The sequence below is a fragment of the Lathyrus oleraceus genome, chromosome 6 (assembly GCF_024323335.1).
Source record: "Lathyrus oleraceus cultivar Zhongwan6 chromosome 6, CAAS_Psat_ZW6_1.0, whole genome shotgun sequence".
In the NCBI taxonomy this organism is placed as follows: Eukaryota; Viridiplantae; Streptophyta; class Magnoliopsida; order Fabales; family Fabaceae; genus Lathyrus; species Lathyrus oleraceus.
The window spans coordinates 477,918,146-477,990,234 of NC_066584.1; the positions used below are offsets into that span (position 1 = coordinate 477,918,146).

Consider the following 72,089-nt stretch of genomic DNA (forward strand, 5'->3'; position numbering starts at 1 on the left):
AACAAGTATGGGTCATCCCAAACATAATACTTCGCATCCGAAAGGAACTTCCTCTTTTGGTTCGAAGTTAGGTCGGCCGGCACACAACCACTAGCCTTGTGGTTTGCAAAGTCTGCAAACCACGGCCTAACTTGAACCTTAAACAATTTTTCATCAGGAAATTCTTCCCGGATTTCCTTTTCAGATGCGGTAACCTCGACATTCACCAAGCGGGATAAATGATCCGCTACCAAGTTTTCCGACCCCTTCTTGTCTTTAATTTCGACATCGAATTCTTGTAACAAGAGGATCCAACGGATGAGCCTTTGCTTCGAATCCGGCTTGGTCAGCAGATATTTAATCGCCGCGTGGTCGGTGTACACCACGACTTTAGACCCTATAAGATAGGACCTAAACTTTTCTAGCGCATACACTATTGCGAGTAGTTCTTTTTCCGTTGTGGCATAATTTATTTGAGCCTCGTTAAGAACCTTACTCGCATAATGTATAGCATGAAAAGTTTTGTCCTTTCTTTGGCCAAGTACCGCTCCAACGGCATAGTCACTCGCGTCACACATTAGTTCAAAATTTTCATTCCAATCGGGAGCGACTATTATTGGAGCGGTAACCAATTTTTCTTTTAAAACCTCGAAAGCTTGCAAACAATCGTCGGTGAAGAGAAATACCTGATCTTTGGCGAGTAAATTGCTCAAAGGTTTAGCCACCTTTGAGAAGTCCTTGATGAAGCGCCGGTAGAACCCCGCGTGCCCCAAAAAACTACGGATGCCCTTCACATTGACCGGAGGGGGTAATTTTTCAATTACATCAACCTTAGCTCTATCCACTTCAAGCCCCCTTTTAGAGACTTTGTGGCCTAGCACAATCCCCTCGGTCACCATAAAGTGACACTTTTCCCAATTTAGCACCAAATTAGTCTTCACACACCTTTCCAACACCGTCTTCAAATTTGCCAAGCATAGACTAAACGTCCCACCAAACACCGAGAAGTCATCCATGAAGACTTCCATTGTTTTCTCTATTAGATCGGCAAAAATAGCTTGGACACATCGTTGGAATGTCGCCGGCGCATTGCAAAGCCCAAAAGGCATTTTTCTATATGCGAACACTCCAAACGGACACGTGAAAGCCGTCTTTTCATGATCAACCGGGTCAACCGCAATTTGGTTGTACCCGGAGTAGCCGTCTAAAAAACAGTAGTATTGTTGGCCCGATAGTCTTTCAAGCATTTGATCCATAAATGAGAGTGGAAAATGGTCCTTACGAGTCGCGGTATTCAACCGTCTATAATCTATACACATTCTCCACCCCGTTGCTACTTTAGTCGGGATCAATTCGTCTTTGTCATTACGGATTACGGTCATTCCACCCTTCTTCGGAACCACGTGCACGGGACTAACCCACGGACTATCCGAGATCGGGTAAATCATTCCCGCATCCAAAAGCTTCACCACTTCCTTTCTTACAACCTCTTTCATTGTAGGATTTAAGCGGCGTTGTGGTTGAGCCACCGGCTTGAAATCCTCCTCCATCAAAATCTTGTGCATACAATAGGATGGACTAATTCCTTTAAGATCGGAAAGAGTCCAACCCATAGCTTCTTGATTGGTTTTTAGCACAATGATTAGACGGGCTTCTTCTTCTTTTGTCAAAAGGTTGCTTATGATGACCGGCTTTGCCTCGGTCTCATCTAGAAACACATATTTCAAAGTCGAAGGTAACTCTTTTAATTCAATTGGCGCTTTCTCGTCAATTACCTCCTTCTTCAAATTTTCTTCCTCTACTTCCCACGGTTGTAGGTCTTCCAAGCTATCAAGTTCCTTTAAGCATTCCTCAAGAGCTAGCTCCTCCTCAACAGTGAAAACCTCCAATGAGTCGTCGAGAGCTAACTCCATAGGAGATATCTCATGGATATGCTTTGAAACTTCCATAATAGCGTCTTCCATCACATCGATGCGAAAGCTATCATTTCTATCCTTGGAATGCTTCATCGCCTCGAATAGATCAAAGGTGACCTCCTCATTTTGAACACGCACCTTCATTAAACCGTCATCAACATCAATCATCATTCTTGCGGTCTTCATGAATGGTCGGCCCAATATGAGCGGAGCATCATCATCTTCCTCCATATCAATTACAATAAAATCCACCGGGAAAAAGAATTTGTCGACCTTCACCAACACATCTTGGGCTACGCCATGAGGATGGGTCGTCGACTTATCCGCCAATTGTAATGTCATTCGGATGGACTTAATCTCGATGTTGCCAAGCCTCTTGATTATTGACAAAGGTATAAGATTTATGCTCGACCCCAAGTCAATAAGTCCCTTTCCGACATACACATCACCAATTTTAACCGGCAATGTAACTCTTCCCGGATCAACCTCTTTCTTAGGAAGCGTCCTTTGAATGATGGCACTACAGCTCGCATCAAGGACGATGGTCTCCGGTTCCGTATACCTCCGCTTTTTGGTTAGTATGTCCTTCATGAACTTGGCATACTTTGGCATTTGTTCCAAAGCTTCAGCAAACGGAATGTTTATTTGTAATTGCTTAAAAATATCCATGAACCGGGCGTAATGCCGTTCATTTTCCCTTTTGGAAGGGGCATGAGGGTAAGGAAGATTTTGGACCGGAGTAGCGCTCACTACCTCCTTTCCCTTTGCAATTCTAGCACTTTTCCATCTAGGCTTCTTCGCTACCTCCCTTATCACCTCATCATTTTTATTTTCCTCAATCTCCACACCTTTTTCTTGTTCAACTTCACCATTATTTTTATTATTTTCAACTACTTCCTCATCACTCCATACTCCTACTTCACCGTCAACATTTTCTTCCACTATTTCCTCCTCAATCTCCTTCTCTTTCTCTCTTTTTTTACTCTCCACTCTTTTTTCATTTTCACTACCCAACTCCCTTCCACTTCTCGTCATAATCGCCTTACAATGCTCCTTAGGATTTGTTTGCGTATTAGCCGAAAAAGAAGGACCGGTTTGTTGTTCAGCGAGTTGCTTGGCAAGTTGCCCAACTTGAGTTTCAAGATTTTTTATGGCCGCGTCATTACTCTTTTGATTGGCCATTGACATTTGCATGAATTGCGTCAATGTCTCCTCCAATTTAGAATTGACTACCGGCGGTTGTTGAGATTGATACGGATTTTGGGGAGGATTTTGACGGCTAGAAGAACCACCTCCATAACCTTGGTTATGATAATAGTTGCTTCTAGGTTGGAACCCTTGGTTCCCTTGGAATTGTTGTTGTTGTTGTTGTTGAGGGTGCGGTTGATAAGGTTGTTGTTGTCTTGCTTGATAGTCCCGTTGATTGGCCATGTAATTTACTTCGTCAAAACCGGGAGGTGGACAAAATCCAGTGTCATGTTCACCTTTACAAAGTTCATAACAAGCTATTTGTTTAGCTTTTGACGGTTCTCTTAACTCTTTGATTTGTTGCGTTAAAAGTTCCACTTGTTGTGAGATGAGCTTGTTTTGGGCAAGTATGGCATCATTCGTCCCTAACTCAAGCACTCCCGCCTTCTTCAAAGAATTTCCACGACTTTGACTTTGAAGATCATTCAAAGCCATACGGTTGATAATGTTTGTGGCTTCTTCGGCACTCTTTGACATCAACGAGCCACCCGAGGTGGCATCCAACAACGTCTTACAGTTTGGTTGAAGTCCATTTCTGAAGATATGGATTTGAGTTAATTCATCAAATCCATGCCCTTTGCATTTCCTTAGCATGGACTTGAATCTCTCCCACGCTTCATTCAACGATTCACTGGTTCCTTGAGAAAACACCGAGATGGCCGTCTTTGATTCCATGAATCGGTTATGAGAGAAAAATCTTTCAATGAATTTCTCCTCTAACACATTCCAATCTGTCATTACGGCAGGTGTTTGATCGAGATACCAATCCTTTGCTTTACCGAGCAAAGCGTGAGGAAATAAACGTCTGAACAACGGAAGCTCCTGAGCCTGATCCACTCCGGCAGCCAATGCTATCTCATAGAATTTTGTGAGAAAAGCAAATGGGTCTTCATGGTCCATTCCGGTGAATGGACTCCCATACAATAAATTCAGAGTTCCCGTCTTCATCTCAGCTTGCCTTCCAGTTTGGTTGGCAAACTGAGCGGTGTTCCTTGGACTGTTGATACATGGAGTAGAAATCGGTGGTGGTGGTTGTGGCTCCATGTTTGGTACGAATGGGTGTGGATTTGTGGTTGAAGAACTTTCTCCTTGCTCTTGGCGTTGCCTAGCCTGTTGCCTCCTACGTCTTGTTTTTCTATTGAGCCTCCTCGCGGTTCTCTCGATCTCAGGATCAAAAAGAAGTTCGTCCACAGGGATTTTCCCTCGCATAAAACGTAAGCTGCACACTAAACCAAACAAATTACAAGCACAAGTCAAAAATTCACAAGCTAAAACTTAAACAACCAATGCGATGCTCGCAATATCAATTTACAATTTTGTTGGGACAGTTTTTAAGTGTCGGGTTTTTGTTATCGTATCCACAGAGATTGTAAGATATCACTGCCGTTCAATGGTTGAATTAATCTTAACTTAATGTAACACTAGGGTTTTGGTTTTAATCAAGTTATCTTGCATACAAAGTAATTAATTGCGGTAAAAGTTACGTTTTGATTAATATGAGAAATATTGTCAAAGTTAGGTTTCAATGATTACATTTGCTTTGCATGTATTTGCTCGGTCAATCATCTTATAAACTCCTTTAGATGATAAATAATTTCACAAAGTCCTCTCAATGCGTTTCTCTCGAACACCCATTGTGAGTTTTGCCATTTTGATCCATTGTTTCTCTCGAACACAATCTATCAAAAAGACAACGTTTTGGTTCAACCTTATGGTGAACAAAATCATTCGTTACTATCTCTAGCTAACAAACAAGTTTGGATGAAAACCTAGGTCAAGAATCGGTAAACATCTCTCGATCAAATACCAACACAAAGAGTTTTAAATAGAAACAAAGTTTTCATCATATATTTACCGTTAAAGAGTTTACATATGAGGATCCTTACATTTACACACAAAGCTAGCAATCACCTACATCTAACCTTGACAAATGGAAGACTTAGCTACTCATTTTCATGGTAGCTTGGTCGGCAAGTAAGAAAAGAGGGTTGATCAACATCCAAGTCGAATAATCTAAGTTGGATGGGAATCCACCTTCTTTTTGTGGAAGATGGTAGCTAGATGAAGAGAAATGAAATTAGGGCATAAAATCTCCCACCAAGCAATGCTGTAAAATATCTAGGAGAAAGTACAAAAAATGGAAAAGTTGGTAAAAATGAGGTATGGTGCCCAAAAGTGGCACCTGCTACTTATAGACAAGTGCAGAACTGTCATGTTCGCTAGGCGAGCATAATAGCTCGCCTAGCGAGGTCCTAAAATGGGCACAAAAAACCCCTGCGCCCAGAGCAAACAGGGCCTGCTAAACTGTCATGTTCGCCTAGCGAACATACCTTCGCCTAGCGAAGGAAACGCTTCAAGCTCGCCCCCAGCGAGGTTGAGAGGTTTTGCTACTGGAATGCTCGCTGGGGACTCGCTAGAGCCTCGCCTAGCGAGTGAGTGCTGGCTGCACTTTTTCACCAAAACAGAATGAATTCGCTGCAGACTTCGCCATGAGCTCGCCTAGCGAATTAATTTGCTAATTTACTGGAGCTGTTCGCCAGGAGCTCGCCTAGCGAACCCATTCTTCGCCACAGACTCGCCTAGCGAGCAGGCAGATGAAATGCTCCTTTGCTTTGGTTCCTTTGCCAATTCTCTTGTGTCTTTATTATCAATTAATTCATGCCTTTCCTGCACAATAACAAACACATCAAAGGCACCAAGCTTGTTTATCAATGTATGCATTCCATGTAAAATAAATGTGATTTTGACAATTTTAGCAAGGCAAAAGAGTGAAAGATGCCCACATATGATAGCTCAAATAAGCACTTTTGGGCATCTAACATTACCCTAGAACTTTGTTCGGATAATGCGATTTCAAACCGAAATTCTAAACCAAACATGTTGCATCTTGAAGTCTATCTTTGGATTCTAAGATCTGACGATTCTGCATTTTGAGTCATGAGGACTTCGTGCCAAACAGATCCAAGAGTTTACCAAGAATTTCCAGGTGAAATTAAAGCTGGACCTGAATCAATTCTGTCTTCAGAATTCCCAAAATCATCTTCAAGTACATAAAGAAGCTTCCTGTAAGTATGTTCAACTGGTTATGTGAGTGTCATGTTGCAGCTGGTAACATGTTTGTTTTTGGCAGCCTCATTGCTTGGAGATGGTATCACCTGGTAACAGGCGCATTTACAGCATGTCTCTACTGTAGGTCTTGGCTTGGTAATGATGTCCACTACAGGGTCCCCACACAAACTCTTTGTTCAATAGCAACAAGGCAAGGTGATGTACAACAGGGCCAACAAATAATGTGTTTCCATGTATTGTTTTGGTTAGCCAAGAGTGATAAGCAAAGGGCAATGGTTGAGCTGTGTTAGACCTCCTTGGGAATTAATTAGGGAGAAGCCAAAGCCCATGGTTATTAGTTCCAAAATGCCAAATGACGTGGTGTGCACAAACTGAATTGCTCGTAATAGAAGTAAACAAGGAAAAGACATCACCAAGCATGGAAATTGGATGGCTCATCACAGCAAAAGGCTAGACAAAGTTTGGATAGTCAAGAGCAAGTGAGAGTTGACTTTGGTCAAAGTTGTATTTTCTTTGTAAATGGACAATGAATGATTGGTTAGGGTGAAATTTAGGGTTTAATGAATTTGGGTTGACTTTGGTCAAAGTTGACAAAAAAGTCAATTGTTGACCAAAGTCAACAGTTGGTCAAAAATGCCAAATTTTGTATTTTCTTGTATGGAATCACATGTAATGGTTTAAAATGACATGAAATAAATTGAAATGGATTAACAAATGGTTTGAAGTTGGTTTCAAAATTGGTTTAATCATGACTTGAATGTTTGACTTTTTGAAAAGAAAAATAACTTGACTGATAATGTGTATGAACAAAGCCATGAAATGAGACCATAAGGTTAGGGTTTTGGCATAGTATCCATGAACCAATAACATGACTGGCAAGTGGCTAGAAACACAAGAAACTTGGTTGTTCAGATGACCCTGACCATAGATGTATCCACAATCACAACACCATGACTTTGAATCAAAACCAATCCTCATATGAAACCAAAGCAAGGTTAGGCCAAGCATGCCAAACAAACATAAAAAATTCAGGACCAAAATCGGGGTATGACACCATGCTACTGAAGCCGACTGTCTATATCAGGAGATCGCAGAGCTCAGGCAGGAAGTAGCCATGCTCCGTGGATCCACTCAGGAAGACGACATCCATACTATATGATCTCACCATTTCATCTTATTTTATCTCTTTTTTATATTTCTCGTATTTACATAACTCATCTTATATTATCGCATTTGGAATATTATATAAACTACGTCTATACATTGATATTTCTACTTTTATCTATATATGTCTTATATTTGTTTTATTTGCATTTTTTATTTTTCAGTTATTTATTTATTATTAGTCTAATATTTAATTTATGTTTCACTTTTATTTTTATTTTTACCTTTATAAAATTATGCAAGCCAAGGATACTAGGAAAATCACAAGACAAATGCTATTCGGACCCCTCAAAGCCAAAAGACAAGAGAAGCCCAAGCCAAAGGACCAAAATCCGGCCCAGCCAGATTTTGCCTTGTGGCGCCCGCCACAGCGTCTGTAAAAGGTCGGAACAGAACCCCTTTCTTCACCATTTTCACACCTTACAACCTTCCAAACCCATTTTTTCACCTTAGAAAAACATCCTTGAACCCACAAAAAGCTCATACCTTTCTAATCACCACACCGTACAAATCATTTTTCCGATTTCCATTTCCATTTTCATCCGTCGGATTTCGTAAAAATTCAACCTTTTCACATTCCACTTCATCTTCTTCGTCACTTTTCAAGAGCTACACAATGGAGTTTAATAGATTCATTCTTCGAGGAGGGAAACCGGGGGATAGACAAAGAAAAATTATCGAACGATTGCAAAATCGGGAAATCCTCCTGACAAGGTATGTTGACGAAAACTGTCTCTGCACTTTAGGTATCTATCATAGCATATTTCATTTATTAGATAACTTAGGATTGCATAATTTCTTTTCCAACAAAGAACCCACCTATGAACGATTGACAATTGAATTTTTGAGTTCCTTAATCTATATTGTCAACCCTAACACTGTTAGCACAGTTGGTACTGTCAAACTTAGAATGTTTGCTGTTGAATATGAATTCAGTATCGACGAACTAGCTAGCTTGTTAGGAATCCCTCATGGGGACGATGCTATTTGTGAGGCCCCTTTGGATTCAGAGTGGTCAGTTGAGGTATTTTCCTTCTGGGAGCGTTTATCAAACACTTCCATAAACTCTTTTGAAGGAGTTCTTGCCTCAACTATCCACAACCCGACCATCAGAGTTTTTAGATATCTGTTGGCATGCACTATTTTTGGCCGGGAGAATCCAAATAAGGTTAATGCTAGAGAGCTTCTATTTTTACAAGGAAGCCTCACAAATAGACGAATTAATTCGGTCCCGTTCATGCTTGCTCATATGACTTTAACTTTGAATAAAGCGGGACCGATTTCTTTTGGTGGATTAATTACATCTATTGCTCGGGCACTTAACCTGAACAATGAGATGGCTACCCTAGACCCCTTACCTCCTCGCACAATTAACCTAAAATTTCTGAGAGACATGAAATTGTGCCGTTTGAGGAGAGAAGGAGGCTATATGCTTACGGTTCATGGTGTAGCCATCCCATCCGTTGTTTTACCGTGCACTAGACATACAGATGTACGAGATGAAAGGAATTGGACCTACGTTTTAGATGCTCCACCTGTTTTAGGTCCTCTTCCTCCTAACATTCCTGATGAGGCGGGACATGACACTGATGATGAATATGATCGGAGAGAGAGATCTCCCGTACCCCATGTGTCCCCCCATCATCCTTCACCACCACACACCGCACCATCTTCTTCTTCTGCAGGTACCACTCCTGGCTTTTATACTACGGAGGAGATGTGGCGTGACCACATGGCTAGAGAGCAAAGGCGTGACGACCTACTCTCTACCATCCAACAACAGCTGGCGAATAACATGAGCTTCATGCAAGAGTCGCAGCGGAGGACAGACAGGTCCTACGACACTGTTTTACAGTCCCTGCAAACGATCACAGATACACAAGCCCGTCAGCAACACTACCACCAGAGACACATGGCACTCATTGAAGCCACTCAAGGTTCCATTATGGGTAACCTTCGAGAGGTGAGGACCGCTCAGGATGCCCTGCAGGCGAGGATGGATCAGAGAGACCGTCGTCGTACCCGATCCCGTCGTCCACCTCAGGATGGCGAGGGCACTAGTGGTCAGCAATAGGTTGTCAGGTAACTCATCCCTTATCTTATTTCGAAACATTGGGGACAATGTTCGATTTAAGTGTGGGAGGAGACTCTATCGTCTTTTCTTTATTGTTTTTCTCGTTTTTATCCTTTATCGCTTTTTCTTTGTTGTTTTTAGATAGTTTATTTATTGTTATTTCCTTTTAGTTATTTATTTTGCTTTTTAGTATAATGCATGAGTCTGACGAGTCATCAAATATAGTATATCTTTAGTACAATCCTACCTCCCCATACCTTTAGCCCCACCGATTTTTTTTTGCAAAAGAAAATAGTGTTATTCCGAAAGTTTTCAGGTTTTAAAGACATGTTTTGAGTAAGGATGCGGTGACTTGGGAGAACTTTGCGAAATATCAGTATTATTTTAGCACCATAGACTTCGTAAATATAGGAACCACTCCTAAAACCCCATATACCATGGCCTTAATCATCATTTCCGTATAAGTCCTCAGTAGTTTATCTCAACAGTCAGCTCTGGCCTACGCATCCTCTACGTAGGGGACCGATGCAAATAAGTGAATGATCCAGAAAAACAAAAAAATAAAAGAAAGCAAAAAGGCAACTCCGGTATAGGTGACCCTCACAAAGTCATTTAAACCAAAGAATTGTAAAAATTTTCTACAAAAAGAAAAAGAAAAAGAAAAAGAAAAACTTACCCACTGTTAGTTGGTTCAGAGGTATCTGACACTGAACTCGGTAGGGAGGATTACGATCCGATCCCCCACAACTACAGTTGGGTCCAATAAAAGGGTTTACACATATTTATGTTCCAGAAAACCCATGCTCAGATCATAATCACTAACAGGCCACTCTACTATGAAGCATGTACGGATAACGGGCTTAATGTGATTGCGCCTGAATGAAAAAGGACACAAAAAGAGATGACGAGGCAGGCCTAGGTATTGTGGGATAATATGGGTTGGTTAATATAGGAATGAAGTTTATGTCCGTATTTGCGGATTAATGTCATCATGATACCCTTAGTTCACTCAGTTAGTACCTATCACTGCATCCCGACTTGAACTTAGAATTTTTACCTGAAGCACTCATTTACACAAATTTTCTTTTATGAGATTTTTAATGTTTTGCTTGAGGACAAGCAAAGGTTTAAGTGTGGGAGAGTTTGATAACACTGAAATTTACCGTATTTCGACTCCGATTTCACATGCATTCTAGTTGTTTTATTGTTATTTTGTTGTGTTATTGCTATGTTTTCCTTTGTTTTCAGGTTTTTACTTTAATCGGAGCCCCGATCAAGAAAAGGAGTGAGAAAGAGCTAAAAACCCTAAAATTCAGCATTTTGTACTTGTGGCCTACGCCATGGCTGGCGCCATAGACCCTGCCATGACGTGTCTAAGCTCAACTTCCCTCAACTTTCACGTTCCCCACTACTTCCACTAAGGCTCCTCAGATTGGCCTTGTGGCGGGCGCCACAAGAGGAAAACTTTTCCCTCCCATTTTCAAGTTGAAGGGCATCCTTGTCATTTCCATCTTTTTACTTGCTTATAAATAGAAACTCAAAATCACTTTTACAATCATCCAAACTTAGAACAGAGGCAAACTCAGAGCAACTTTGTTTCACTTAGGCATATATTCAGTATTTTAAAGGGGTAATCGCTTCGCATTGGAGTGTTACCACAATTGTGTAATCGAGTCTGTGATAGAGTCTGTAATCGAGTTTGGAGCACTTTGGAAGGAAGTTAATCCTGCCGCCATTTTCATTTCCGCATTGCAATTTATTTAACCCTCCGATTGGAGCAGGTTTTTATTACTTGTCTTTATCTTATTTATTTCCTCGCACTCGCTTTACTTTCATTTATTTTCTCGCACTCGCTTTAAATTATTTATTTCCTCGCACTCGCTTTAAATTATTTATTTTCTCGCACTCGCTTTAAATTTATTTATTTCCTCGCACTCGCACTACTTTTATTTACTTTTCGCACTCGCACTACTTTTATTTAAATTAATGCACTTTTACTTTACCATGTCTAACTAAATTTATAAGGTTAGAATGTAAGGATCACAATTGAACCGATAATCCGTACAATTGTTAGTAGAAACACTTAAGGGCTATTTTAACTTTCAACTTAAGTTTTCCCGCACTTCAATTCCGTTGGGTAAGATCGAAAGCCGTCCAACGTCTATCTAAACTTAATTGTTTTTAACTATTTCAAAAACAGCGAAAGCGCTTTGTTTAGTTCATTAGGAGTTTTTAACTTAAGAAGAAAAGAGATTTTAAAACTATTTTCGGACACGTTTATAAGTTTAGAGTCTGGTTCGTGAGAACCTCTTTTGGTTAAGAAGTCCAGGTTATAATACTTTTCAACTTAGTCAAGATACTATATTTCTTAAAAATAGGTTTACTACTCTAACGCAATGCGCGCCTTTTTATAAGTGACAATAAGAGGGTTTGATTAGGGAGTACAACTCGGTTCTAAATACGCGAAAGCGACAGTTCTTGTTAAATTAGTTCTTTTCAAAGTAGAAAACATTGCCCATAAGTAGCTCTATTAGCAAGTACTTGGATTATTAATTGATTACGTGAATTACATTCGACCCTGTCTTTATTAATTAATCTTTATTCAATACTTTACTTTTCATTGCACACTCAAACAATACTTTACTTTTCATTGCACACTCAAACAATCTCTATTAATCTTTATTCAATACTTTACTTATTCAATACCTTACGAGTAAGAGTCAATTTATGAAGAAACCGGACGAAAACAACAAAAAACGGAGAAAAACTGATGGCCACCGACATGGCGTCCGTCATGACCAGGCAGACGAAGAGCCCACCAGAGAGGAAAAAGGGATGTAGAAAATGCATTCAAAGGCTCGTGGCGACCGCTACAAGCCTCATGGAATTCTCCATGCACATCAAAAAGACCAAAATCATAACTTTGCACTTCTGGCAACCACCACAAGCTTCATGGAGACCGCCACAAGCTTCATGGTGACCACCATGCAGTTCAATCCCTAAAAAAAACTACAACAAAAAGAATCAGTCTTTCCCTATTCCCTTATATTTTTCTCCCACGAAGTTTACACGACCAGGACTCAGTTCAACACCTATTACACTATAACTTGTTAGTTTTTGGAAGTTTTGATATTCAAGTTTGTACGCATAAGTTTTATTTCTTAGTTTTAAGCAGAAAATACATTCGAAAGTGATAAAGCTCTCGCGTTGGGGGACTATCACACCTTAACTTTTAGGATTTTTATTATAAGCTTGAATCAAAGTAATTGTGCCGACATTAGAAGTTATTTTCCGTTATGTTCTGTGTACTCGAAGTTATTTCCTCATTAATTCCATTTCTTCAGGTTCTTTATATAATTGCTTTAATTTAGTTCTATTTGTTTGAAACTTATTTACATGCAACGTTGTTGTTAATTTCCATTACCCTAAATTGCATGTTTATGTTTAATATCATGTCCGACTAAACTGCTTTGAGTCCGGTATGTGAGGACTGTCGTTCTGACGGGACTCGGTAATGAGTTGGCATAAACCTTTTTATAAATTATTTTTCTGGTTTTGATTTCTAATTTTAAGTCTGAAAAGTTTTGCATGAGAGTGAAAGCATTAAGTTTTCGAGTCAATACCACGAGAGTGTGAGGCTTGAATCCAATAGTAAAAATTGGATATTAATCCTAAATACAACGAGAGCGCTTTAGGATTAATTAGAATTTATTGGTTTTCAAAAAGTATTTCCTAATTCAAATGGGTTAGCGAGAGCAAACATATGGTTTAGAAGTATAGCTAGATTCAACAACACGAGAGTGTGAGATAAAGGTTCTTAAATTAATATTTTTCTACTGAAAAGTGAATTAATACATTAACACACGCCAATAAATTAGAGTCCCCGAGGTACACCGGGATCCATATTCCGGTCTCTCCTTTCTGATATATTTTCTAAACTTTATTCTAATTTTAGTTTTAATTTCCCCTAAATCAAATTTTCATAAGCCTTAGATTTGCATAGCACCAATAGATAACGATATTTTTGATTATTGGTCTTTGTGGATTCGATATCTTTTAAAACTACACGATACAACTACACACTTGCAGTTAGATATTTCGATAGACTCACTAAGTCGCGATCAAGTTTTTTGGCGCCGTTGTCGGGGACCAATTTAGTCAATATCGTAACTTTGTTTTTGCGCAGTATAGACTAAGGCACCTATTTTTCCCTTTTATTTGTCGGTTGTATGTTAAACACTCGTTCCTCGGGGGATGAGCTAATACAACCCATAAGCGAAATTGAGCGTTTTATTCTAAGACACCGAGTTAGACAAGTTCGTTTAGAATACAATATCCTAACTCCTGATATGGCCGCAAATCATAACCGTCCTCTCAAGGACTATGCTGCTCCATTTGAAGAAGAGCCACACTCGAACATTGCACCTTCTGCCATCGAGGCAAATAATTTCGAGTTAAAACCTTCATTGTTGCAAGCTGTGCAACAAAACCAGTTCTCTAGTAACCCTACAGAAGACTCGAACCTTCATTTGTCAATGTTTGTACAGTATGCAAACACGTTGAAAGCTAATGGTGTCGATCCCGAAGCCATAAGATTACATCTCTTTGCCTTTTCTTTGAGAGATAGAGCCAGAACTTGGCTTCAATCTCTACCATCTAATTCCATAACTACATGGAACGAATTGAAGAAATTTTTCTTAGAACGATACTTCCCACCTAGCAAAACGATTATGCTAAGAAGCCAGATCAACAGATTTAGGCAAAAAGACAATGAATCTCTTTTTGAATGATGGAAGAGATATAAGGATATGTTAAGGCTCTGCGCACATCATAGACTTGAGCCATGGTTGATTATCAATACTTTCTACAATGGTCTCTTGTACAACACCAAACTAACCTTAGACGTTGCAGCTGATGGCGCTCTAATGGATAAACCATACGAAGACGCCTATCAGCTCATAGAAAATATGGCACAAAACCACTATCAATGGGGAAGTGAGTGGATTTCTGCAGAGAAACCACTGATAAAGTGCGGAATATACAAGGTAAATGGCATAGACCCTATCAATGCTAAAGTGGACGCCCTTACTAAGAAGATCGAGAGTTTGAACGTAACTATAGCAACTACCGTAGATGTTGCAACATCTAATTGTGAGTTATGTGAAACCCCTGGACACAACACTCCCGAATTCCACCTATTGGTTGGAATTCCACCAGACCAAGTAAATAATGTCTAAGGGAACCCATACTCCAATACTTATAACCCTGGATGGAGAAACCATCCAAATTTCTCCTATAAGAACAACAACGCATTGTTTTCTCCAAACCCAACACCTGTTATTCCTTCCGGTTATCAAAAAGGAGCCCTCGCTGCTCCTCAAGCACCTAAAAAGCCAAACCTCGAACTAATGATGGAGAACTTTATTGCAACCCAAAGCCAACAGAACAAAGAGTTTATAAACTAGAACGTTCATACGAATGAGATGATTAAGTAATTGGCAAGTAAGGTTGACTCTATGGCTACTCATAATAATATGCTAGAAACCCAAAACTCTCAAGTAGCCCAACAACAAGCAGCAACAGCAGTCCCAACTAGAATATTTCCTAGCCATCCACAACATAACCCGAAAGGCCATGCTAATGCCATCACACTATGAAGTGGGACAAAATTAGATGGGCTAGTGGATCCAAAAATTCAAAATTTGCCCATGTCTCAACAAAATGAAAAAGAAACCGAAAAGGTAACAAACAATGAACCAAATGACCATGGGCAGGATAATAAAACCAAATAGGCAGCCGTGAAAGAGAAACCGTACGTGCCTCCACCATAATATAATCCACTCATTCCTTATCCTTAAAGACTGGCTAAATCCAAAACCGAAGGTCAGTTTACAAAATTTCTAGAGCTTCTGAAACAACTTAATATTTCGATACCATTTATAGAAGTTATTACACAAATGCCTTCCTATGCCAAATTTATTAAAGAGATCTTATCGAACAAGAAGAAACTTGAGGATAATAAGACAATGACGTTTACTGCAGAGTGCAGTGCCCTCATTCAAAGCAAGATGCCCCCAAGTTAAAATACCCAGGTAGTTTTTCTATACCTTGTGTAATCGGAAAATTTGTCATAGACAAAGCTCTTTGTGACTTAGGAGCTAGTGTCAAATTAATGCCCATTTCGATTTGTGAAAAACTCAAATTAGGCGAACTAAGACCCATGAGAATGTTTGTCCACCTAGCTAGCTGCTCTGCTAAATTTGCCGTGGGTATGATAGAAAACATTCCTATACGAATTGGTCAATTTTACATTCCCACAGACTTTATAATAATAGACATAAAGGAATATTCCAATATTCCAATCATATTAGGAAGACCCTTTTTGGCCACTGCTGGTGCCATTATTGATGTGAAACGAGGAAAACTAACCTTCGAGGTCGGTGAAGAGAAAATCGAATTCATTCTTTCACAATTTCTAAAGGCACCTGCTATAGATGATACTTGTTGTTTCATAGACATCATCGAAGAATGCATAAAGGAAATGGAGATAGAACCGCCTAAGGATACTTTAAGTCCTAAAAATTCCAACACCTCCTATATTAGAAGACGATGAATGGCGTAGGCTATATATGGATGACAACTTGAGAGAATGCCTCACACTGACTCCCAATCCCATGCCTTTCCCAAAGAAAGCTTATGTAGAACTTAAGACGCTTCCCAAAAACTTAAGGTATGAATTCCTAGATAAATAGCTTTGAAATTCTGGTATCAGATATGAGATGTCAAAGGTAATGTCGCAACACTAATATTTGAGTAATGCAAACAGGATAAAGATACAGAATAGTAATGCAATAGACACAAGCGATTGTTAACCCAGTTCGGTCCAACTCACCTACATCTGGGGGCTACTAAGCCAGGAAGGAAATCCACTAAATAGAATCAGTTCAAAGAATCTCCGTACACTTCAACAAGTTACAGTCTTTCTCACCTAATCTCTACCCGTGCAATTTCTACCTAAGCACTCTTAGATATGAGAACCCACTCACTTCCCTTCAATCACACCTGTGATTTTAAACAACAATTCCTTGTGAAAAGAAGACACTTTTCAATAACACACACTTGATTTTGCTTAGCAGCTTTAATCAAGTAGACACACACTTGATCTTGCTTAATAACTTTGATCAATTACACACACACTTGATCTTGCTTAACATATTTGATCAAGTAGACACACACTCTTGCTTAAAAGCTTTAGAGTGACAAATTACAACTCACAAATCAGACCAATTCAATCATCTATGGATGAATTGAATGGCTTACAAGTCTCACGACTAAATAAGACACAAACCCTTATATTCTCTCAATATTTTGATCAGTATTGGTTGTGTATCAAATCAGGTTTTCCATGTCCTATTTATAGAAGCATTCAGCTGGGCTTGGACATCTTGAAAACCCTAAAACTATTTTCCAATTAAATCTTCTCATGACAGCTGGTTAGATCTCCTTGAAAAATAAGTAAATCAGGTTGTAATCAATGATTGAATGCGCCTGCAAATCAGATCTTCAATCATACATAGATTGCCATTGAATGCGCAATCACAAAACACATAACATTCACCCTGAATGTTCTGTGTACAGGATGTCATGACATCGGGTCTGACATCGTGGAACAATCCTGCATTATTGCATAATTCCTCTTATAATTTCCAGCAGGTACATAATATCAGATGCCATGACATTGTGTATGACATCTTGAAACAATCCTGCATAATTATGTTTTCCATTTAAACTCCAGCAGGTACACATATATCTTATGTTAAGACATCACAAACAACATCTTGTGAACACTCTTTGTTTTACCAAAATTGCTGCCAACACTTAGAACCAACAGACTCCCCCTTTGGCAAATTTTGGCTAAAACATATATCTGTGCATTTTGTTCACAAGAAAAAACACATTAGCAGTTAAACAACATAACAGCAGTTTAAGCAGCAGCAGAAGCAAACACAATTACTAGCTATAGCTACTAGTAATACACACATGCACAAGGGTACTTCTTCTCCCCCTAAATCTGTGCAACACAAACAAAATTACTAGTTATAGAGGCAACTAGTAAAACACACAAATGCATAAGGGTACTTCTTCTCCCCCTAAATCTATGCAACACAAACATCTCCTTTAATAATAACAACACCTATAACCACAACACCTGTAACAGTCAGAATATCATTATGACATCTGCTTCAACATCACCTGTGCACCATATCAGACACCCCCTTTGACATCTGTAAACAGAACAACATTCTGTCTTACATCAAACACATCTTCTTCAATAATAGTTGTTCATCTGTTCAGCTACATCAACACATACTTCTCCATATTAGCTCCACATATTTAACTGCTTCCACATCAACACTTCTCCCCCTTTTTAGTCAAAATTGACCAAAGGTGACCAATTAGACAAAATAAATATCAATTAGCCTAGCAGGGAAAGTCACAACAGATGTTATAACATATAAAATGTTAAAACCTAAATGCTAGGAGATACAAACCATAATTATACACAGCTGTAATAGCTGAGATAATTAGAAATCCATGGAACTCATTAAGAGCCCAAATATTACATCAATGCATCAGTAAGGACTGCCACAAAATACAAACATTTCAACAGAAACAAAACATCCAAGCTTCCAAAACAGTCATAACAACATCCAGAATAACACACATGTCATCGTAACAGGGGGAGCATCAACACCACAACTTAGTCTGAGGAGGTAACATCTTCTTTACATCAGAGTCAGAACTGCCACTAGAATTGTCTTGAGAATCAGACCTCTCACTTGAGGTATGGGCATCTGTCTCCTTGGCTTCCAATTCAACAGCTCCTTCTGTTCCTCTTCCTAGGAACTTATTGATTACAGTTGGGGAGAACCAAACACACCTTCCTCTCACAAACACCTTGCAAAATTCTTTGTTGTTCTTGTCAGAAATATCCTCAGGGATATTTACCACAAACTCCTTTCAAAACACTGGGGTAATGCACTAACAGTTTTCAATAAACCTGCAGACTTGATCAATTCCATAACCTCCTTCACTTCCATAGCATCTTTCCCTGGTTCCTTCTCCACAGCAACTCTCTTCTGTATAACAAATTTCCACTTGGCTGCACCATCTTCCAGATGAAAGGAAATGTTGTCCAAATGCACAGCTGCAACCTTAACAGGAGATTTTCTAACAAATTGCCTTTTAGCAGTAGAGATGTCTAGGACATCGTCTTCGACATCATCTTTGGAGATAGAACTTTCTCTGACCTTTCTTTTCTTGACTTCCACTTTACTCCATGATTTAGAAGGACCTACAACAACAACCTTCTTACCTGTTCTGGCTGTCATCAAATAAACCACAAACTTGCCTTTCCCGGTCTTCATTTTCTTTGCAACACTTGGTTTCAAATGATGAACCAAGGTGTCATCTTCCTCATTTGAGCTTTCTTCTTCCAAATCAATTGCCTTCTCAGCAGTGTCATCTTTCTTATCTGATCTTTTTCCACTCCACATTAATTGCTATAAATTCTCATGGATACCAGTCCCCAATTTCCCTCTTAAACATTCAAATTGATTAGCATCCAAAGCCTTTGTAAATATGTCTGCTAATTGCATTTCAGTTGTAACATGCTCCAGTGCTATGATTTTCTCTTCCACAAGTTCTCTAATGAAGTGATGACGAATATCAATGTGCTTTGTCCTACTATGCTGATAGGATTTTTAGAAATATTTATAGCACTCAGGTTGTCATAGTACACTGTCATGACATCTTGTGTGACATTGTATTCTGTCAACATTTGTTTCATCAAAACCAGTTGAGAACAACTACTTTCAGCTGCTATGTATTCAGCTTGATATATAGCACAAACATCATTTTCATCTTTGAATCCTTTCAAATGTGTAGGAGCATGAGTCCTTGCACTCTCCATGCCAATCTTCTTAACATTGTACTTGGCATATTTGCTTTGAGATAGAAACATAAACCCTTCTATCTGCTTGACTTGCAGTCCAAGTCCAACACAACTCTTTCCAACTTCAAACTGCATTTGACTAGCAACATGTTCTACCATATGATCAAACCCAATATTATCCATATCTATTTGAGCCATCATGAGCTTTTCTCCTGGAGGTTTCAGAAAAAAATCTTTGAAGATTTCAACCACATCAGATTTATTTTTGGTCCAGGTGTATCTGGAGAAGTCATCCACCACTGCATGCTTCTTTCCACCAAGGCTTTCCACCTGCATGGGTCCCATCAAATCCATATGGAGGAGTTTCAAACCATTGGAAGTGATGTTATGTCTGAGTTTCTGGTGTGACATCCTTGTCTGACATTTCCCACATACTTTTCTTTCATCAATCTTCAATTTGGGAGTTCCTCTAGTAGATATAATCATCTTCATCCCTTTAAGATGCAGATGGCTCAAATATTGATGCCATGTCTTCACTCTTTCTTCTTTGACTAAGATACACTTTGAGGAATAACCAATTTGAGAGCTCCATAAGTAACAATTGTCTTTGGTCCTGATTCCTTTCATGATCACTTCACTTTCTTTGTTAGTAATCAGACATTCAGTTTTAGTGAAGTTAACATTTAGACCTTGATCACATAGTTGACTGATGCTTATAAGATTTGCAGTCAAGCCTTTAATAAGTAGGATATTGTCAAGGTCAGGAACTCTAGGGCAATCAAGCTTACCAATTCCCTTGATTTCACCCTTTGCTCCATCACCAAAGGTTACATAACTCATGGCATGAGGATGAAGGCCAGTTAGCAGGTCTTTATTTCCAGTCATGTGTCTGGAGCACCCACTGTCAAAATACCAATCTTCTTTGGCTGAAACTCTGAAGGAAGTGTGAGCTATTAGACTTGTAACATTAGTCTTAGGAGCCCATTGCTTCTTGTTGACAAGCCTGTGATGTTTAGGTCTGGGTTGATAGTGAGTCTGATGATGAACAGGGCTAGGATAACCATACGGCTTATAGCAGAAGGGCTTCAGGTGGCCAATTTTCCACAGTAATGGCATCTCCATCTTTGGTGTTTCCTTTTCTGCTGTCTTCCCTTCTGATGTTGTGACATATGATGTGACATCTCAGGTTTGCTTTTAATATGGCTGCACTTGGGTTTGGATTCAGGTTTGCCACCAGTGTAACTGCACTCAGACTTAGATTCATTATACCCAATGCCAGATTTATCTCCTGTTATTTGTCCAGTTTGGAGAATCTTGTCTAAGGAATCAGATCCATTGTTTAACATTCTTACATACTTGGTCATCTCTTCCAGTTTAGAATTCAAGAACATAACTTCAGTTTTTAACTTGGAGATGGTTTCCACATGTTCTGCCTTCTCATTCTCCAGCTGTACTATCATTTCCTTCTGGCTTTCAACTTGTTGACTTTCATCTAGCTTGGCATTCAGAACCACTGCTTCTGTTTTTAATTTGGAGATGATTTCCAAGTGTTCTATCTTCTCATTCTCAAGTTGAGTTATCTCCTTCTTCTGGCTTTCAACCTGTTTACACACTTCTGCACTTCTGTGACATAACTCTCTGTAGGTAGTGGCCAGCTCTTCAAAGGTTACTTCATCATCACTTGACTCTTCATCAGAACCCCATCTTCCTGTCAATGCAGTCACACGATTTGCAGCCTCTTCTGTTTCACTTACATCAGACCAAGAGGCAGCAAGACTCCTCTTTTGTTTCTTGAGGTAGGTCCCACATTCAGTTTTAATGTGACCATACCCATCACATTCATAGCACTGAACTTCTTTTCCTTCTTTGGGATTTTCTTCAGACCTTGTTCTTCTTCCAAAGTTGTTGGATTTACGGATGTCAGATGCGATGTTCTTGACATTGGCCTTAGATCTTACATCTATCTTTTTCATAAGTCTGTTGAACTGTCTTCCCAGCATTGCTACCTCATTTTCCAGATCTTCATCAATATCTTGACCACTTTCCTCATCTTCCCCTTCAGTGTTTGACATGAAGGCTATACTCTTGGCTTTCCTTTCAGATCCATCACATATTCCCATCTCAAATGTTTGGAGGGATCCAATTAGCTCATCAACTCTCATATTTGAGATGTCTTGAGATTCTTCTATGGCTGTCACCTTCATAGCAAATCTGTTAGGGAGTGACCTGAGTATTTTTTTTACTAACTTTGCATCTGACATCTTCTCTCCCAGAGCTCCAGAGGAATTGGCAATTTCAAGGATACTCATATGAAATTCATGAATATTTTCATCTTCTTTCATCCTTAAGTTTTCAAACTTGGTGGTGAGCAGCTGTAGTCTAGACATCTTCACTCTAGAGGTGCCTTCATGAGTGGTTTTGAGAATGTCCCAAGCATCTTTAGCCACTTCACAGTTGTTTACCAATCTGAAGATGTTCTTGTCTACTCCATTGAAGATGGCATTCAATGCTTTAGAATTTCCAAGGGCTAGGTCATCCTCCTCCTTGGACCATTGTTCTTCAGGCTTCTTATCAGTAGTGGCTTCTCCTTCCTTAGTAACTACTGGATGTTCCCAGCCTGTTAACACAGCCTTCCAAGCCTTATTATCAAGAGATTTTAGGAAAGCTACCATTCGAGGTTTCCAATAGTCATAGTTAGATCCATCCAAAATTGGTGGCCTGTGAACAAATCCTCCATCTCTCTCCATAGTACCAGAAAGTATTGTCCCTAGATCTCACCCAGAACTAGAGCAGGATTCCTGCTCTGATACCAATTGAAATTCTGGTATCAGATATGAGATGTCGAAGGTAATGTCGCGACACTAATATCCGAGTAATGCAAATAGGATAAAGATACAGAATAGTAATGCAATAGACACAAGCGATTGTTAACCCAGTTCGGTCCAACTCACCTACATCTGGGGGCTACCAAACCAGGAAAGAAATCCAATAAATAGAATCAGTTCAAAGACTCTCCGTACACTTCAACAGGTTACAGTCTTTCTCACCTAATCTCTACCCGTGCAATTTCTACCTAAGCACTCTTAGATATGAGAACCCACTCACTTCCCTTCAATCACACCTGTGATTTTAAACAACAATTCCTTGTGAAAAGAAGACACTTTTCAATAACACACACTTGATTTTGCTTAGCAGCTTTAATCAAGTAGACACACACTTGATCTTTCTTAATAACTTTGATCGAGTAGACACACACTTGATCTTTCTTAACATCTTTGATCAAGTAGACACACACTCTTGCTTAAAAGCTTTAGAGTGACAAATTACAACTCACAAATCAGACCAATTCAATCATCTATGGATAAATTGAATGGCTTACAAGTCTCACGACTAAACAAGACACAAACCCTTATATTCTCTTAATATTTCGCTCAGTATTGGTTGTGTATCAAATCAGGTTTTCCATGTCCTATTTATAGAAGCATTCAGCTGGGCTTGGACATCTTGAAAACCCAAAAACTATTTTCCAATTAAATCTTCTCATGACAACTGGTTATATCTCCTTGGAAAATAAGTAAATCAGGTTGTAATCAATGATTGAATGCGCCTGCAAATCAGATCTTCAATCATACATAGATTGCCATTGAATGCGCAATCACAAAATACATAACATTCACCCTGAATGTTCTGTGTACAGGATGTCATGACATCGGGTCTGACATCCTGGAACAATCCTACATAATTGCATAGTTCCTCTTATAATTTCCAACAGGTACATAATATCAGTTGCCATGACATTGTGTATGACATCCTGAAACAATCGTGCATAATTATGTTTTCCATTTAAACTCCAGCAGGTACACAAATATCTTATGTTAGGACATCACAAACAACATCTTGTGAACACTCTTTGTTTTACCAAAATTGCTGCCAACACTTAGAACTAACAAGCTTGAACGCCCAATAATAGTCAACACAAACTTAAGTCAGAAAGAAACTGAGTAGTTATTGGATGTTTTAAGGAAGCACCCTACAACCCTAGGATACAACTCTCTGATCTCAAAGGGATGAATCCCTCCGTGTACATGCATCAAATTATGCTAGAGGAAGACTAAAAAACTTCAAGAGAACACCATAAAAGAATAAACCCTATTATGAGTGATGTAGTTAAGAGGGAGGTTCTAAAGCTACTAGAGGCATGGATTATATACTAGATATCCAACAGTAAATGGGTCAGCCCTGTACATGTCGTACCTAAAAAGGAAGGTGTTACAGTATTCAAGAATGACAAAGGTGAATTTGTAGCAAAACATGTTGAGACATAGTGGAGAATGTGCATAGACTATAGAAAATTAAACAAATCCACCCAAAAAGATCATTTCCCTTTACCCTTCATTGACCAGATGCTTGAACGACTGACTAGGTATTCTCACTTTTGTTATTTGGATGGCTACTCAGGATTTTTCCAAATCCCAATTCACCCTGATGACCAAGAGAAAAACACTTTCACATGTCCCTATAGCACATTCACCTATCAACGAATGACATTCGAATTATGTAACGCCCTTACAACGTTTCAACGATACATGATGGTGATCTTTGCATATTTTATGGATAACATCATGGAAGTGTTTATGGATGACTTCTCGATTTACGGACATAGTTTTGAAGGATGTCTTGCGAACTTGGAAATGGTACAAGAAAGGTGTGTAAAGGTCAACCTTGTACTCAACTAGAAAAATGTCACTTCATGGTTCAAGAGGGAATCGTGCTTGGCCGCATAGTGTTAGACAAGGGGATTGAAGTTGATAAGGCAAAGATAGAAGTAATAGAAAACCTTCAATCTGCCAAACCTTTAGAGAAATACAAAGTTTCTTGGGTCACTCCGGTTTTTATTGATGTTTCATCAAGGATTTCTCTAAAATAACTAAACCCTTAACTGGTCTGTTGATGAAATACGCTGAATTCATCTTCGATGGCAAATGCTTAAAAGCATTCTGAATACTCAAACGAGCTTTGATCTCTACACCTGTTATACAACCTCTAGATTGGAATGAACCCTTTGAAATAATGTGTGACGTAAATGATTTCGCCATCGGTGCTGTCTTGGGACAACAAAAAGATAAGAAGCTTCACATAATTTATTATGCGAGTAGAACCTTGGATGAGGCGCAAATGAATAATGACACCATAGAAAACGAACTTTTAGCTATAGTGTTTGCATTAGATAAATTTCGCTCTTACCTAGTGGGAGCTAAAATAATTATCTATACTGACCATACAACTATTAGGTACTTATTAAGTAAAAAGGATGCTAAGCCAATGCTGTTAAAATGGATTCTGATACTACAAGAGTTTGATTTAGAAATCAAAGATAAGAAAAGAACTGAGAACGTGGTAGCAGATCACCTCTCTAGACTCGAAAATGTAAAAGCTGACCAAGTGCCCATCAACGATGACTTCCCATATGACCGACTTATCGCCCAGTTAGAGAATAACACATTTTAATGCTCTCAAAAATATGATCTTTGCGAAAAAGGAAATTTTGGAATTGAAAACGAAGAAATCATGGAAGCCGCATATGCTTAATCCAAAATCCCTTGGTATGCTGACTTTGTCAACTACCTAGCGGCCATAGTATTTCCACCTGAATTAAATTACCAACAAAATAAAAAGTTTTTCCATGACCTAAAACAAAATTATTGGGATGACCGCCTCCTATTCAAGAGAGGCACCGATGGCATTTTCCTTCGATGTGTCCCTAAAGAAGAGATAGATAATATTATAACCCATTGCCACACTGCACCATATGGAGGGCATGCAAGCATGTCCAAGACCTGTGCAAAGATCCTACAATCTTGACTCTATTAGCCTAGCCTATGGAAGGATGTCCGTACCACAGTTATCAAATGTGATCGGTGCCAACGCACTGAAAATATTTCTAGGCGCGACGAGTTGCCATTGAAAAACATCTTAGAAGTGGAAATCTTCAACATATGGGGTATTGATTTTATGGGCCCTTTTCCATCCTTATTTGGAAACAAATTTATACTCGTTGAGGCTGCCTATGTGTCAAAATGGATCAAGGTTGTAGCTTCTCCTACAAATGATGCCTGAGTCATGATTAACCTTTTCAAGAACATTATCTTCCCTAGATTCGGTATGCCTAGACTCGTCATCAGTGACGATGGATCTCATTTCATTTCAAAAGTCTTTGAAATATGGTTGCTTAAATAAAGAGTCTGATATCGAATAGAAACGCCTTACCACCCACAAACAAGTGGTCAAGTTGAAATTTCCAATAGGGAAATCTAGAAATTATTAGAGAAGACTGTTGCAACATCTAGGAAAGATTGATCTTCTAAACTTCACGAGGCTCCATGGGCCTATAGAACAACTTATAAAACTCACATAGGAACCATACCCATTAATTAGTATATGGTAAATCCTGTCATCTGCTGGTTGAGCTAGAACATAAAGCTTATTGGGCTATTAACACCCTAAACATAGACTATGTTGTAGTAGGTGAAAAGCAAATATTAGACATCTAGGAATTAGAAGAATTAAGATTAGACGCCTATGAGAATGCCCAATTCTACAAGGACCAAACTAAAAGGTGGCATGACAAGCGTATAACAAGGAGAGAGTTCAAAGAGGGAAAATAAATTCTTCTTTTCAACTCTCGATTAAAACTTTTTCCAAGAAAACTTTGTTCTAGGTGGTCTGGACCTTTTGAGGTTATCAAAGTTTTCCAAAATGGAGTCGTTGAGAAAATTGGTAAATCTAATGAGGCATTCATTGTGACTGCGCATAGACTTAAACATTATCATTGTGTCGAAAACAGAGATTATTATACTTGTTTACAGCTAAAAGAGCTGCCATTCTTTCACAAAATTAGTCATTTCATAATTATGTCGAGCTACTGATATTAAATGAAGCGCTGCATGGGAGGTAACCCATGATTTTTGAATCTTATTTTTCCCCGATATAATAAGCGGTATATTTTTATTTATCAGTACTAACTTGAATCATGTCTCTTTTCAGGCTACATTCTTGCCAAGCTAATTTTTCTACTAACTTTAGAGATGCAAAACATCGATAATATGGAGATAACTTTCAGAAACGAGGCCCAGAGGCAGCGTTACGAGGTTCTATTTCAAAGAGAAATGGAACTAACTAAGTACCCCGATGGCCTGACTATGTCAACCCTAAATATTAGATAGAGTGTCCGTTTTAGGTTTAACTAAATTGGTTGGGACAATTTTGCTATAACGAGGAGATTTTGTACCTACCACAAACTAACCCTAGAGTTTTTGAGTTCCTTCTTCTATGATCCAAACCGTGGGATAGGGTTTAATAGAGGCTTAACCACCTTTAGATTGTTGGGGTATACCTACCGCTTTAACCACCGTAAGATGGTTGGCCTTTTATGATTCCCTAGTGGCCTTGACGTTTTTACTGAAGCACAAGAAGATATGCTTATGAATAGTGAACTTGATTACTTTTGGGGAAGAATTTCTAGGAACTCACACCCTGAGACCCATTCCATGGACTGCAACAGTATCCACAACCCAACTATCAGATATTTTCACACTATCCTAGCCTATACCCTTTTTGAGAAAGAGGCGAACAACACCTATGTGTCCAGAGACGAACTATTTATCATATTTTGTGTTTTTCAATCCAGGCTAGTTAATGCCGCCACTTTTATGCTAGCTAACATAGATAGAATTGCACATGCTACCCATGGGCCCATCCTGATAGGGGGCCTTATTACCATGATTATTGCGGATATCGGTCTTAGAACACCACTTTCCCATTTTACCCCTCTAGGAGGTATCAGACCAATGAACATAGTATTCTGCTTCAACCATAGGCTTATAAGAAACATAGGACCCAATGTGTATGAATTACTGATTAGAAATGAGGTGGTACACCATTTTACTTTGCCTAACCATGAGAGGACCAGTGTGCACAACCGAGGTAACTGACTATATGACTTAGAGGATCAAAGTGAATCACCCACTCCACCTGAGACCCCTCCCACCTATGAATACCATCCAACCCCCCTCTCTGACGCTCCTTCGTATGCCTCTGCTTCTCATGCCATTTCTCCTCTTAATCATGCTAGTGTAGTCGACGCCCTTAGGACTGACGTTTCTACTCTTCCAGATGATGTCACTACCATTCTCCGAGATTTCCACAGTTTTATGGATGTGATACATGAGCAATTCGATCATATTTATAAGGAGATTTACTCTATCTGCAAATTCTTACATTCCACTGTCGGACAAAGTGGCTGATTCTTTGTTTCAGTATAATAACATTCCTACCTTCCATTTGAATAGTGAGAACACTGCTCCATTTAAGTGTAGGGGATGGTATTATTTCAGGATATTATTCCTGTTTTTTCTAGTCTAGGATTGTTATGCTTTTTAATTTAGGAGTTGTTTTTTAAAAAATTTGTCGAGCTATCGACGTAAAACATAACGTTGTGTGGGAGGTAACCCACAATTTCCAATTTTTCTTTCATGTTATGTTATGATATTTTTCCATTATGTTTTTATGCATTTCAATTGTTGTTAATCCATTACTTTTCAAAAAGAAAATTCTGCACCACTAACAATGACGCGGGCCAAAAATAGTCTAGAAGCCCAAAAGAGCAAGCCCAAGTGCACTAGAGGGAATGGCGATCGCCACACTCATTATGGTGTTCGCCACATACTCTAAAGCCAAATAACCTAAATTTATAAAGCGTGGCATTTGCCACGCACCATATACCGGTCGCCACAAACTCCAGAAACGAGAAAACTAATTTTAAACTCAATTGTTCCCTTTTCCACTTCATCCTCTCAATTTTCAAACTACCCCATTCACTCCATTCACTAAACCATTTCATCTAGAAAATTAAATTCCTCCATATTCCCCAAAATCCCTCAGTATTTCATCACTCTTTCACCTTCCACTCTCATTACTATTTAAACCAACACCTACCATCACCATTTTCACCATTCCCACTCTTACATATTTCTCTCTTCACCGTACCTTATCTACAAACTCTAATAATGGCTCAAGGAGGAAATACTGATTTCAATGGAGTAATCTTTCGCGAAGGCATAGACGGTTGGAAGCAACAAAAGCACTACGAAGCTTTGCGGAACTGAGATATTATTCCGGCAAGGTATGCAGATGAAACTTGCCTGCATAGTCTAGGATTGTATGACAATGTATACTGGATGCTAGATAGATTAAGTTTGACACATTTTTATGCACATAGAGATCCCACTTATGTTAGTTTAACCTTAAAGTTTCTTATCTCATTAGCATACACTACAAAAAGTTGGACTGCCAACACAATAGGCACTGTTAAATTGTGCATGCTCAAAAAAGAATATGAGTTTAATCTTAACCAAATGGCTAACTTGCTACATTTTCCTCACGGAGAGGGGGTTATTTGTGAAACACCCCTAGATACTGATTGTCCACATGAAGTTGGTCCATTCTGGAAACAACTAACTAGAAACCAGACTTATAGTTTTAAGGGAATCAACGCGACACAAATCCATAACCCGATCATACGCTATTTTCGCCAAATGTTGGCGCACACCATTTTTGTCCGGGAAAATAAAAGTAGAATTAATGCTAAGGAGTTATTTTACATACACTATATTTTTGAGCATACACGGGTTAATTCAGCCTCGTTTTTGTTGGCCCATATGCAAGTAGTTTGCACTCCTTAGAAGGGACCTATTTCCTTTGGAGGACATACTACCTCCATAGCTCGCGCTCTAGACCTGCACAAGGATCTTACTACGCTTGACCCTCTACCCATGCTCTCCCTAGATATTGATGTATATTTCCATATACGGTTAATTAAGAACATGAGGGATGATATGTATTCACGGATGATAGCCAACATGGAGGTTCCTAGTATTATCTTACCTTGCTCAAACTGCATCAATGTGCGAGTGAGGGAAAACTAGATCTATAACCTGAATTTTGGTGCTAAAGCCGGACCAGAGCCCATGGACAATCATGAGAATGTCATTACTGATGGCACTATCGATGGTGAGTATGATCAGAGAGAGTGAGTCTCTCCTGTACACCAGTCTCCACCACACTACTCACCACATATTCCTACTTCACATACACACACCACACATTTTTTTAACCATTTCGCAGGTACTTCCTCTGGAGCTACGCATGCCACACTTGATGATATACTCAATGAGATGTGTTCCCGAAACTCCATTGATGTTGAGAGGGAGAACCTGATATATGTTATGCATCAATAACAAACAAGTATGATGCATCATATAAATCAAATTCAAACACAACAAGCAACAATGATGAAGCTTATGGGTCAGACGCAAGCCTTTAAGACAAATATGACAAATGATGTGCAACTGATCAAAGCCACCCGAGCTTCACTTCTAGGGCGCCCGCGACACATAAGGGCAACATATGACACCATGGCCGGTAACATTCAGCAGTTTCAGACTTCAAAAGCTGCCATGGTAGAGAAAGCAAAACAGTGGCATACCTTTCAGGCTTCCATGAAGCACCGCCACCAAGAGATGCTATAGCATCTCCACTTTTCACAAGCAGTTGAGGATCACCGTAACAACCAATTGGATTCTTTATCTGAGCGGTTGGCCAACATGGAGGTCCATATGCAGAGAGAGCATGATCGAGGTGGATATAGACGAGGTGGATACGGTCGAGATGGACAAGGTGGCTGGTGGCAAGGCCAAGGCAGATATTGATTCTATCATCCAAGTTTTTCATTCCTTTTTCTCACTTTAATCAAAAAATCAAGCACGATATTTGGTTTAAGTGTGAGAGATGAACTTTATCGCTTTTATTTTTACTAATTTCTAGTTATTTTTATTATTTTTTAGTCTATTTTATTATTTTAGGATTTTATCTATTTTTACTTTTTAGTACTATTAGTAGAGTCATTGCACGTGTTGTCGAGTCTTTATCCGTGGTTTCCTGTTGCTTACTGATTCCCCCACTTTCTTGAGCCATACAATTTTTTTTGACATAGAATAACAATGCATATTTTGAAATTTTTAGGCTATATACAATACTTAGGATATATTGTAGAAACTTGGGAAAACTTTACAAGATTAGTATTGTTTTAACACCTTGAACCTCCCGAATATGGATATCAATTTGAGTACTTGTCATGTTGTAGCCTTAAACTCTCATCCTTTAATTTTCCTTAAGTAGTATATTCAGTAGTCAGCACCATCCCAAACACACACTACGTAAGAAGTCGATGCAAATAAGTGTATGATCTTAGGCTTAAAAGAGAAAAAGAAAGACCAAATTAATAAGGACGTTCCTTCTAAGTTAGGTGACTCTCACCCGGTCATTTAACCCAACGATACAAGCACTATGGCAAAAATGACTTTTAACAGCGCATCTTAGACAGCGCTTTTAAAAGAAAGCGCTGTCTAAGGTTAAAATTAAAATAAAGCGCTGAAAATGTTCCAAGAAAATACTAAAAGCGCTGTCTAAGGGGGGGTCTTAGACAGCGCTTTTAAAAAGCGCTGTCTAAGACCCCCCCTTAGACATCGCTTTTAGAAAGCGCTTTTAAATATAGACCTTAGACAGCGCTTTTGATAAAGCGCTGTCTAAAGTCTTTAAATTTTAAAAAAAAATTAAAACCAAAAGCGCTGTCTAAGGGGGGGTTTAGAAAGCGCTTTTGGAAAGCGCTGTCTAAGGCCCCCCTTAGAAAGCGCTTTCCACAAAAGCGCTGTCTAAGGTCTAATTAAAATAAAATTTTTTGCATTTTCGTTCTCAGTACGTATTTTTGTTTTCCCTCTTCTTCACTCACCTCTCAGACACCCAAAACACGTTTTTTCCTTCAACGTTCGAAAACCCTATTTTTTCCTCCGCCGTCACCCAAACAAGCGACCGCCGCCGTTTCCGCCACCGTTTCCGCCACCGCACGCACTCCTCATCTCAACAATCTCAACAATCTCAACAATCTCAACCCTATTTCAACGTTCGAACTGGTATGTTTCAACATACTTCTTTTTCTTTTTTATTGTTTTTCCTGTGTTTGTGTGTTTTTTCTGAGCATATATATAAAGTTAAGAGTGGATTTTGGGAATGAGGGAATTTGTGTATAAGGTTAAGAGTGATGATGGGAATGAGGGAATTTTTCTGAGCATATATATAAGTATGTTTCAAGATACTTCTTTTTCTTTTTTTCACAGCAGTGATGATGTGGATTACAAATACATAAGGTTAAGAGTGGAATTTCGGAATGAGGGAATTTGTGTATGTATGTATATTGAACATATAAAATGCAATGTTAATGATAGTTGGTGATTTGGGAATGAGGGAATTTGTGTATGTATGTATATTGAGTTGTGTATGTATATGTGTATGCAATTTGATTTTCTTTATACTTGCTTGGTATGCATGATGAATTTTGAAATGCATTGCATGTTGGGGCTGTCATGACTAGGCTTGGATTTAGATGTTCAATATTGTTCAAACTTCATGTTTCCTTAGTGATTATACTTGAAGATTGAATAGGTAGTTTTTTTTCTTTTTAACTGTGAAAGTGTTATTCATCTCACTTTCATTCTAAAGGAACAAGATTTCTCCCATAAAATGATTGAACGAACTCTAATATAGTTATAGGTATAGTTATAGGTATATTGTAATAGAAAAAGTTTGATTCTTGTAATATAAAAAATGAAAGTGATGAGGTAATTAAAGTTGGTATATTGGCGTATCGGATACGTTATTGAAGTTTATATTAACATTGGTTATGTATAGGTTTTTGAAGTTTAAAATGAATTAAAGCTTATAATTGTTAGGATATTCAAAGATACTACCTTAGCTTATAATTGTATGGATTAATTGTTTACTTTAATAAGTAGGAAAACCATGGATAAAACATGGATCTGTGCCGATCGAATGACCAAAGAGTACGAGAGTGGGGTTTTGGAATTCGTTAAGTATGCTGTTCAACACGCTGAAAACCCCAGACGAATGCATTGTCCTTGCTTGCGTTGTTGTTATATTGGTAAGGTTGACGCACATGGATTGAAATCGCATTTGCTGAGGCATGGAATTGATCAAAGTTATCAGTGCTGGATATTTCATGGTGAGAAAATTAACGAGAATGTTGAATCGAGTGGAAAAAGTAGTACGACCTATGCTTCATACGACAAAGACACGGAAACATACGATTGTGATCGAGTTGAAGAGATTGTAGAAGCACTGGAAGAAGATCTTCATGATTGTCCTGAAATGTTTGAGAGGATGGTAAGCGATGCAGAGAAACCGTTGTACAACGGTTGCACTAAATTCTCAAGACTTTCTGCGGTATTAAAGTTGTACAACTTAAAGGCGGGCAATGGATGGTCGGATAAAAGTTTCACAGAGTTGTTGGCCCTTATGAGAGAAATGCTACCGGATGATAATGTTCTTCCTAATCGAACCTATGAGGCAAAAAAAATGTTGTGCTCTATTGGCATGAGCTATGATAAGATACATGCTTGTCCTAACGATTGCATTTTGTTTCGTAACGAATATGCAATGTTAACTGAGTGCCCTAAATGCGGTTTGTCTCGATATAAGAAAAGATTATCTCCCGCAAAAGTCTTATGGTATTTTCCGATAATTCCGAGATTTAGGCGCATGTTTCGTAGTGAAACCGATGCAAGACATCTTACTTGGCATGCAGATGAAAGAATTATTGATGGAATGTATCGGCATCCGGCTGATTCACCACAGTGGTCGAAGATTGATAATGATTATCCTGAGTTTGGATCAGAAGCAAGAAACCTTCGATTGGCATTATCTACTGATGGAATGAACCCACATGGTCTTCAAAGTATCTCACATACCACATGGCCTGTGATTCTTATGATTTATAACCTACCTCCGTGGCTATGTATGAAGCGTAAGTACATGATGTTATCTATGTTAATCTCTGGGCCTAAACAACCAGGGAATGACATAGACGTATACTTGACACCTCTGATCGAAGATTTAAAGATTTTGTGGGAGAACGGTGTGGAGGTTTATGATGGATATAGGAAAGAAAGTTTCAATTTGAGGGCGATGTTGTTTGGCACAATTAATGATTTTCCAGCATACGGGAATCTATCTGGGTATAGCATTAAAGGTCAACGTGCGTGTCCTGTTTGTGAAGACGGAACCGATACGATTCGATTGGAACTTTGCCAGAAGAATGTGTTTCTCGGTCATCGTAGATTCTTACATTCTAAACATCACTACCGTGGGTGGAGAAAAGCATTCAATGGAGACACCGAACATCGTAGAGCTCCACCCGCATTGTCAGGTGAACAAGTTTTTGAAAAGGTGAAAGATGTGCGTACTGAGTTTGGCAAGCCTTTTGCACATAAGATTGTGAAAGGTGGGTGGAAGAAAAGGTCGATATTTTTTGAATTGCCATATTGGAAGTCTTTGTACGTGAGACATTTTCTCGATGTTATGCATATTGAAAAAAACGTATTTGAAAGTGTTATCGGTACATTACTCAATATAAAAGGCAAGTCTAAGGATGGCCTTAAAGCAAGGGAGGACATGTTAAAAATGGGAATGAGAACTGAATTAGCACCCGTGAAGAAAGGAACACGAACATATCTACCACCTGCTGCTTTTACTTTATCTAGAAAGGAGAAAAAAAATTTGTGTAAGTCTCTGAGTGAAGTTAAGGTTCCAGAAGGATACTCATCTGATATCAGAAGACTTGTTTCTATGAAAGACCTCAAGTTGAAGAATTTGAAGACACATGATTGCCATGTTATAATGGAACATTTTCTACCGATAGGTATACGTTCTATTTTGCCAGAAAAAGTAAGAAGTGCCATAACTAAATTGTGTTTTTTCTTTAGGTCAATTTGTAGTAAGGTGATCGATCCCGAGATCTTACCAACACTACAAAAAGAGATTGTAATTACCTTGTGTGAGCTTGAAATGTATTTTCCTCCGTCTTTTTTTGACATAATGGTTCATTTAGTTGTTCATCTTGTGAAAGAGACACAGTTGTGTGGACCAGCTTATATGAGATGGATGTACCCTGCTGAACGGTATATGAAAATATTAAAAGGGTACGTGAAATCCCGAAGTCGACCAGAGGGTTGTATTGTTGAACGATACATTGTTGAAGAAGCTGTTGAGTTTTGTACTGAATATTTGTCTAACGTTCAATCGATTGGACTCCCCAGAGCTCAGATTTTCGACAAAATGGAAGGTAAAAAATTAATTGGGAATAAAATTGTGACAATATCAAGGGATGAACGGGATCAAGTTCATTTGTATGTTCTGCACAATAATAATGAGGTTGAGCCATATGTTGAAATGCACAAGGATGTACTCCGAAGGTTAAATCCGAACAGAAATGAAAATTGGATAGTTATAGAGCACAATCAAAGTTTCATACAATGGTTGAAGGATCATATTTATTTGAAGCGCTCTTTAGATCCTTCTTCGGTAACAGAAAGGTTGAGATGTTTGGCATATGGTCCAAGTTTGCATGTGTTTTCTCATAGCGCATATTCAATTAATGGATACACATTTTATACCAAAGAACAAGATGATAAGAGTACTATGCAAAATAGTGGTGTCACCGTGCTAGCTGAAGCAATGCATATATCAAGTATGAAGGACTTAAACCCCAAATATGCAAATTTGTCCTATTTTGGAGTTATTAAGCACATTTGGGTGTTTGATTACGAGAAGTTTCAGATTCCCATCTTTGGTTGCAAGTGGGTGAATAGTAGTGGCATACGAATGGATAAGTCTGGATTTTTGCAAGTTGATCTTACTAGGGTGGGGTACAAAGATGAACCTTTTATTCTAGCATCTCAAGCTAAACAAGTGTTCTATGTGAATGACCCGAAGAGTACAAAATGGTCTATAGTGCTTTTCTCTAACAAAGTGACTGATGATAGCGGTGTCGATCAATGTGATATTGATGTTGAGAATGAGTCACGCATTAGACGGAATGAGTTGAATAGAAATGATGAAGTTGAGGATCTTATACCGGATGAGTCATATATAAGAAACGATCATAATGAGGGAATTTGGATCAATTCATCCGTACGCATTGCTAAGAAACAAGTGATTAATATTCCAACAAAGAAAAGAAAGAGATGTTAGTGACTTAGGTAAATTATCCATGGTTTCTTTATTTTTTGTTTTCATTTGTTTTGATTATAAGTTATATGTGGTAATGCATGATTTCATTATATTTTTGTATTCAATTGCTTTGATTATAAGTTATATCTGATAATGCATGATTTCTTTATTTTTTTGTTTTCAATTGTTTTGATTATAAGTTATATTTGATATTTGATGGTTTCCTTGGTTTATTACAGGTTAGACATGGCTGATGACCAACATGAGGAAGTTAGTAAAGTATCCGCGGAAGAAGAAATTCGAAGAGGCATCACAGTAATGCGAAGGGTGGTCCAAGGAAGATCTCGAGGCATCATACTAGATGTCTCTTGGAACAACCAGGGACAACTTATAGAACCTAATGGGCATACCTTAACTAGTTTCATCGGTGCACTAGTAAGGAATGAAATTCCCATTACATGTGATGATTGGAGAAATAAAGAGTTGAAAGAGTCCAAAGAAAAAATTTGGAGTGAGATAAAGGTACAATCATTTGGCCCTTAATTATACGGTATCAATTATGTTTTTTCAATTACCGATACTAACTATCAATCTGTATGTTTTTCTTAGCGATGTTTTAACATCGAAGAAGAAAGAAGAGGGTTTTGTATGAAATTGGCCGGAAAGCTTCTTAGAGGGTTTCAGACATTTTTATCATCCAAGTTCCTTAAGGATGCGGATGGTAATTTTGTGGATGCGGAGCTTCCTAGAAAATATGAAAGTTTGATATCGGCTGAAGAATGGGAAGCTTTCAAATCCAAAAGACAAGACCCGACTTTTCAAAGAATAAGTGCTACAAATCGGGAAAGAGCATCAAGTCCCGCATATCCGTACCGAAAAGGACGTGTCGGATATGGACGCTTAGAACAATCCATGGTAAGTATTTATAAATTGCGAAAACAAATTTGTTCATCATATATTAGTTTTATCTGATCAAATTGTATGACTTAATGTGTAGCTGCAGAAGGAGGAAAGTTCAGAAACATCTCTTCCTGCACATGTTTTGTGGAAGGAAGCCCGTGTGGGCAAATCTGGAGTTCCTCAAGAAGACGTTTTAAACGTATACCAGAAATGTGTAAGTATAACATTTTTTCATTAATTGAATAACATTTTTATACACAAATATTTGACAAGTATACGGTATTCATCTGATTTTTCAGGAGGAGCTATCTCAGACTCTATCTCCCGATGATACTAAGAACATACTTAGTCGGGCATTAGATGTCCCTGAGTATTCTGGTCGGGTGAGGGGTAAGGGATTTGGAGTCACTCCGACCTCCCTCAGTGTTAAAAAAGGAAAGGCTCCTAGTAATCGGGAGCTTCATGCAAGATTGGAAGCCATGCAAGCTGAGCTTGATGCATTGAGGAGAGAAAGAGAGGCTAGCGCCTCAACGGTATACAGAGATGCTTCGGACAAAAACAGTATCAACTGTACCTTTCAACCGAACATTCCAGAGGTAATTACATATAATTGTCTTAAATTGAACTATTTGCTTAAATTATGTATTTGACATATATACATATTAACGATTTCTTGTTATTATTGGTTTTAGGGCATTTCCCATTGTCAGCTGTATTTGTCGTCACCACACTATCGGATGGTTGGCAAGGGAAAAGTGCATAACGTTAGCGGAGTATTACTCCACACTAGAGAGCTCCCTGCTGGATGTTTGAAGGTATCAGTTGATATTGCAGTTGACCCGAATGCATTATTACCATATCCTAGCGATGAATCGGATGCAACAACGGTGCACGAAGCAGTAGGTTCGTTTGTTGCATGGCCGACAAACCTCATATGCGTAGGATATGAGGTATGCTTAAAACTTATGTTAACTTTAATGTGTATATTCAAAGTTTAAAATTTATGCTTAAAATTTTACTTACATATTTTCCTTGATTATGTTAAATAGACTCCCACAAAATCCAAATCAAGAAAAGAGGTAATATACAATTATATGACATATATTCATGGAAGTTGTTACATTCTTAATTTGATCTAACTATTTATATGACATGTAGGTTCAAGAAAATGAGGTTAGCAATGCCTCCGCACAACAAATAAAGGAGGTTAGGAACGCCTCCGCACGGGTAAAAAGTTCTGGTGCTAAGAAGACCGTAGCTAGGAAAAAACCTACCACCAAGTATAGGTCGTGCCTCAGGACATTTATAGAGATGACCGATATACCGACCGGAGGTGTTCGGACTATACATATGGAGGAAGGGATTTTCGGCTTTGCTCACGACCAAATGATTGGTAATGAAGACTTCATGCAAGTTTTTGGTCATGAAGAAATCGGCGTCAACGTTGTCAATACATATATTAGGTAAATCCGGTCTACTTTGTTTTATTAATTAAACAACTTATATTAATGATGTTTACTTTATGTTAATCCGGTTTACTTTATGTTTCAAAAGAGGTGTTAATGATGTTTTTATATTAGGTTTTTGTATGACAAAATGATGCGCCCCAATGTGCGAAGAAAATAATATATATATATATATATATATATATATATATATATATATATATATATATATATATATATATATATATATATATATATATATATATATATATATATATATATATATATATATATATATATATATATATATGGATCATAGTCACTAACAGATTATCTTGCTATGAGCGTGGAAGGATAACATGTTTAATGTGATTGCACTAGAATGAAAAAGGATAGAGAGAAGGATGAGTAAATTAGGCTTAGACATGATTCAGATTGGTTTGTATAGGGGGGAGACTTATGTCCACACCATGCATGTTTGTGTTCCCACGATATCCTTAGTGAATAAGTTAGTACCTATTGATGCAATTCTAACCAAAATTGAGTTTATAGCCTAGAACGAGTATCCAATTGCAACTGTTTTCATGAGTCTTGATTTCTACATGTTGCATAATTTTCAAAATTCTTTTTCATATGTGTAGCATTTGCTTGAGGACAAACAAAGGTTTAAGGGTGAGAGAGTTTGATAACACCGAAACACATAATTTATTTTGACTCGATATGCACATGTTTTAGTAATATTTTGTTGCATTTTGCAGTATATGCTGGTAGTTTATGCATGTTTCAGGTGCCTTACGAGTAAGAGTCGATTTATGAAGAAGCCAGATGAAAATGACGAAAAATGGAGAAAAATGGGAAAAATACACTAATGGCCACCTACATGGAGCCCGCCATGACTAGGCAGACGAGGAGCCCACCAAAGAGGAAAGAGGGATGCAGAAAACACAATCAAAGGATCGTGGCGACCTCCACAAGCCTCACGTCGTTCGCCATACACATCAAAACGGCTAAAATCACAACTTTGCACTTGTGGCGACCGCCACAAGCTTCATGGCGACCACCATGCAGTTCGGCCCCTAAAAAAACTGCAACAGAAAGAATCAGTCTTTCCTTATTTCCCCATATTTTTCGCCCACGAAGTTTACACGACCAGGACTCAGTTCAACACCTATTACACTATAAATTGTTAGTTTTTGGAAGTTTTGATATCCAAGTTTGTAAGCATAAGTTTTATTTCTTAGTTTTAAGCAAAATATACATTCGAAAGTGATAGAGCTCTTACATTGGGGGACTATCACACCATAGATTTTAAGATTTTTATTGTAAGCTTGGATCAAAGTAATCGTAGCGACATTAGAAGTTATTATCCGTTCCGTTATATGTACTCGAAGTTATTTCCGCATTAATTCCAGTTCTTCAGGTTCTTTATATAATTGCTTTAATTTAATTCTATTTGTTTGAAATTTATTTACTTGTAATGTTTCTATTAGTTTCCATTACCATGAGTTGCATGTTTATGTTTAATATCATGTCTGGCTAAATTGCTTTGAGTCCGGTATGTGAGGATCGTCATTCCGACAGGACTCGGTAATGAGTAAGCGTAAAATTTTGTATAAATTATTTTTCTGGTTTTGACTTTTAATTTTAAGTCTGAAAAGTTTTGCACGAGAGTGAAAGCCTTAATTTTTCGAGTCAATACCACGGGAGTGTGAGGCTTGAACTGGATAGTAAAAATTAGACATTAATCATAAATACAACAAGAGTGATTTAGGATTAATTAGAACTTATTGGTTTTCAAAAAGTATTTCCTGATTCAGATGGGTTAGCGAGAGCAAACATATGATCTAGAAGTATAGCTAGAGTCAACAACACGAGAGTGTGAGATAAATATTTTAAATTAATATTTTTCTAATGAAAAGTGATTTAATACATTAACACACGCCAATAAATTATTGAGTCCCCGAGGTACACCGGGATCCACATTCCGGTCTCTCCTTTCTTATATATTTTCTAAACTTTATTCTAATTTTAGTTTTAATTTCCCCTACATCAAATTTTCATAAGCCTTAGATTTACATAGCACCAATAGATAGCGATAAATTTGATTATTGGTCCCTATGGATTCAATATCTTTTAAAACTATGGGATACAACTGTGCACTTGCAGTTAGATATTTCGATAGACTTACTAAGTCGCAATAACTTGGTACCACATGCATGTTGAAGTAGTAGATATGAGTCACATTACATTACATGAAGTTGCATCTGTGATTGTTCTCTGTCTGTGAACTATTTTATGTGATTGTAGAATATTGTTTTTGAACTATCCTAATTGTTTATATACACTATTAACATTACGAACGTGTTTCTCACCCCTTTTTATTTGCTTGTGTGGATTGTTGTGTCGATGGGATATAAACCCAGGTAGAGGAGTATAAGTTTCTTATTTGTGGAAATGTTTACATAGATGCCTACTTCGTTTTATTTTTAATTTTTGAGTTTACTTAGTATTTTCGCATTTTGCTCTGATAGTGTAACATCGGGGCGGGTTTTTAGTTGTTTGATATTTTCTTGAGAATTTATTGAAGTTTATATTGGAACTAAGTTGTTTTTATTTCAAATTTACATATGAATTTAGTTTAATCACCATTCACTTATACTATTATCCCATTGATAATGGATAGATAAGTTTTTGTAAAAGGAGACTAAAAAGTAGCCATAAAATGCTATAAAGGCAACCTGAGAATAAAGAGAGTGGAAAAGGTGACGCACCCCAAATTAAAATCTAATGCTCACTGTGTCAACTTTGTGGACCCAAATCCAAGGGAAAATATGTATAAGATTGACTGGTATCACCAGAGGATTAGAAAGACATACAAATCGGTCTCTAGAGTTTTCCAAACCACAAAGTTAGGACCTTCTTTGTCAGAAGATGAAGATAATGAGATTGTACAATTACTCTAGGAGAATGTGAACATGTTCGCCTAGATCCCCGTAGACATTCTAAGTACATACACCGACTTTATCTATCATTTTCTTGCTCTTAATGTCGCCTTTAACCCCATTATTCATTGGAATCTCAAGATGGAGTTTGGGGATGATACGTGTCAATGAGAAGGTGAAAAAGATAAGGGAAATGAGTTTTATCAGCAAAATCAAGTACCATAATTGGTTAGCTAACATGGTAATGGTAAACAAAGTCCTGAGTAAATGACGTATGTGTGTGGATGTCATCAATCTCAACCAGGCTTGCCCAGTATATCCAACCCCTTTCCAAACTTAGACATGTTGGTTAATTGATCATCATGGTACCGTGTACTCAATGTAATTGATGCTTACTTGAGCTACAACCAAGTTAAGATGAATCATGTTGATGCGCCAAAAATGACTTTCATGACCAACAATAAAATTTATTACTAAGAGGTAGTGTCGTTTGGTCTAAAGAAAACTGGTTCCACCTACTAGAGATTGATGGAAACGGTATTTACATATCAACTGGGACACATCCTAAAAGTTTAGATAGATGACATGGTAGTAAAATATTTAGAGGAAAAGAGCCATTACAACTATAAGGGATATAGAAGTTAACCTCGCAAAATTCCACACTACAATTTACATGAGAATCCCAACCTCAATTATGGAAGTCCAACAATTGACTGCGTGGATTGCAGTCATTTTGTGTTTCCTTTCATGTTTGGGGGATAAACCATTCCTTTTTTTTTGCAACATTGAAGAAAAAAGAAAATTTTGAATGGACGGATGAGTGAGAATAAGCCTTTTTAAAGCTAAAAGTATTTTTGAATTTTCCTCGAATACTAACTCGCTCGAAGGAGAGGACAACTTTGCATATTATCCTCCTACATCTTATCCTCCTCCTTTTCCATATTTCCACAAAAAAATTGAGCATCTTTATATTTCTTCTCAAGAAAGGATAAACTCCTATTTGCTAAATTTATTAAGGCCTAGTTCAACTCGAAGCTCTTATTTAATTGGAGGCCAGACTTCAATCATTCTTCCCTCTTGGATATTTCCCGTCCTATTACAATTCTCTCTCATTGTGTAGGTCCCTAAAATTGGAACACTTGCTTTAGGCCCATCTTCTTCGCCCTTCTACATCACTTGGCACGTCGAAGTTATCATAGGAAAAACTCATGTTGTCAAAGTTCTTACCCAGCTAGAAGGAGAGTTCCTTCTAGCATTCTGAAAGCACAATAGAATATATACCATGAGAATATTCCTTCATAAAATATTACAGTAAAGTCTCTCCCTCTAAGTCTATTGAGGCGTTCACCTCCATATCAACATGAACCTTTTCTGAACCGCCCTTATGTTTCCTGGCCTTGGGAGAAGACGAGGGTGGCTTCACGATACAAATGAGTATGGCTTGAATGACCTACTCTTTTCTATAATTTCCCTTTTTTTGAAACCCTAGTCAGCATGTCATGAGGATCACTTTTTCTATTTGTAATCCCCACCTCACCCCTCCTGGCTTTCACATTCTCTAACATCACCTTCCTCTTTGACACTAACAAATGAGCCATCCTCTCTTCATGAAATTAAAATCAAAGAGTTAGAAAAGAACATTGGGATGATCTATAAAATGGTAGATAACCGAAGAAAGGGGAATGCGTGGTTGTCATATGGTCACTTAATTACCACAATTCAGGAACATTTTTTATTTTATTTATAGGAGGAAGAGTCGATGGAAAATAATACAAAATAGTAAGTCATTGTCTAGGCAAAATGCAATATGACCACCATAATGTAGTCCCAACACATTGAGGCACCAAAGAAATAAGAGGTTCTCAACACCAACAAGCTCAAGATAAACAACAAGCACCTCATCAAGAAGAACCTTAAAATTTGGAATATTTTGATTATGAGATCCCTCAAACTCCACCAACTGAAGCTCTTCTCAATACTCTCCTCAAGAACCAGGAAACGCACACCAGATCCGTAAATCGGACAAATGCCAAAGTTGACTATCTGGTATGCAAGTTTTATGAAACTAGAACACCTTTGTCTCATGGGATTTTTAGTGATGATGACGAGGAGGATATTAAGTAGCCTTGTCTTCTTTTCTTATTTGCTTGTTGTTTTTCCTTGCTTTCCTGTTTTTTATTTTCCCTTTCTGTTATGAATGTTTAAGTTTTGTAACTCTTATATATTTAAGTGATTAATTATTTTGAATTAAATACTTCTTCATTAATTTCGTGTTTGTTGTTAAATATTTCTCGTATTTTATTGTGATTTGTGTTTGTGTTATTTTCCCTCCATTCTTATCATGTCAAAGGGGAGAAGTATACTCTCTTTATCCGTGAGAGGGAGTTTAATCACTCCAAATATTTACCCATAATTTTATGTGTTTACCATATCCCGGAGAGATGCGTTTTCATCATCAAGGGAGCAGGGAGAATATTGATTTATGTGCTTGCAGATATGATCATCAGTTGGTTTTGATTATGACAACTGATAAAGTAACAACTTTGAAGATCACAACTCCAAGGTCAAACGATTTGTGGATATTGAGAGTTCTCTGTGATAGAGGGAGTTAAACTCAATTATCAAAGTAAAGCTTCTGATGCCACATGATCAAGAATATATCTCAAGCCTAGTCAATCAAATAACTCAAGTTCTAGCAGAAGTGCTAAATCATTTATGTATCGAGCAAAAGAAATTGAAGATCTGAAGTTGTGAAAGTGTGATAGCTCACTTGATCCCACACTCAGCGTCTCAGAGTGATCATTTATAATATAAAAGGTCAAGAGTTAGTCTTGAAGTCTTATTTCATAAAACCTATTGAAAACTTATCAAGGCTTGTGTGGATTTGGTTAAGAAATAGCTCTAATCAATTAAGAACTCTTTTACACTTTCTAATCGATTAAGGACTTGGTTCACTCGATTAGAACAAGAACAACAACCTCTTAATCGATTAGAAAAGTTTTTAATTGATTAAACCATCTAGCCACTTTAGAGTTTTCTTTTTTGGATTAGGGTTGTCTAATTTTGAAGCCACTAATCTATTAACAACTAGGTTTAGTCGATTAAGTCACTAAAATGGGTCATGGATTTTTCTATTTTGAGACAAATTTTTTCTTTTTAAAAAATGATTCTTATGATTAGAAAACCTTCTATCCATCTTCTACTCTTTTTGTTTTCATATTTTCTTTCCACGAAGATTGTCTTAGTGCCAAAAGATTGAAAATCCCTTATGAGAGTTTTATTGTAATTGGTGTTGTGCTTTAATTTGTTGTATCCAAGAGTTTGATTTTCTTGTAGAATTATTTTGTAAAGGTTGCAAGCTAAACTTGTATGAAAGTTTGGTTGTAGGTTTTTGATCTTGACCTGTATGAAAGCTTTAATTTTAGGTTCTTGATTTTGACTTGTATAAAAACTCTATTTGAAAGTTCTTAAGCAAAGCCTGTGTAAATGTTATGTTTGTTGGTTCTTAAGCTTAGGAAATGTAAAATATCTATTTGTTTGTTGTTGAAGGTTCATGGGAAATTTCTGTAAAAATCTTAAGTGTTTAGTGGAACTCTCAACAGGAAACTCTTGGGGACAAAAGTAAGTCAAATGGTTAGGCTGAACCTGTATAAATCTTTGGCGCACTCTCTATCTCTTCACTTTTTTTTAATGTTATTTGTGTTGTGTATCTCTCTTCGTCTCAATCTTTTTTCTTTATTCTTGATGCCTTATCTTTGTATGATTTTAAATAATAAGATTTTTATAAACTGGTTTCATCTAATCAACACATCCCCTTGTGTTTGGAGTCACTTGACCAATATATGGGAGTTGGTAGTTGGATTGAAAATATGGTTATTAGGAAGGTTGGTAATGAAGAAAATACTCTTTTTTTGTCTGATTCTTAGTTTGAAGGTGATCCTCTTTGTAATAGATTTAGAAGACTCTTAGATCTTTATGTGAATAGCTATATGTCAATTGTTGAGAGATAAAGGTTCAAATGAAGGTTAACGAGGTGAGTTGGAGGTGGAAAAAAGTTGTTAGCTTCGGAGGAGGAGAAAGTGATGAAGTGTTGTTCTTTGTTGGCTGATGAGTTAGATGTTTGACGGTGGAAACCCGATCTTATTAGATCGGGTTTCCACCGATCTAGTTCATAGATATTCTGTTAGATTGGCATACCATATTATTATAGAGACTGAGTCGATTGATTGTCCTGAATTGAGAGGGATAATCTGGAATAAAGTTTCTCATTTGGCGGCTTCTCTTTTCATTTGGCGGGTTCTTCCCATAGAATTCTATAAAAGGATAATTTGACTTGTATGATTATTGTTCCTTTTGATTCTTTAGAGAGAGAGAGAGAGAGATTTTTAAGTTTAAATTTTTGGCGAACTAGTCAATCTAGTTGTATTGAGTTTTTGTCTCTTTTTATCACCATGGTTTGATGAGATTATTTTTGTAATTGAACTTGTGTTCATTCTAGCTTGACTTTGTGTTTAAATGATTTAAGATTCTTTTTAACTTCTTCAAAAAAAATTAACATTTACTTAAGGCAATATCTTCAACTTTACAATTATGATAAGGATATCTTTATCAAAATATTATTTCTCATTTTTTTTCTACTTTTTGTAAATCTTTAAATAAATAAGTTATTTTAAAATGAATGAAAATTTATTGTAAGTACATAATTCTCACATTAAATATTATACACATAATTGCATTGTTAATAGATAAAATTAGTTAGTACAACAAACTTTGCCCAATTACTATTTTAAATTTTAAGAAACTATCTTCACAGTTATCAAAAATTTATTTGAATGTAATTAATTTTATAATTTTTATGCAACTTTATTAAATTATATTTTGTATATATTTAGTGGAAATATTCAATAAATTATTCACATTAAAGTTTTTTAATAAAATGAAAAGTATATAAAAATAATAATATTAAATAGTTTAAAGAGTAATTAATAAGAAAAATTATTTAACCATAAATTCAAACATAAACGGACAGTAGAGTTTATTTAACTTGAGGATGTTTTAGCTAAATATAATTTAAAAAAAAAACTGAACACTATTCTGATATTGGACGCATCCAACATTGTTATTTCATAGATCACTAGAAACATATTACAAGCACAATAAGAAATTGCTTAATTTGCAAACTATCAAATGATGCATCCATACAAAACTACCAAAAATATGTATTTTTTCAGAGTACTTTCTCTTATGTTCGCTGTGTTGGGATCAATATAAACGTATGTATGTAGAGTTCAAAAATCAAAATGTCAAACTTATGGGGGGAGAAAAAAGAGAGACATGATGACAGACCACATTCTCCACAAGAACCATGCTCTAGACCTCAATTTGTAATGACACAATCAAGAATATTATGTACTGATGTATACGTTTTGAGTCAAACAAACACCTCCATGAGACTATTTATCTTTCCATCTTCCTTGATCTGGGCGTGGATTGTGCTATAGCTTTCTCTTGCTCAGTAAGTGCATGACGGAAATGGCATCTATGGCCATACGGGCAGACAACCCCAGCAAAAACCATCCTACAGACCTCAGTTTTGTAGCGTGGGTGGCGGATCACCGGGCGAAGCTCCCCAATACCGTGAGCGAATTGGCAGTGGTCAGTATACGGGCATGTGCCAGTTTCCTGCCATTTGTTACACAGCTCAGTCTTGAACATCCCCTGATTATACACAGTCATCTCAAGAGGCTCCTCCTCTTTCTGCCCTCCTCCTCGCACATATACCTTTTGCTGAAACACACAAAATTTCAACAATATCAACAATGAGTACAAACACAAATAATAAATGAAAAAAATTGAGTCACATAGGTTACACCCCTACATTACTTGTTACTACACGTAAAACCAGTCCAACCATTAATAGAGCCACTTTTACACTTGGTAAAATCAATCATATATAGTTACAAAAAGTTAGAAATACAAACCACTACCAGCAGTACAGTTGGTTTCCGCACACCCTATCATCAATATTTTAAGACTTTGAACACTACTAACTAACTTGGTTGCAGCTAACAGATAATGACGCAGACAAGCAAGTTTTTACTTCATTTGGAAGGAAAGTAATTAAGCTACTAGCAAGCAGGTCAAGTTCGGTATGTAAGGGAAAAAAAAAACAAATAATCACAAAATTACATTAAGCCTAAATAAAATAACAATAACAATAATAAAAGTTGTATTATTATAATAAATAAATAATTAAATAAATAAAAGCAATCATGACGTGCGTGTGCTTACAACGTGATCTGGTTGAGTGGAAGACGCACGAGAGCGGGTAGCGCCCTTGGTGATGCGGCCAGCGTTATTGTTAGTTACGGTGGCTGGAGGCTGAGCCACCTTCACGTAGCCATTGGATCTCACAGATATGCTCTTCGGCAGCGAGAACCGTTCCGCATCAACATCAACATCGTTATTATCTATCACACTCGTTGAACTCTCATCCGAATCTTCCTGCAGCTCCTTGCTACTATTATTAGTATTCTTGATGTTATAGTTATTCCAACCACCATCACAGTTTTCTTTACCATCTCCAAGATTCAAGCCACAGACACTATGCAATACATCAAACGGAATCGACTGTGTCTGAACGGAGGAGCCGTCACGGCCAAATCGATTCTCCAGCGAAGCCTGAACTAGGAGGTTCAGATTCTTCTGCAACTCTTTGTTCACGGCACGGAGCTCTTCGTTCTCTTGCTGCAGAGTTTCAACCTCATTGGAAGCCTCCATGAGGCGACTGAGACACATGCTGTGACGATTCACCATATCCTGATGCTTCTGTATCACGAACGAGTCGTACTCAGTTTCAGAATCAGAGTACGGATAAAGTGAAACGCCCCCGCCGTTGTTGAAATTTCCGGAGAGTGACGGAAGATTCTCATTACTATTAGTCAGAGCGGAGTACAAAGAAGCGAACGCGCCGGCGTTCATTTGCATGTGGCCGGCAGTGTTGAGGTCGACGCCGAATCCTCTTTGAGATGAGGGAGAACAAACGTCCTTGTCATGCATTTTGATCGGTGAAGTAATTCTGTAAAAACAAGAAAAGGATTCAGAAACGCGACGATTGACTATCAGAAATTCGTAATCATTTACGCATTAATTAATGCACTCATTTTCAGATCGATAAATTGCAAATTAAAGAAACAGTTTCGCGATGGAAGAAATAACAGTAAACAATATCGATTCAAGAAAGTGTATAATCGAAAAATGAAAACGCTAACAACTATGAAAGAGACTATTCTAAGATGAATTGGGAGAAAGCATATACCTAAGAAAAATCGATCGTAACAGAAAGGATGAGAAACGAAGAGAAGCTCCAACTTCACAAGCTGAGTTGAGCTTCTTCCCCAGAGAGAGAGAGAAAATGTAGAAAGAGAAATACGGTTAGAACTTGGAAGAGAGAGAGGTTGAAGAAAGAGATTATATAGTGGCAATGTAGAGGGTGTGTTTGGTGCGAGGGAAAACTGTTTTCAACACATTTTCTAACAGAATTTCCTTTCGGATTTTGTGCGATTTTCAAAGTAGGGATGTAGTTCCAAACTTACCCCTTAAAATTTTGAAACAGCGCCTCATTCTTGATGGGGTTTTCTGGGAATTCAATTTCCTTCATGTAACTGAAACGTATCTCGTGTATACCACCGTTGATAATTAATCAGAAGGCGGAGGTTAGATGGTTGCCATGTTTGGCTGTATGCTTCGTTTTTTTGTATAAATTATATATAAATGATTTCTAATAAAAATTGTATGTAAACGATGTTTAAGCCTGTGATTCTGAGTTAATTTATCAGAATCTTAGTTTTTTTGACACTTTTTTGTTGGTATTAAAATTAAAATCGAAATTACTATATATCTTAATTTTACAAGAAAATAAAATTTTATAAAACTACAGTTTAATAGACATATCGAATAAGAAATTAATTATTCCTATCATGTTATTAAAATAATTTTAAAATATAAATATAATTATTTGAATACAATTTATTGATTAATTGTCGGTGTTAAATTATTTTGAACTGATACAATTTTTCAAAAACATATGCATAAACTCTAAAATAGCATATCAAGCTTAGCAACATCGAGTCACAAAAACTTCAAGAACAACGGTGAATTTTACATAGCAGTATACCAACCATGCATATAATCATGACTAGAATTCTAACTAACCTTAGGAATTTAGCCTCTAAGAACCCTTAATTTAAGCTTATTTATTTGTTTGAGCACTTTAATATAGAAATAATATTAGAAATTTTTATATGATATTTATTTTATTAAAAATATATAAATTTTTATATAATGACAATTTTGTAATTAAAATAAAATCTTTAGTTTTAATCATTAATACCATATTTTTAGAAAAATGGGTGACTAATAATTTTAATTTAAAAACTAATAAACTTATTAAATGTAAGATACTTATTTTAAGAAATGTAAATATAAATATAAATTCATATCTAATTAAAAAAAATTAAATGTGATAGCTAAATTAAAATTTATATTTGATCGTGATAGATAATTTATTAAATTCATCCTGACACTTAAATTTATGGAATTTTTTTACTCAAAAATCCTGCATTTTAAAAAAAATCTAAAATAATTCCGTTTTCAAACAAATTCCCAATCTATCCCAAATAAAAAAAAATTAAGACATAGGCGCCAGACCAATTGACACATATCCTTACCTTTTAAGAGGGGCGTCAATTGAATTGACAACAACACATGGTGCTTCCAATCCAATTGACGTCCATGTGTATACAGTGAGAGGAGACGCCAATTGGTCTGATGCCTCAGTGTACTCTGCAATTATTTTATAAATAGAGGTGTTGTGTGATTCACTTTTCCACATCTTTTTTAGTCATATTACAAACATGTTTGGTGTTCGTCGTCGCTATGGAAAAGTGATTTATTCGAGAGACAATCCTCAGATGTTGATGATCTTCTGGAACATCTGTAGTTTCGATCAATTGAAGATGGAGTTGGTTCGTTGGTTAGATGGAAAATTACTAGAAGAGGAAAAATTAGAAGTATTGAGAGACTCGATAGTATATTTGGTTGAGTGCGAGTAAAAACTGATAAGGATGCTAGGGAAATGATGTTTGGACCAGATGACATCAGTTTGATTGTTGTAATCAGTTAAAAATGTTGTTTTTAAATATTATGGTTAAGTATTTTCATTTGTATTAGATGTTTGTTTTTTGTGTTGTTTATTTAGACTTGTTCTATTTTAAGTGTGCTTATGTTGGAGTGATGTTTATTGTTAACCTTGTTGTAAGAAAAAATTAATGATATATAAAAATACATGGTTATAAAAATTGAAAGGAGGTACTAAATTATGATGCAGATGTTGCTCCTAGATTGAGACATTTGTTCTTATTATGTCCGGGTTGACGACATATACTACATAATCTTATCATTTTATCAGTCGTATCCATTTCTGTTCTAATATGCGTGATGTTTGGTCCTCCTCCTACTATAGCCAAGAAGCCCAAACATCACAAAACCAAAACATGCGACAACCATATGACTACCAAACACCACAACAATCATTTCAACATTTCCTCGACGCATCATTCACACCAATGTCTCCCTTCAATCGTCCTGGTCTCCCTCCAATAACTCAAACACAATCCAACTACTCTAGCATGAGTCATGAACTCAACTATGACGGTAGACCTTCAATGCATACACAAGACTATGCAGATTTGTTTGAATATCTCAGGCAATCTTCTGGAGTTGATGGTGATGTTCCTAGGTCCTCAGATACTCAAACACCTGGGGTGAATCATCAACATGGATTAAGGTCACGAGTTCGGGTAGCTAGGGGATGTGGGACCGGATGTCGGCTAGGTCATCCCGGTCAACGACATTAGTCTTTTTGTGTAAACGCGTATTAATATTAATATGAATTGATCCGATTTCGACTTTATCTAAAATGTACAATGTTTTTCAAAAAAATTACGAAACACACACAGGTATCAGACCAATTGGCGCCTTCTTTAAAACTTAACACAGACGCCAATTGGATTGGCAACACTAGGTGCACTAGCGTTTACTGTGGAAATTGGTAAACAACCGCTGGTCCTCCCTAAGCCTTAAAACTAAGGGTTACTTGCAGGATCGACCAGTTGATTCTAAGACATGTGCTAATGTAACAAGGTAACTCGTTCAACTCGACGGAATATTAACTTTATGAGAAACGGCTTCTGACAAAGTATTGAACAAGCAAAGGTTTTTCCACACGAAATGATGATGCTATAGACTATGGGTGACTCGTGACCGACAACACTATAACATTCAAAAGACATACACAACGAACACGTTTTTGGTGAATTCTATTATCGTAATAGAACTAGCGTCGACAGCGTAGACGACAACGTAAAATGATAATTCAAACGTAAATGAAATTAAAATAAAGTGTTCAACGGGAATAATTGAAAAATAAGGAAGTTGCATTGAAGTAAATGTGGTGATTCACGTACATAACACTCTTAAAAACTTTTGCTTCCTCGCGTTGGGAATGTGAAGTTTTTTACAAGTGATTTTGGTACAAAGTGAACAACTCGAGTCCTCTGTGGGATCCCCTATTTATAATGAACTAAAGAAATTGTCTACAAGCAAAACTACTCAAAAATAACAGACGTCGTGCCACACGATCTAAAAATTGCTCCATATTTTGGCGCTTATTCTCCTTGTAACTGCTAGTCATTTTGAATTTCAAACTTATCCCGCTCAGGTATTTATGTCGACACCATCTCCTATGTGTTTGGTACAACCAAGAATTTCTTAAGTCTCAATCTCCAGTTCAGTCGATAGAACGGATTTCGACCAAACATGATTCTTCTGTCGGTTTCGTCTTCTGGTAACTTGTGGTTTTCCCAGCTCTTGCTTATCTTGGGCTCAGCTTTCTTTCAAACCTCCCCTTGGTGGGGTATAATCCTTAAATCCATAAGGCACTTTCATTGATTACGCCTTCAACATGCCCTATCAATTTCTTGTGGTAACAAAATGCCCCCCAGAGATGCCATTTTCGAATGTCGACTTTTTGTGAGATAATGGCATCTTTGAGATGTTGACTTGTTCTTTACCGCTTCCACTTCTACTTAGTGGTACACATGTTTGTCCCACGCCGCTGACGTCATCTAATCATGACAAACATCTCCTTTTTCCCCCGAGACACACAAAATTACGTCTCCATCACTTCACGTCTTTATGACGGAAACGTGTTTCCAACCATGATTGCCTCTTCACCTCTACGTGTCTGCAGACGTGGGAACATGGGTACATGTGTCAGAAAAGGAAAATCAAACGTCCATTTTTCCTTTTCCTAGGGTTTAACTGTTATAAAACCCTTGTTTCTTCTTCTTCTTTCCTTTTTCCGCCCTCTGCTTCGGTAAACGAAAACAACCTTTCTTCTTCAAACCTTCAACTTCTTCCATGGCTAGCTCAAACAAAACCAAAACACTTCCCTCCGTTGCGAAGCTCACGCAACCACTCACCATTGATGGCAAGGAATATGTTCCTGAACCTCCCTTTGTTGAAGAAAAAGCCAAAATCTGGCGTTCCCGGGTATTAGTCCCTTTCTCCCTATCTGACAAACCTCTAGCATCCTTAGGTCCACTCCCAGAAAATCGTCATCCTGAGATAACTAAGAAACATTCCTTTTTCCTCACCAGTCATATTTCTGAACCTTTAGTTTCTTCTCAAAAACCTTTCTCCCTCCATTATGTCGAAAGGAATTTTAGGACTGCTCCTCCCAAGAACTGTCCTAAGTTTTGCGCTTGGATGGATCATTTAGAAACAGAGAAAATCGACCACTGGAAACGAATAGGTATCTATACCCTTCTGCAGATTGCCCGTTGGGCCCCCCCTCAATCTTGTGGCATGTTGCTGGCTGCCCTCCAATTTTGGGACAGTTCGACCAACTCCTTTCATACAAAATGTGGCATGATTACGCCGACACTCTTAGATATTGCTGCCATTACAGGCTTAAAACCGATCGGCGAAGTCTTCGACTGTGAAGCCGTAGCACCAGTCTCTTTAAGGTTTGATGTTGGTGATTCTCGCAAGCCGACATACAATAACTTTATTGATCATCATGCTACATCTTCAGGCCCTGTGACCATTGAAGAACATGTGACCTTTCTAACTCTTTGGCTGTCTCGTTTTGTGTTCTACTCTAGATTAATGCAGATAGCTAAACACTTTGCTTTTCTGGCAACTCAGCTACACCAAGAGCGTGACATCGCTCTTGGCCAATTAATACTGGCCTCTCTTTATGAGTCTTTATATGAAGTTGTCTGCCAAATCAAACTTTTTGACCCTAAGAACTCAAAAAAGAAGAATGTCTTGGCCCATGGTCCCTTTTGGTTCCTACAACTGTGGCTCAATGCCACTTTTTCTAAAGATATAACGTCCCATGGGATGAGAAGGCTTGCGTTCCCCCCAGAAGAACAACACCTTTTTTGGAAGCGACTGATCCCTTTGACGTCCATCGACAAAACCTTTCCTGATGTCAAGGCGTTTCACCTCTTGTTTGACATTATGTTGACTCGCGCCGACTTTCACCCCTCTATGGCTCCTTTCAGTAGTCGGACTGAAGGTCTTGAATGGCTCACCAGGGCTTTTCCTTCGACTGAAGATGAACACAAGAATGAAACCTTTGTTATTTGGAGACACTTTCTGGTCCCCCAGTTTCTGTCGGTTGTAACGTCTAGCGTCAACCCTGGACCGGTTGCTTACCAACCCAACTTGGTAGCTCGATAATTTGGACTTTGTCAGTTTGTCCCGAAGTCCCTGTGTTCTTCTCTCGACATACTCACAAACATCCTCTGTGATCAACCCTAGAGTATGATCCAAGAAGATATTGAGGCCCTTTGGGAAAACCGACCAAGGCTCCATTCCATCCCTTTTCAACCAACCTTCTTCTGCACCAAAGAATTTGATGATTGGTGGCAATCATATCTTGCTGCTTATGTTGGTGCTCCTAAGGCCAAATTATCTGAACTAACTCAGGCTCTTGTCTATTTGAAGGCGAAATCGACCAAGTGTAAGGCTCTCCATGCCAAACAAATTCAAGATTTTCAGAACTATTTTCGAGTTGTGTATCAATCTGATAATCTTCGTCGGACCATTTCTGAGGCCGCTGCCGAATTAAAGGAGAAGGTAACCGACAGGCTTCCAAAGCTTAAAATCCCTGGTTACGCGAAAGACAAGTATCTTTACGCCCTTCATTTCAGAAACATCAAGTTCCCTCCTTTGCCATCTAGCCCATTGGCTTTGGCCTTCGGCTACTCAATTCCAGATTGGTATTATTGTCCCTTTTCAGACGTGCAAAATGCTTATAAGAAAAAGGCCGACAGAGTGGTACCGACAAAGCATTATCTGCCCTACTACTCAGGGCCACTTCATATTGATCCTCAATATGTTAGAGTGCTCGATTCCACACAAATTGGTAACACTTTTCTGGAAAGCTAACACCTCCTTTTATTTGGACTTTGTTGCTTACTTAATTTTCTATGTTTCTTTACAGCAATCCCCATAGACCCTGTGGATCACGCTTCTGCCAATGAACCTATCATTTCGACAAAAAAGACTCAGGTTCAAATCTGGCTGATTCACCGTTTTCTTTTACTTTGGTATATATTCTTAACTGTCATTTTCACTCTTGCAGGTTACTCCTGAGAAGTCCTCTGATGATGATGAGCGACCCATTGCCCAAGTTTTCAAAAAACCCAGTTCTTCGGTATGCACCTATATGTAGCAATCTCACTCAACCCTGTGATTTCTCTAAGGAAAACAATATGTGGTTTCTAACCTCTTACTTATGTGCAGGGTCAACCACGTTCGACAGATCTACCTGTCCCTTCTCCTCAATCCAAGAAATGCAAAAAACATAAACGTTCTGCTGCCACAGGACCTGAGGTATTTCTTGTCGGCTTATCCGATCTTCTGACTAGAATATATGCTTATAACCTCTCTTCATGTCTTCAGCCGACTCCTCAGCCGACTCAACCATCTTCTTAACAATCCCACAAATCCAAAGGCCACCAGGGCCATAAAAGGAAGAAGCATGATTCTCCCTCTAGGGGTGGTGAAGCATAGAAGAAAAAACACCACAAAGTGCTCACTCCAAAGGCTCCTTCTTCTCTAGACGCCAACACCATTATGGTCGACACGTCTATCCTTAATAAAGTCCCTGATCCAGTTGTGGGGACTTCGAAGTCGACCAACACCCCTGCTGCTGCTATCTTGGAGGAAGGGAATCCGGATGTTGTTCTTCCTACACCAACACAGGTAATCACTTGTTTTACTATCTTTTTTCCCTGAGCTACTGGACTTCTCTTACAAACATCTTTTTTCTCTAAAACAGGCTGATGCTTCTGGTGAGCCACCTCACCATGTTGCAGACTATACTCCCTTGTCGTCGACTTCTTCTCCATCTCACCAAGCAACCTCTGTCGACAATGCTGGTGAGTTTATTGTCTTCCCTATCTAGATTAGTGATAGTGATTCTGGTTCAGTCACTAGCCCTGCGACGCACACGGATTCCAGTTCGACTAGTTCTGACTCTAGTCTTTCTTCAGCTTCCTTGCCTTTGCAGGATTCAAGGGGACCAGGAGATGTTGGCATCACAAAACTCCAGCCTCCTCAAACTGCTCCTCTACCAACTACTTCCCCTTCATCTTTCCAGGGGCTGGCAATAAAGCCTTCTGCTCTAAAAGTAATTGCTAGGCTTCGTAGCCTAGTAAGATCACGTGATACTTCTTCAGATTCTGAGCAACTTCACCAACTCCATTTTGATAAGATGGGTTCTGAAGCGACAAAGGTCAAAGCTTTGATGGACAGGGTTCGTTTTCATACCTTGAATCCATATCTACCCCATGTGCTTATGAGTGAACCTTCTGTCAGCCCAGAACTCTTGCATGTGCTTGCCCAACTCAAAAAGCTTCACCTTTTTGAGTATGCTAAGTGTGCGATGGCCACTTTTGAAAAACTTTTGGTTCCATGTTGTGTCATCTCGATAACGTTAGGGAAAATGAACACCAGATTGTAACTACAGAGGCCTTTGTGAAGGAGAAATGGGAGCTGGTGATGAAAGGCGACGAAGAGGTCACCAAAATGCTGGGAATGATTAAGGAGAAGAAGAAGGAATTGGCCTCTAAACAAACAAGAGCTGCTGAGATACGTCAGCAAATTGATGACCTTCGGCGTCAAATTGCTGCTTTGGACAGTGAATTGGGGTCAATTACTGAGGAGGAATCGCGTATTGTCGACAAGGTTGTAAAGTCGGCCCAAGATACTGTGGAGCAAACCACCAACGATGCCTTGGTTGTAGCTGAAGAACTTTCCAACGTTAAAAAGAAGCTTGAACAGCTTAAGGTCCAGGCCGACAACTTTGAACCTAAGTCTCTACACTACAACCTTGAGCTTCAATCATTTCAGTCTAGATTCGGTCAACTTTAACCGATTTTATTTTTTTATGTAATATTTGAACAATGGCTTTTTTCCATTTTTTATGTCACTATTTTATTTTCCAGCACTGTGTATATTTAATTTTCTATGCTTTTATAGTTGGTTTCAAACATAGTTTTCTCCAACCTAGTTTATTCGACAGCCATTTAGCCTGTCGAAATCTTGACCTCTTGAAGGAGAGGCCTATACTTTTTTAAGTATTTTCCATTTACCCTCAAGATTCACCTATCTGGTGCCAACTCTTCGACTTCGTAGGCGTTATTAGAGAAAACCTGCAAAACCTTAAACGGTCCTTCCCAATTTGGGGACCATTTGCCCAAGACTCTGTCATTTTTATCCATAGGCAAGATCACTCTCCAAATTAAATCGTCGACAGCAAACATTTTGCCTTTCACCTTCTTATTATAGGCTCTGGCGACTTTTTCTTTCTGCCTTTGTAATGAATCCAAGGCTAACATTCTTTCCTCATCTAACTCGACCAGTTCGTCTGCCATCATGCTCCAATAATATTCAGAAGGTATTTCATGTTGCCTCTGGATTCTGACTGCACAAACATGAATCTCTACTAGTAACATTGCATCGTGCCCATATACCAGTCGAAATGGAGTTGTTCCGGTTGCTTCTTTTGGCGACGTTTGACATGCCCACAAAGCTTGATCTAATGTTTTATGCCAATTTCTTGGCTTATTGCCTACATGTTTCACAAAGCTTGATCTAACGTTTTATGCCAATTTCTTGGCTTCTTGCCTACATGTTTCTTTATTAGACTAATGATCACTTTATTGGCCGCTTCGACTTGGCCATTTGCCTGTGCGTAATAAGGGGTAGAAGTCAATAATTTGATTCCCATCTCTTTTGTACAATCTTGCATCTTTCGAACAGTAAAAACTGACCCTTGGTCGGTTGTAATTGTTTCTGGGATACCAAATCTACATATGATGTGACTTTGGACAAAGTCTATCACAGCCTCTTAATCCATATTTGTCAATGTTATGGCTTCGACCCATTTTGTGAAATAGTCGATACCGACCAACACATACCTTTGTTGTTTCGACGAAGCTGGTTTTATTTCTCCAATCACATCCAATGCCCACCCTCGAAAATGCCAGGGCTTCACAATTGTATGCAACTCGCTTGCAGGCACATGCTGTATGCCCCCATGCAATTGGCATTCCTGACAACTTTTAGCAAATTCAATGCAATCTTTCAACATTGCAGGCCAATAAACTCCTGATTACATCGAAAGCCATTTCATCTTCAGTCCCGCTTGATGTGCCCCACACGCTCCACTATGTACACTCGACACGGCCACATATGCCTCACTTTCTCCCAAGCATTTTAGCAAAACTCCTTCATGTTGATTCTAAGAGTTGGCAGCAATTTTGGTAACACAAAGGGTGTTCACAAGATGTCATGTGGGATGTCTTAACATGAGATATCTTTTGTACCTGCTGGAGTTAAAAAAGATATGCAAGCAGGATTGTTTCAGAATGCCACTTACAATGCTAAGGCTTCTGATATTGGATGTACCTGCTGGAGCTAAATTAGAAGACATATGCTGCAGGATTGTTTCAGTTGACATACTCATTGTCATGGTAACTGATATGGCTGTACCTGCTATAAAAGGAAACTGGATTATGCAGGATCTTTCCAGATGTCAGACCTGATGTCATGACATCATGTACACAGAACATTCAGTATGAATGTCTGGTCTTTTGTGATTGCACAATTGGTGGCAATCATTGGTTGATTGAAGATATGGCTAGCTGGCGCAATCTATCGGGGATATCAACCAAATTTGTTTATTTTCCAAGGAGATCTTTACAACTGATATGAAAAGATTTAATTGGAAAATATATTTAGGGTTTTCAAGCTGTCCAATGTTTCTATAAAAAGGGACTTAGAAAACCTGATTGAACACACAACCAAGACTGAGCGAAATTTAGAGAGAGAGCTAGGGTTTGTGTCTGTAGGTCATTCAAGTCATCCATAGATGATTGAATTGGGCTGATTTGTCTTCTTGATCAAAGCTTTGAAGCAAGATCAAGAGTGTGTCTTCTTGATTGAAACTGTGAAGTAAAATCAAGAGTGTTGTAATTGAAAAGTATTTTCTTTTCACAAGGATTGTTGTTTAAGATCATGGGGTTATGATCGTAAGGGAAGTGAGTGGGTTCTCATATCTAAGAGTGCTTAGGTAGAAATTGCACGGGTAGAGATTAGGTGAGAAATACTGTAACTTGTTGAAGTGTACGGATAGTCTTTGAACTAATTCTATTATAGTGAATTTCCTTCCTGGCTTGGTAGCCCCCAGACGTAGGTGAGTTGCACCGAACTGGGTTAACAATTGCATGTGTTGATTGCTTTTCAATTCTGTTTTATTATCCATTGTGTATTAACAGATATTAGTGTCGTGACATTACCTTCAACATCTTATATCTGATACCAGAATTTCAATTGGTATCAGAGCAGGCATCCTGCTCTGGCTCTGGGTGAGATTTAGGGAGAATACTTTCTGGTACAATGGAGAGGGATGGAGGATCTGTTCATAGGCCACCAATTTTGGATGGTTCTAACTATGACTATTGGAAACCAAGAATGGTTGCTTTTTTAAAATCCCTTGATAACAAGGCGTGGAAAGCCGTCTTGACAGGCTGGGTGCATCCTGTTGTTACTAAAGAAGGAGAAGCCACCACTGAGAAAAAGCCTGAGGAACAATGGTCCAAGGAGGAGGATGACCTAGCCCTTGGAAATTCTAAAGCTTTGAATGCCATCTTCAATGGAGTGGAAAAAAACATCTTCAGATTGGTAAACAATTGTGAAATAGCTAAAGATGCTTGGGACATTCTCAAGACCACTCATGAAGGCACATCCAGGGTGAAGATGTCTAGACTACAGCTACTCACCTCCAAGTTTGAAAACTTAAGGATGAAAGAAGAAGAGAATATTCATGAATTTCACATGAGTATCCTTGAAATTGCTAATGCCTCAGGAGCCCTGGGAGAAAAGATGACAGATGAAAAACTGGTAAGAAAAATTCTCAGGTCACTCCCCAAGAGATTTGCTATGAAGGTAACTGCCATAGAAGAGTCTCAAGACATCTCCAACATGAGGGTAGATGAGTTAATTGGCTCCCTCCAAACCTTTGAGATGGGATTGACTGAGGGAACTGAAAAGAAAACCAAGAGCATTGCCTTTGTTTCCAACACAGAAGAGGAAAACAGTCAAGATATGGATAAAGAATGGGCCAATGAAGTTGCAATGTTGGGGAGACAGTTTAACAATCTGTTAAAGAAAATGGATGTCAGATCCAAGGCAAATGTCAAGAACATCTCGTCTGACATCAGTAAATCCAACAATACTGGAAGAAAAGCAAGAGCAGATGAGAAGCCCAAAGAAGGAAAAGAGGTTCAGTGCTATGAATGTGATGGGTATGGACACATCAGGTCTGAATGTGGGACCTACCTTAAGAAACAGAAGATGAGTCTTGCTGCCACATGGTCTGATGAGAGTGATACTGAAGAGGCTGCAAATCTTGTGACTGCTTTGACAGGAAGATGGGAATGTGATGAAGAGTCAAGTGATGGTGAAGTAACCTTTGAGGAATTGGCATCTACCTACAGAGAGTTGTGTCAGAAAAGTGTTGAACTGAACAAGCAGTCTTTAAATCAAGAAAAAGACATAACTCAACTTGAGAATGAGAAGGTAAAATTCTTGGAAACCATCTCCAAATTGAAAACAGAAGCTGTGGCTCTGAAGGTTAAGCTAGATGAAGATCAACAAGGTGAGAGCCAGAAAATAGTCCAACTGGAGAAAGAAAAAGCAGAACATACGGAAACTATCCTCAAGCTAAAGACTGAAGTTGTGCTCTTAAACTCAAAACTAGAAGAGACAACCAAGTATGTAAGGATGTTGAACAATGGATCTAACTCCTTAGACAAGATTCTTCAAACTGGACAAAGTACAGGAGTCAAATCTGGATTAGGGTTCCATGAAACCAAGGCTGAAAGTAGCTACACTGGCTACAAACCTCAAGCTAAACCTAAATGCAGCAATAGTAAGAGCAGTTCCAAGATGTCACATCATATGTCACACCATCAGAAGAAAGAACAGCAAAAATACAAACACCTAAGATGGAGATGTCATTACTGTGGGAAATTTGGACACTCAAGGGCCTTCTGCTATAAGTTGTATGGTTACCCTACCCACCTTCATCAGCAACAACAGAAGAGAAGACAGCAGTATGGCAGACACCAAAAATGGAGATGCCATTACTGTGGGAAAGCTGGACACTCTAAGTCTTCCTGTTATAAGTTGTATGGTTATCCTAGCCATGGGCATCAACAGATTCACTATCAACCCAGACCCAAATATTACAGGCCTATCAACAAGAAGCAATGGGTTCCTAAGACTAATGTCACAAGTCTAATGGCTCTCAAAGAAGAATGGTATTTTGATAGTGGATGCTCTAGACACATGACTGGGAACTCAGACTTGATAACTGATCTTCACCCTCATGACTTAAGCTATGTTACCTTTGGTGATGGAGCTAAAGGTGAAATAAAGGGGATAGACAAGCTTGAATGTCCTGGAGCTCCTAAACTTGACAATATTCTTCTGGTCAAGGGCTTGACTTCAAATCTAATAAGCATCAGTCAGCTAGGGGATCAAGGTCTGAGTATCATCTTCACTAAAACTGAATGTCTGATTATGAACAAAGACAGTGAAGTAATTATGAAAGGAATCAGGACCAACAACAACTGCTACATGTGGAGCTCTCAAATGGATAACCCCTCTAAGATGAGTACAGTTGCAAGAAGAATCATCAAGGGGAAAGAAAAGTGTCAGGTAAGGGTGCTAATAGCTAACCCCAAGGAAGAAAAGGTCTTGATGGCACAAACACCTGAACACATGACTGGTGGTATGAAGACTGAAGTCAGTAAGAGCTTTGCTGGAACTGAGACACAAAGAACTATGTCAGTTGAAAACAACAATGCTCAACCAGGATGGATGAAATTGCTGAGAATTATTTACAATGTCACACTCGATGCTATGACATTGTATTATGACAACCTGACTGCAAAGGACTTGCATGAGGAAAAGGGAAAATTAGGGGCGTGTTTTCTTGAGAAAATATGGCAATTAATGAGGAGTGGAAAAGGCAACAAGAATATTGGCTGCCCAATAAAAAGAAAAAGCCACATTACTAATGAACCATCTCTTAGTATTGGAAATAGCACACTCTGCCTGAACACAATCAAACTCCTCAAAGAACCTCTGCTAGGGCAAAGAAAGTTTTCTCAAAAGTTCAACAACATGTCTCAACATCCGTCAACATCTAGCTCAAAATCCTTTCATACTAGAACTTCCTCCATATAATTTTTAGATGAAGATTTGATGGAAGTAACTCCTCTGCGTATGATACCAGGTAACGTTCCAAGCTCACCTTCCATGGATAAAGCTAAGCAAGGTAACACTCCTGAAAAATCACCTGATAAAGAGGACATGCACTCTACTGATCGCATCATAAGAAACCTAGTTACTAGCATACTGAACGAAGAGCATGGAGTTAAGGACATTTTTACCCCTCTATCCAGAAGGGAACCCTCACCTGAGGTAGAAATCCAAGCTGAGAAAGATGATAACTCATCTAAAACAGAAAAGGAAGTAGCTGCTGAGGGTCTGTGTTCTCTTGGAAAAAACTTACCTAGTATGTCCCTTGATACTGCTCAGATTGAGGAAGAAGGGTCTGAGGAAGAAGATGACACATTGGTCAGTCTTGTGAAAACAAGTGTAGCTAATAGACTGAGGAAGAGGAAGAGTATGGCTGAGATAAGGACAGGTAGGAAAAAGAAAAGGGGTGCTGGTATAGGTCCCTCCAAGACTTGGAGTAAAGAAGAGGTCAGAAAGATGAAGGAGAGTGAGAGTTCTGAATATGATGTCTCAGACATTTCCCCTGTTAAAAGGAAGCCTGTAAAGAAGTCTCCAAACAAAGTGGCTGCTGTTCATCTTGACAATATCTCGTTTCACGTGGAAGGTGGTACTGCCAAATGGAAGTTTGTGACTCAAAGAAGGGTAGCAGTTGAAAGAGAATTGGGAAAAGAAGCAAGTGAAGTAAAGGAAGTCATGGAGTTAATTAAGACAACTGGTCTTATGAAAACTGTGACTGCTCTGCCTCATTGCTATGATGGGTTGGTCAAAGAATTCATTGTGAACATTCCTGAGGAGCTATCTAAAAGTAGCAGCAGGGAGGGCTGCAAAGTTTTTGTAAGGGGTAAGTGTGTGAAACTATCACCTACTATCATCAACAAGTTCCTGGGGAGAGGAACTGGTGAAGGGGTAGATCTAGAGGCCACAGATAATGAGATCTGTAGGATGATTACAGCTGGCCAAGTTAAGGAATGACCCAGTAGAAAACACCTTTCAGCTAGTAGACTAACTGTCAAGTATGCCATCTTGCATAAGATTGGTTCTGCAAATTGGGTACCTACTAATCACATTTCTACCATCTCCATTGCTCTTGGGAGGATCATTCATGCCATTGGAACTAAGATAAACTATAATTTTGGGAAGTTTGTGTTTGATCAAACCATCAGACATGCCTTCTGCAATGCTGTAAAGTTGCCCATTGCATTCCCATATATCATCTGTGGGATCATCCTGAGTCAACAACCAGGAATCCTGAGTACAAGTGATATTCCAAGCAGGAGAAAAACTCCTCTGTCCATTCATTATAAGTTGTTTGAGGGAAGTCATGTCAATGATGTCATGACATCTGCCAGAAGGGAGTCTACAGCTAAAGGAAGCCTGATTGACCAACTAAAAGAGACCTACAAAGAATTGGACAATGGTATAAGGGTGGCCAAGGCCAGAAAAGAAGCTTTAGAAGTTCTCATCTGCAGCCTGGAAAGGGAAGACACAGAAAAGGCTGATAAGGTTTCAAATGCGAGACCTAAATCTCAATCCAGTTCTGGAAGCTTGGAAGACTCTGAAGGTGTAGCTGAAGATGAAGGTGAAGGAGATACTTCTTCTTCTGATTAAGGGTTCCTGCCTGTATTGGAGGCTTGGAGGGGTGCTGGAAGGGATGGTGCAAGTTGCTGCTGTTTGAAAAGCTGATGTTCCTTCTGTTTTTGTATTTTGTGGCAGTCTTGTTGATGCCAGTTATGTAATATTTAGGGCTCTTAAAGAGTTCCTTGGATTTGTGCATTATCTCAGCTGTCTGCTGTGTATAATGTTGTTGTGTACTTCCTGAATTTTTGTTTTAACATGCTTAATGTTATAAGATCTGTTTTAAACTTTCTCTGCTAGACTAATAGACATTGATTTTGTCTGATTGGTCACCTTTGGTCAATTTTGACTAAAAAGGGGGAGAAGTGCTTGTGGAAGTTGGATGTGGCTGATCAGAAGGACAACTATTATTGATATGGTGCACAGGTGCTGATGTTATAGCAGATGCCAGTGTGACATTCTGGCTGGTACAGGTGCTGGAGTTACAGTAGCTGTTTTTGATGAATGCACAGATTTAGGGGGAGAAGAAGTACCCTGGTGCATTGTGCATTTGTGTGTCTTACTAGTTGCATCCATAACTAGTAATTCTGTTGTTTGTTGCACAGATTTAGGGGGAGGAGAAGTACCCTTGTGCATATGTGTATTACTAGTAGCCATAGCTAGTAATTGTTTTGCTTCTGCTGCTGATTAAACTACTATTTAGTGGTTTAACTGCTGATAGTTTGCCTTATGAACAAAAAGGACAAATATATGTTTTAGCCAAAATTTGCCAAAGGGGGAGTTTGTTGATTCTAAGAGTTGGCAGCAATTTTGGTAAAACAAAGGGTTTTCACAAGATGTCATGTGGGATGTCTTAACATGAGATATCTTTTGTACCTGCTGGAGTTAAAGAAGATATGCAAGCAGGATTGTTTCAGAATGCCACTTACAATGCTAAGGCTTCTGATATTGGATGTACCTGCTGGAGCTAAATTGGAAGACATATGTTGCAGGATTGTTTCAGTTGACATACTCATTGTCATGGTAACTGATATGGTTGTACCTGCTATAAAAGGAAACTGGATTATGCAGGATCTTTCCAGATGTCAGACCTGATGTCATGACATCATGTACACAGAACATTCAGTATGAATGTCTGGTGTTTTGTGATTTCACAATTGGTGGCAATCATTGGTTGATTGAAGATATGGCTAGCTGGCACAATCTATCGGGGATATCAACCAGATTTGTTTATTTTCCAAGGAGATCTTTACAGCTGATATGAAAAGATTTAATTGGAAAATATATTTAGGGTTTTCAAGCTGTCCAATGTTTCTATAAAAAGGGACTTAGAAAACCTGATTGAACACACAACCAAGACTGAGCGAAATTTAGAGAGAGATCTAGGGTTTGTGTCTGTAGGTCATTCAAGTCATCCATAGATGATTGAATTGGACTGATTTGTCTTCTTGATCAAAGCTTTGAAGCAAGATCAAGAGTGTGTCTTCTTGATTGAAACTGTGAAGTAAAATCAAGAGTGTTGTAATTGAAAAGTATTTTCTTTTCACAAGGATTGTTGTTTAAGATCACGGGGTTGTGATCGTAAGGGAAGTGAGTGGGTTCTCATATTTAAGAGTGCTTAGGTAGAAATTGCACGGGTAGAGATTAGGTGAGAAAGACTGTAACTTGTTGAAGTGTACGGATAGTCTTTGAACTAATTCTATTATAGTGAATTTCCTTCCTGGCTTGGTAGCCCCCAGACGTAGGTGAGTTACACCGAACTGGGTTAACAATTGCTTGTGTTGATTGCTTTTCAATTTTGTTTTATTATCCATTGTGTATTAACAGATATTAGTGTCGTGACATTACCTTCGACATCTTATATCTGATACCAGAATTTCACTTCAGCTGTCTTTTTGAACAATTCATCATTCACCAGGACATAGCTGAGGGCCTTATATTTTAGCTTTCGATTTGTTGACCCTATAGGATTACGTAAATAATTGACTAACGATTTACGCCAATCATTTTCTCCCTCGTCGTCGACGGTCAGAATTTCAAAATGATATCTATCTACAGCTCCTAACTTTATAATCGACAAATATGATGGTGATAACAATGTCGCTCGTACCTTCTCTCTTACTTGAACCTCTTCTTCATCCTGGTCTTTCGACGCTTTGTACCCTGAAGCTTCCTGCGCCAAATCGTTTGCTCTCTAGTTCTCTTTCCGTGGTATATGTTGGAGGCTTACTTGCTTAAACCTCTTGAGTAGTCTGATGGTAATCACAAAATACATGATTAAATTTTCTTTGACACACCTGTATTCTTTAGATACCTGCTTAATTACTAACTCAGGGTCTCCCATAATTTCGACATTCCTTGCCCCCAATTCTAGCAGAAGCTCAAGTCCTATGATCAATGATTCATATTCTGCTTCATTGTTTGTGCATACTCCTTCAATTCTGTATTTGAACTCTGCTGGAATTCCATCTGGAGAAATTATGACTGCCCCCATCCCAAATCCGTTCTCATATCTTGAACCGTCGAAGTACAATCTCCATGGCACTATGTCTACATAATTTTGAGCCATTTCGACCATTGAATGGTTGACAAGGAAATCTACCACCACTTGCCCTTTCATCGCTTTTAAAGGCACGTACGTCAGAGAATACTCAGTTAACACCAAAGCCCATTTACCAATTCGACTATGCAAAATTGGTTTAGACAACATATGCTTAATAATATCAAAGTGAGAAGATACATACACATCAACAGGCTTAATATATTGTTTTAGTTTCATACAAGAAAAATACAGGCATAGACATAGTTTTTCTATATCACTATACCTAGTTTCAGGATCATTAAGCATTTGACTAAGGTAATACACAGGTCTTTCGACACTTTTTCCATCCTATTGGACTAACATACTTCCTATAGTCGATTCTGAAGCTGCAATATACAACCTCATTGGCCTATTCCTAACAGGAGGGGCCAGTACTGGAGGCTTAGGCAAATACTCCTTAATTTTGTCAAAAGCCTCTTGGTGCTCTTCTTGCCACTTAAAATCCTCATTCTTCAGTCGCAAGAGTGGTGAAAAAGCTTTAATTTTACCACTTAAATTGGATATAAATCTTCTAAGAAAATTTATTTTACCCAATAAAGATTGCAGTTCCTTTTTGGTCGACGGAGGCTTGACGTCCATAATGGATTTTGTTTTACTTTGGTTTACTTCAATACCTTTTTTATGCACCACAAAGCCAAGGAAATCACCCGCCTGAACACAAAAAGTACACTTTAATGGATTCATTTTCAATCCATATTTTCTCATTCTTAAAAAGGCCTTTCGGAGATGTTCGACATGAGTAAGTCGACCATTTGATTTTATCACAATATCATCAATGTATACTTGCATGAAATCTTCAATAAAATCATGGAACATTGAGTTAATTACCCTCTGATATGTCGCTCCGGCATTTTTCAGGAGAATGGCATGACAACCCACTCATATGTACCTAAGGCTCCTGGGCATTGAAACACCGTCTTCGGCACATCTTCCTCTGCAATAAAAATTTGGTTATATCCAGAATAACCATCTAACATACTTAAATATTCAAAACCAGCGGTAGAATCGACCAACATTTCTGCTATTGGCATGGCATACTCGTCTTTGGGGGTAGCAGCATTTAGATCTCTAAAGTCAATGCATACTCGTAAAGACCCATTTTTCTTAATTACTGGCACAATATTGGCCAACCATTCAACATACCTTACAGTTTGTATAAACTTGCTTTTGAGGAGCCTTTCTATCTCTGCTTTTATCTTTGCCATGATATCTGGTGCGAAAAGCCTAGGCGTCTGCTTTACTGGCTTTCTTCCAACTTTTATTGGCAGTTTTAGCTCTACCAAATCCCTACTTAAATCAGGAATTTCGTTATAATCCCAAGCAAAACAATCCTTAAATTCTTTAAGTAAAGATATTACCTCAGATTTTAACTCTTTGTCGATGTTAGCGCTGATGTATGTTGGCCTTTTGTCGCCATTTTTGCCAAGGTCAACTTCTTCTAAGGGGTCTTGTGGTCGCATTTTTTCTGGTGCCTTTGGATCTTTTTCAAACCCTAAAGGTTCATCGTCATAAACGCAGTCCAAACGTTGCATGTTGACGTTTCCTTCAACCACAACTGACTTATCTGGAGGCTCTGGCTCAATAGCCAAAATACCTTCTTTCTTTAAAACATACGCTTCAACATCCATGTTTTCTTCAGCCTCTAGGGCCGATTTTATTTTGTTCTCGGCAACGTATGCCGAAATCCTCTTTAGAGCTTCTAGCTCAGTCATCATCAGTGACATCCCCCCAGCCTGTCGGTCGGATATCTGCATAGGGTGGATCCTCTAAACGTTCCACATCCCAAATGAAGCCATGAGTTTCGTCCAAAGTTAGAGAAACAAAAGCTTCACTCAGATTAGCATACACATCCTCAGCTGGTGAATAAGGAGAAATGTTAGCCAACTTTCTCTTGAATTCCTTCTTGCCGACATTGTTCACGTCAGCCTAGAAGTAGCCTTGATCACCTTCAATGTTTTCGACCACTCCATCTTCTCTCCAAATTACCAATCTCTGATGTGCTGAAGATGGTACATCTCCGACACCACGGAGCCATTCTCTGCGGACTAACAAATTATAACTTGGTTTGGCATCTATTACCATGAACAATGTCGGCCTAGTTATTGAACCAACAGTGATGTTCACCATAATCACACCCATGGTGCTTTTTGTTTTGCCCCCTTAGTCAGATAAGACCACGTTGTTGGATCTAACATCAGTATCATACTTGCCAATTTTCTTTAAAATATGGTGTGACATGATGTTAACAGTAGCGCCACAATCTACCAACACTTTGTTGATAGTTACACCTTCCACTTTGGCCCTAATCAACAAAGGTTTCAAGTGACTCTTCATAGTCATTATGGGCCTCTCAAAAATTGCTTCTTGGCTCTCAACAGAACCATCATTCAGCACAAAGTAGCATCTTGGCTTATGTAATGCCATTTCTTCAGTGTCGACATCGTCTACCGAATCCTTCACCTCAGTAACACAATTGTATTCTTTTGGTAGAATTGACACCACGTTGACTAAGATGTACAAACTTGCTTCTGATTCTGAATTGAAGTCATCAGTAACCTCATCAGAACATTTTTCACTTGGTCGACGGACATACTCCCTGACCCGTTCTTTTGCTGCCGTGTCGACCTTCACAATAACTATTTTTCCAGAATCTGCCCCACTAGCCATGCCTTTTCTAGTTATTCCCCTAGCAGCCTCTCTTTCAGCCTGCTTGCGACACTGAAAACGTCTCCATTGAGTTCTGGACATGGGGTTCTTCCCCAAATAATTTTCAGAAACATGATTCCTTTTCTCAGACTTGAACTCACGCCTGTAGTTGATTGCTAAACCTCCTCTGGCAGCAGCAACACCTTGTGGGGTTTCTTGTTTTCCCCGAGGCTTGATCCAGGTGCCTCTAGGAGCACTTGTCGATGGTACGAAGCTCCTAGGCCTTGCTTGAGCATTTTCTACAGCTTTCCTTGGGATTCTTTCATTCTGGCATGCTCTGTTCAGCCCACTTCTTTTGCTTTTGTCCAATTGTAGCTTCTGGAAATTTTCAGCAGCAACTTTGTCGGTGACAACACCACATCTAGGGCATAAGCAGACTTGTGAACCCTTATTCTTGCAGCGATACAGGAAATCTACCAAATCTTCATCAGCCCTTGGATAGACTTCAACTATGTTGACATCTGGGCTTTCACCAGTTTCCTCTAGCATGTCGGTCTCATCGTATTCAGTGATCTCGACTGGCTCAACGAATAGAGCTTCCTCCTAGTGGAGAGGGTCAGCGTCGATCTTCATTTTGTGGCCAACAAATTTCAGCCTGCCTTCTTGAATTGCTTTCTGAACCATATCCCTGAAAAGATAACAATTAGAGGTATTATGACCAAGATAATTATGATACTTACAAAATCCTCTTTTCTGTCTTTGTTCCAATGGTGGTATTTTAGTACCAGGTGGCACCACCATTTGACCATCTTTAACTAACAAATCAAAAATTTCCTCACACTTTGTCACATCAAATGTATAAGTTTTTGAAGGGAATTTTGGATTTTTTTCGATAGGATTTTCCCCTTGTGCAGAAAGTAATAACCGACATTCATAAGTAGATCCTGGCTTTAACTCATCCATGTCAATTTCTAATTCGATAAATGAGGCATAATCATCCTCATAGATTGGATCTGTCGCGTCATAATCGACGAACACTATTTTTTCCTTCTTAGCCTTACTGTGTCTAACCTTTTCTAACCTTAGCCGTTCGAGATGTAGAACTCTATCAGCCAATTGTAACATACTCTTTACAAAAGTTGGGTCTATTTTATTCCTAATGGAATAATCTAACCCCCCAACAGCCATTTGAACCAGTTCATGTTCCGGTACTTGCGTAAAGCACGTGGCCTTTAATGATCTATTTATTCAGATAATCGTCAATACTCTCAGCAAACCTTCTCTTAATGCTAGACAATTCTGCCAAACTGATTTTGGAGTTTCCTTCGTAAAACTGTTCATGGAACTTCTTTTCTAACTTTGCGCACGAATCAGTCGAAGTTGGGGCCAAAGAAGTGAACCATGTGAAGGCAGCCTTAGTCAAAGAGGACGGAAAGTTTTTTACTCTCAAACACTCATTATGAGCCAAATCTCCTGACTCTGTTAAATATCTGGAAATATGTTCTATTGTCGACTCACCAGATTCTCCCCCAAACTTAATGTATTTAGGCACTTTCATTCCTCTAGGTGCCTCGGTTTGGAGAATAAATTCAGCCAATGGGGAAGCATATAGTGGCCTTTGCAATGTGGCACTCATACCATTCCTGTCCATAATTTTTTCAACGATAGTTGTCAAATTATTTTCTACTGCTAAGTCTTCTTGTCGATGTTGATCGACAATTTGACTAGCATCCTGATGTCGGTTAACTAACACCATCTGGTTACATCCTGCTACTCCTGACTCAACGCCTTGATTTTGTTGGGGTCTAAGGATTTATCCCTCATGGACTGTCTCATCTTCTGCTGCCCCTATCTCTACTTGAACAGGAATGGTTTGCCTGACCACTTGTGCCATCTGTCGAGTCGGTGCCCCTAGGAAGTTACACAAACGTGTCAATTGATTAGCCACCTGCCTATTTGTTTCAGCAGATTCCTGTATCACAGGATTAAAAATGGTACCTATTTGATTAGTTAACATATTAACCAACTCATGATTACTATCATCCATTTGCTGCCTCAACACCGCTATTGAAGTGTTCAACAGCGGCATGGTTCTATTCTGAGTATTATTCCTATTCTGAGCATTGCCCCCTTGCACTAATCCTTGTAAGGAGGGATTCGTATTTTGAGCGTTGTCTGAAAATAATGTTGCACTTGATGTCGCCTGATATCATGGCTTTAAGGAATACGACATTCCATAAAGAGGATTTGTGGTGCCAAAGCGAGGCACATAAGGTCTGAACGTCGTTATCGTCGATCCTGAACCTCCCGGTGGAGGTAAAGGAATTGATGCTCCAACTGCACCCGTAGTCGACATCGTTGAGGTTGCACTTGTCATCGGAGGCAGAGTTGCAACATGTGAAATTATTGTTTCCGTAGTGGATAAAGTCCCTTGTGGCACTTCATCCGTATTGGAGTTTGACATTTTCACAGTTTCTTGTGGCCTACTGTATAGTTTTCCACTTCTAAGTTTCATGCAATTGCGTAACTACACTAGCACTGGTCCCACTGGGGGTACCATTTTGTTTACTGTGGAAATTGGTAAACAACCGTTGGTCCTCCCTAAGCCTTAAAACTAAGGGTTACTTGCAGGATCGACCAGTTGATCCTAAGACATGTGCTAATGTAACAGGGTAACTTGTTCAATTCGACGGAATATTAACTTTGTGAGAAACAGCTTCTGACAAAGTATTGAACAAGCAAAGGTTTTTCCACACGAAATGATGATGCTATAGACTATGGGTGACTCGTGACCGACAACACTATAACATTCAAAAGACATACACAACAAACACGCTTTTGGTGAATTCTATTATCGTAATAGAACTAGCGTCAACAGCGTAGACGACAACGTAAAATGATAATTCAAACATAAATGAAATTAAAATAAAGTGTTCAACGGGAACAATTGAAAAATAAGGAAGTTGCATTGAAGTAAATATGGTGATTCACGTACATAGCACTCTTAAAAACTTTTGCTTCCTCGTGCTGGAAATGTGAAGTTTTTTACAAGTGATTTTGGTACAAAGTGAACACCTCGAGTCCTCTATGGGATCCCCTATTTATAATGAACTAAAGAAACTGTCTACAAGTAAAACTACTCAAAAATAACAGACGTCGTGCCACACGATCTAAAAACTGCTCCATATTTTGGCGCTTATTCTCCTTGTAACTGCTAGTCATTTTGAATTTCAAACTTATCCCGCTCAGGTATTTATGTCGACACCATCTCCTATGTGTTTGGTACAACCAAGAATTTCTTAAGTCCCAATCTCCAGTTCAGTCGACAGAACGGATTTCGACCAAACATGATTCTTCTGTCGGTTTTGTCTTTTGGTAACTTGTGGTTTTCCCAGCTCTTGCTTATCTTGGACTCAGCTTTCTTTCAAACCCCCCCCCCCCTTGGTGGGGTATAATCCTTAAATCCATAAGGCACTTTCATTGATTAC

The 72,089-nt window shown here is 38.4% G+C and overlaps 2 protein-coding genes and 1 non-coding gene across 3 annotated transcripts; all 3 read right to left on the reverse strand.

Annotated features, from left to right (window-relative positions):
- Positions 1 to 14,180: 14,180 nt before the first annotated feature.
- On the reverse strand, positions 14,181 to 14,287 carry LOC127099245 (small nucleolar RNA R71). The gene has a single exon (XR_007793772.1). It is a non-coding gene; the product is annotated as a small nucleolar RNA R71 (small nucleolar RNA).
- Positions 14,288 to 45,977: 31,690 nt separating this feature from the next.
- Positions 45,978 to 48,544, reverse strand: LOC127091528 (zinc finger CCCH domain-containing protein 15). The gene is made up of 3 exons (XM_051030198.1): positions 48,148 to 48,544; positions 47,121 to 47,907; positions 45,978 to 46,616 (listed from the first exon to the last, which is right to left on the reverse strand). The coding sequence occupies exons 2-3, from the start codon at positions 47,886 to 47,888 to the stop codon at positions 46,287 to 46,289; spliced, it is 1,098 nt and encodes a 365-aa protein (XP_050886155.1). The 5' UTR covers positions 47,889 to 47,907; positions 48,148 to 48,544; the 3' UTR covers positions 45,978 to 46,286.
- A 21,297-nt stretch (positions 48,545 to 69,841) lies between these two features.
- On the reverse strand, positions 69,842 to 70,357 carry LOC127096353 (uncharacterized). The gene has a single exon (XM_051034936.1). It carries the CDS (start codon positions 70,355 to 70,357, stop codon positions 69,842 to 69,844), a length of 516 nt encoding a protein of 171 aa, XP_050890893.1.
- Positions 70,358 to 72,089: the final 1,732 nt, after the last annotated feature.

Coding starts and splice junctions, on each gene's coding strand:
- LOC127096353 (XM_051034936.1), bottom strand. CDS start 70,357: ATGGTGTTAGTTAACCGACATCAGGATGCTAGTCAAATTGTCGATCAA.
- LOC127091528 (XM_051030198.1), bottom strand. CDS start 47,888: ATGCATGACAAGGACGTTTGTTCTCCCTCATCTCAAAGAGGATTCGGC. Junction 46,617..47,120: donor CCACTCAACCAGATCACGTT/GTAAGCACACGC, acceptor TGTGTGTTTCAG/CAAAAGGTATATGTGCGAGG.